This window comes from Macaca thibetana, chromosome 8 (genome assembly GCF_024542745.1).
Source record: "Macaca thibetana thibetana isolate TM-01 chromosome 8, ASM2454274v1, whole genome shotgun sequence".
NCBI classification, from domain to species: Eukaryota; Metazoa; Chordata; class Mammalia; order Primates; family Cercopithecidae; genus Macaca; species Macaca thibetana.
In genome coordinates, this window is record NC_065585.1 from 130,905,281 (window position 1) to 130,977,369 (window position 72,089).

Below are 72,089 nucleotides of genomic sequence, written 5' to 3' on the forward strand. Positions count from 1 at the left end.
GAGCAGGACTCCATCTCAAAAACAAACAAACAAAAAAAGGAAAAAAGCCAATACTATACTATAAAATAACACATCTGTCTTTATCACTCCTTATTCTTTGTGCTGCTATAATTTCCTTCATGACATTATTACCAAATGTTATTACTTGTATTTATCTTCTCTCTCTCCCTCTCTATATAGTGAAAGGAGGGCAGGGACTTGGTTTTGTTCACTGTTGTATCTCCAGTGTATAAACAGTGCCTACCAGTTAGTACACACCCTATAAATATATGCTAAGTAAAAGAAAGACTAATTGTGGTATTACTTTACCTGACTTTCTCATCTTATAAAATATTACAGGAGTCATTAATATTTCAAAAAATATAATATTTATGATTTGTTTTTCTGAATATAAAATAAATTCATGTTAGAAATGGAAAGATTGAGAGAAATACAAAGAAAAAAAGATCACTAGCAATCCCACTGTAATTTTTTTAAGATTTTTTTTAAATTTTGTTTTACTTTAAGTTCTGGGATACATGTGTAGAAAATGCAGGTTTGTTACATACGTATACGTGTGCCACAGTGGTTTGCTGCACCTATTGACCCGTCTTCTAAGTTCCCTCCCCTCCCCACTGTAATTTTTATCTACAGTATCTAGTGTTCCCTTTCTCTCTCTGCTCTGTGCGTGTATGTATTTAAACAAATGAGATTGCAGTACATTTTGCAAGTTGCTTTTTGGAATCTTAACATATTGGGAGCATTTCAATGTTGTCTGATATTTTTCTGTAGTACCATTTTATTGATTGCACAGTGTTAGCCCATATTGATAGAATAATTAAATTAAAATCCACCTTTTATGAAATGTAGGTGTTTTCCAATTTTTCACAGTGAAAAAAAAATCATGAGAAGTATCCTCATAGGTGAGTCTTTTCACACATCTGCAATAGTGAATATCTGAATTTTAAAAGCCACTCTAGACCGACATAGGTGATGGTAAGTCATTTTGACAAGAAAAGGTCATAATCCGTCATTGTTAGCAAATATTGACACATTACAAGTGAACATAACATTGGTTTATATGGCTTTAGGTAAATATTGTTTCCCTGAGATAACTCGTATCTAAGAACCTCTTGCGTTACATCTATAAGGTTTATGAGAATGTTTAAGATGTAATGTATTAGTGTTATCGAATTTCTGCTTTTACTTTTATGAGTTCCATACTTTTGTTTTTCATAGTTTTGTTTTCTGTTTCTTTTAAACTTCTTTATTTGCATAAATGATAAATGTATCATCTACATAAACCCATCATAAGTTGAAAATCTCTTAAGTCGAAAACGCATTTAATACACCTAACCTACCAGACATCATATCTTATCCCATCCTACCTTAAAGGTGCTCAGAACACTGACATTAACTTACAGTTGGGAAAAAATTAAAATTCAAAGTACAGCTTCTACTAAATGCGTATTGCTTTTGCACCATGATAAAGTCAAAAACATCGTAAGTCCAGCTATCATAAGTTGGGAACCATCTATTGAGGTTAATTTGGGAATTTTGATCCATTTGATGTTGCTTTTGTTACTTTTATTTTTGTACATTTCCATCTATTGTTATAACTAATAAGGTTAGTCTAACTTCTGACATCTTTTCTGACATCTTTCCTTATGCCTTATCATGTGGTCTCACTTATGTCATCTTGTTTTGTGCTTTTTTTTTTTTTAAACAATGACTCCATTTTGTTTCTCACTGCTAAAAATGCAGACATGGTTTTATTTTTATCTTTTCTACTGATTAGGGAGATACAGCTCTATATTAAACTATTCATGGTTTGCTTTAAGATTCAAAAGCCTTCTTTGATTTTTATTTCCCTAATTATCTGAACCAAAATAAATCCTTTGGGTCATCTTCTAGCTAAGCTAAGGAAATAAATACAATCACAGTCCCTTTGATTTTTCAGTTTTTATTAGTATAACTTGAGAATATAGGTTAATATTACTGTTTTTAAATTATCTTACATTATATATTTTCTCTTTCAAGAAATAGTTTAGATCATTTAGTTTTGCACATGGATTAGATTTAAATCTACATACAAATGCTTTTGGTGCTCACTCTAAGTACTCTTGCGCCATTATTTTCCTGTTCCTGAGCTAATAATTTTGTTTCATTTGTAATAAACGTGATTATATCATCAAGTAATAGTTTTTCAAAAATTTACATGGATGATACTTATCTCTAAGCTATGGCATTTATGTACACATCTTTATTTCACCTGAAGGACAATTTGGCTGCCTATAAAGAGCTGGATCTGAAATAATTTTGTCTTAATATTAGATAGAACTGTCCCAGCTGGTCTCAAAACTTTCAGAGCCAGGTAAATCTTGTCCATTTGTCCTTTTTTTTTTCTAAGTACCTTGTCTTTTAGCCTGGATACAATTTACATTTTTTATCCTTGTAATTGAAAATGAGTGCCACCAGGATGTAGCTCTTTGTAGCTCTTTGTACTTGATTTTTGCCGGGAATTAAATGATTCTTAAACTCTTCTCTCTCTCTCCCTCTCTCTCTATATATATGCACATATATATGTGTATGTATATATGATCACTTTTGCAAAGTATTTCTCTGACCTTTTGTCTAGAACCTAACAGCCATACGATGCTCTGAGTTCTCTGATCATAGCTACCTTCCTTTCTTTCATCCTCGTGTGATGCTCTGAGTTCTCTGATCATAGCTACCTTCCCTTCTTTCATCTTTTTACATCCATCCACTCTATTTTCGTTCTGTGAGAACTCAACTTTGTTTCCATATCCCTAACTCATTTTCATCTACTCCAATTGTGCCTTACACATCTTCAACAGTGAATTATTCCATTGTATTTTTAGAGTCCTTTTGATCCTGCCCAATGTCATACATAACCCTCTCCTTTCCTTTTCTCTACACGACCATTCTTTCATTCTTGATTTTTCATTCCTTGTACTTACACCTTTTATTTTCTGGAAGCTTTGCAGTCTTACAGTCTACTGAGGGTGCTTTTCTTCTGATTTCTGTAATAAGTCACATTCAGGAGTGCTTTTTAAATTTGTCTTCATATGCTATTTCATTTCATTTCATCTGAGCAAATTTTTATAGGATCCATTTATTTCTTATCTTTACTTGTAGTAAGTAGAGACTAATTTAATGTTTGCCAACATATATTATATATGAATCACTATTGAGCCCCTTCCTGAATGTAGGTTGTAACCAAGTTCCTTGTCCAGATCTTTAGTTGAGGGAAGTTGATAACTATTCCAAATTTCTAATACATATTCTTCTATTATAAAACAATAAATTATTGTTTTTCGACTCCTAATTTCTGATCCCTGTAGCTATAAGCAAATGAGTAAATAAAATACAATTTCCAACCATCTGTCCTCCATTCCTACTTTTATAACTCTTTGTATATGAGAACCACAGCATCTTTGATGAGACCGAGATGGCTAAGTGATCATCAAACTCATTTCCTCTTCTTCCTGGACGCACAGCCAGGGTACATCTCTAAGTTCCCTTGCAGGTGGAATTCTATGTAGAGGAATGTGAGTGAAAATGATGGACACTTTGTCCAGGTCTGAGCAAGCAAAAGTTCCCACATGTAATCTATTCCTTTCCAACAACTGCTTGCTGGATGTTGATGGTTAGGACAATTTTGGAAGCCAACTACTTAAGAAGGCAGAGCCTCTGGCAACCTGGATTCTTGAATGAGTCCAAGGAGCAGGCGGCACCACATTCTCATTTGGATGACTGTGAGGCAGGAAAAACGTGTACTGAGTTAACTGCAGTGATAGGGTTCATTTGTTTCAGAAGTTAATATGCTTTTACCAGTATACACTTTCCTTCATCTACACTTTACTTCTCAGTGATTTTCTAAGAGTTGCTGAATCTGGGCAGGCATGTAGAGACATTGGAGAAAGGGCTGGAAATTTTTAGGTAAGATGACAATGCTTAGGCTATCTCTCACATCACCACCCTGAGAGGGGTGGGTTCTTGGCTTCCAGGAAAGAATTCGAGGGTGAGCTGGCGGTGTTAGACAGCAACTTTTGTTGAAGCAGCATTGTACAGCAGCAGCAGAGGACTGCTCCTTGCAGAGCAGGGCTAACCCCTAGGCAGTGTGCCCAGAGTAGCAATGTATGGGCTGTTGGCAGCTGTGTTTATACCTACTTTCAATGATATGCTAATTAAGAGGCAAGATTATTCAGAACTTTCTGGAAATGAGGCAGGGATGTTCTGAAACTATATGAGGTAACTTATGGGCCATTGCTGTGGTTCATTGCCATGGCATTTATACATTGTCATGGCACTAGTGGGACTAGTGGGAGTGTCTTTATGCTAATGAACAATGAGGGCAACTAGAGGTTGCTTTCATCACCATCTACTGGTTTTGGCCAGCTTCTTCACTGCACCCTGTTTTGACTAGATCCTGCTCCAATCAGCGGGGTCGTCATTGGGGTCATGACCAGTGTTCCGAAAACAAGTCCTGCTGATCTCCTGCCTTGATAGCACTAGGCCACATTTGCTGGATTACGTGGTCAGTGGACTAGATGTTTGTCCCACTAGACAGCAGGCTCCATGTGGGTAGTGATGACCTCTGTGTCACTCAGTGCCCTGGCCCCAGCACGCAGCACGGTGCAGGCCCACAGAGATGCCTCAGTTATTTATACACACACACACACACACATATATACACACACACGTATATATACACATATACATATATATAATTGTGATAATTATATATATATTATTGTGATAATTATATATATATAATTGTGATAAAATGCACATAATATAAAATTTGCCATCTTTACCATTTTTATGTGTACCATTCGGGGCATTAAATACTTTCACATTGTTGTGCTATCATCACCACCATCCAACCACAGAACTCTTCATTTACAAATATAATCAATGATATTTATAGAAAAAAGGGATGACAGGTCCTTTTTATAAAGTGAAAAATTATTTGTAATGTAAAATAATATCTCTCCCAATGTAACCCCTGGGGAAGTTTGGACATATATATATATATATATATATATGATTTTATTAAATAAGGAACTTCTATAAGATAACTGATGGATCTAGAAATACTTGCATACATGGGCTGGGAAAATAAAATATTACTGATGGGATCTGAATAAAAAAGCTGGGAAAAAGGTGAGTAGATAAATCAGCATAACCTAGAAATAGGATATACATTTAAACTATCTTTAACCTTCAGATACAGTAAGATGTTTTGCAAATGAATACTTAGATGTTGAATTTCCTTTTAACGTTTGCTCTCAGAGGAGCAAAGCATAAGGCCGTTTGATTATATAAACTACAAACAAGTAATTTGAAAGTGTTTTACTCTAAGAAAAAAACTACCCAAGAGAGGGCTTGTATTTGGGAAAAGTCATGTAGGTTTGATTCCTGTGAGATACTTCCAAAGCTTCAATATTGTTAATTGACTTGAAATTGATTTGAAACTCTTATTGTCCAACAACATCCTGTTGTGTGTGTATGTGTGCGTGTGTTTACAATATTCAGAGAATTCTGCTCAGAGTTTTGAAGGCTGTGGAGGCAGAAGATATATATCCATCATAACATAAAACTTGCAATGTATTAAAGAAGAGTCAGGGTGTGGTGGTATGTGCCTATAGTCCTAGCTACTTGGGAGGCTAAAAAGGAATTATCGCTTGAGCCCAGGAGGTCACGGCTACAGTTAATTGCAATTGCACCACTGTGCTTCAGTGCACTCCAGGCCCGGGCAACAGAGAGAGACCCTGTCTCAACGACAACAACAACAACAAAAAAAAAGGAGTCAAAGCAAATTAGAGGTTATAGAGCATATGTGTGCAGATAACTATATATTTAAATAGTGTACATAAATACTAATTATAATAAGTACTGAAGGATACTAAAGTAGTCTGGTTTTACCATGAGCAGGTTTAATGACAGACAGTGTCTCCAAAACATAGTGATTTCATGTCAATTTAAACATTTTTTCTGAACCAACACAATTAGCATGAATGTACTGAAGTTATGTAATTTACAAGTGAATCTTTCAGACCTAACATTAAGCTCCATAAATGCCATTATAAATCATTATGTCCAAAATACCTCATAACAATAGATTCATACAAGACCCATTGATAAAAGTCACCAGGTATGAGCCAGGTCAGTTTTTTCTGTTCTTCTTCTTCTTCTTTTTTTTTTTTTTTTTTTTTTTTTGGTACTTCAAAGGAGATTATGATCAACGTCAAAGAAGCAGTAAAACTAAATGAACTAATTACAGATCTACAGGGGGTGTGTTCTCAAGGTGAGTAGCTTCTAATTACCAGATACCATCAGAAGGAAGGGCTGTTGTGAGGTGCTGAGCTCTGCAGTACTTTTCTGTTCCCATCAGTTAGCATAAGATCATTTGGCTACTGCTCTGGGTATTGATGTTATATAACATAAACACGCTTACGTAAGGAAAAGAGAGAGAAACGCATAACCAATGCAAAACAGTGCTGGCTGCGGATCGATGCCCTTCAGAGCACCCATGTTTTGGATTGTGCTTTCTGTACAACACAAAATACTGCCTCGATAAATTTGTACAATAAGTTGCAAGCTATTTGGAAGTGACAGGAAAACACACAGTGTAAATATGCGTTTATTTCATGTTATTTAGTCATAACATCACTTTCTATTAAAGGATTCAGCTCTATTATGACTAGTCTATTGAAATCTAGTCTACAATGAATAGGTCCTGATGGTATATGCTTGTGGGACACCTGGTTGGGTTTTTTTTTTCCCTCTGTCAAAAACAAACTTGCCTATACTTGTATTAAAGACATGGCCTATTTTCTTAGTAGTATTGTACTTGGAGTTGATTGTCCTAGGTAACCTTCTTTCTCTAGTCCCTTCTCCCCAGAAATGCTCAGACACACCCTGGGTGCTATTAAGAATGAATCCTGCAGGTTCATTCATGCTGTGACAAATGGCAGAATCTCCTTCTAATTTGAGGCTGAATAATATTTCATTATATATATTACGTATAATATATACATACATATATATGTGTATACACACACCATTTTCATTATATTAAGTGAAATAAGCGAGACATATAAAGAAAAATATTGCATGATCTCACTTTTATGTGGAATCTAAACAACAACAACATAAAGGTCAAGAGGCAGGGGGGTGGGATGGGGAGATGTAGGTCAAAGTGGCAGATACATAGGATGAACAAGTCTGAAGATCTAATGTACAGCATGAGAACTATAGCTAATAAAATTGTACTGTATTAATAATTTTTATTAAATAAGTAGATTTTTACTGCTCTTGTCACAAAGCAGTAACTGTGAGATGATTTGTTCATGTGTTTCACTAGAGTAACCATTTTACTATCTATATGTATCCTATGACATCATGTTGTAAACCTCAAATATATAAAATAAAATTGATTTAAAAAAAAAGATTGAACCCTGGCTCTGGCTTTGAGTCCAGGCTCTACTCCTTATTAGCTATGCAACTTTGAATAAGTTGCTTAATGCCGTTTCCTCATTTGCAAGGTGTAGGTAGATAAGAGTACCTATCTCAAGAAATGAAGTAGATTAAAGAAGATAATGAACCAGTGTGTGATTAGCAACCATGTAGTTGCTAATAAATGGTAGCGACTTTGCTACTAGAAAAGCCAGCTGCATTTGATGTTGTGCAGATAAGTTGTATGATTCACTTCAGCGTTGCACTCTGAAGGCAGTCACAAACACAAGCGAAGGCAACCGCCATACCAAGTGCTGCCTTCAGTGGGTCAAAGCCCTCTTCCCTGTTGCTGGCTTCACCTCCTAGGTTATCCTTTACAAAATGTAATCGTTACTGAGCCTACGTGAGCCTTGATGGCCTTGCTGCCTGGCGCTAGGGCATGACAATCATGCCTGGGTAGAAATCAAGAAGGTCTGCTGTGCCCCTGCTTGGCATGTACAGTAGAGTCAGAGAAGTGATTGGATGGTAATAAATACCTCTTGGGACTCTCTTCCCTTCTTTCCCACCAAACCTTTCTTCTACACCCATGATGCCTGCTGTCCTATATGAGCCTTGTGACCCAAGCTCTTATTTTTATTGAGTCAACCCATAGGTGTTATCATACTCCTAATCCATATATAAATAAACTTGTGGGAGGCCTTGTTTCTTGTATTTGCCTAGTTAGCTTCCTGAGAAGTTCCTCCTTCATCCAGTATTGACTAATTTCTGGGCTCACTAGTGGCTGTGATATCCTACGGTCCTTTAAGACACTGTGCAATTGGCCTACCATTCATATTTTTGCTTCCAGACTACTACAAAGACAAATATTACTTTTTATTACAGTAAAAAGAAAATATCCAAGTAGCCCTTTTGCTGGTTATCTTAGTACTGGTGAAAAAAAAAATACTTAATTTTTAATGCTTTCTAAAATTACACATATATATTTTATTTTAATCAAGATCCTATTTCAGTGGATAAAACATGTTTTAATCACCTCCTGTTCATTCAGTTGGTGAGGGAGGGACTCCTGCCCTAGGGTTATAAGGATGGCTGAAGATGCTACTACCAACACTGGAAAGATAAGATCAACAGCAATTTGTTAGTCAGATATACTCACTGCCCGGGGAGTTAGGGGCACACCGTAGACCAAGTAGGGTTGTATTCAGGAGCAGAGTGGACAACCAGGGACTGCGGGAGGCAGGCTTTGTAATATCAAGAGGGTGAGGTGTCTGTTGGTTCATAGGAAGAAGTGATTGGCTTGTTTGAACAATTTGGAAAACTAGCAGGAAGTTGAAACCCCAGGATACGCCAGGATAAGCACGAACTGCCTCTCGTACTCTTGAAAGGAAGGTTGTTCAGCCAAGGGACCTTATCCACAAGAGCAGAGCAAGGAGGGGAAATTGCAGTGAGAACATTCAAGGCCTCCCAATTTCAACAGATGTCAAGGCAGCGCATAACACTGGGCCTTAATTTTAGACCTTAGACCACACATGTCAAGATGGTAGACCTCTCATTCTCTTGATGTATAAAACCAGAGCAAAACAATATTCTAAAGGTGACTATCGTTTGATGAAGGACTCTTTTTTTTTTTTTTTTTTTTACTTCTACAAGGCTGAGACGAGATAATACTGAGAAAGAAGCAATGTGGCCGGGCGCGGTGGCTCAAGCCTGTAATCCCAGCACTTTGGGAGGCCGAGATGGGCGGATCACGAGGTCAGGAGATCGAGACCATCCTGGCTAACACGGTGAAACCCCGCCTCTACTAAGAAATACAAAAAAAATAGCCGGGCGAGGTGGCAGCGCCTGTAGTCCCAGCTACTCGGGAGGCTGAGGCCGGAGAATGGCGTGAACCCGGGAGGCGGAGCTTGCAGTGAGCTGAGATCCGGCCACTGCACTCCAGCCTGGGCTACAGAGCGAGACTCCGTCTCAAAAAAAAAAAAAAAAAAAAAAAAAAAAAAAGAAGCAATTATTTGGTATCTTGAGGCAATAAAGCATTCTATTTCTTTTCCTGAAATATGTATGCTGTTCTACTCATTAACCTATTTTCCAGTCTTGCAAGTTACTGCAAGTGCAATCCAGTGTTATTGGAGATAAGATTACTGATTAAAAGGAGGGATAGATAGATCTATCTGTTTCTCAATGTAGACATTGTCTCAAAATAGAAAGACTTATAATTTCTTATGTATTATGTGACGGTTGCTTCACAACCTCCCCCATCACATATTTCACAGTGTATTTATATTTCTAAATAAATAACACATTATAAAGCCTTGGAAAGTCAGTGAATGTTCTATACTTTGCAAAGGTTATTGTCAGAAGGAAAAGGATAAAGAGGGCCATTGTCCCTTTCCTCTTTCCCATGCCCTCTCCCTTAGGAGGAACGGTCGGTTGTACAATATTCACTCATACAATGGCATGCCAGCCAGCATCTAAAGAGCACCAGGCAAATCTACATGTAGCATTCTAAAAACCAGATCTTCAAGAAATGTAAGGTTCAACTAGTAAAGCAGCCAAAACAGTGTCTGGCACATAGTAAACTCTTATTCTAATATTGGCTAATTAATGAATAAATGTTGACAGTAGCTGTGACTGAAATGAACCAATGCATAGTCCAAAAGGATGGGCACATTTACATGAAAACCTACTTAACTCTCAAGACCACTTCTTACATTGGACCATGTACCAATGTTAGCCTTGAGTCCACACCTTGGATCATCTCATGAGGATCACCTAAGATAGTCCCACTCTATGAGATCCTGGTTCAGTTTGTTTAGGGCCATGAATCTGCATTTCAGAAAAACACCCCAGATGATTCTAGACCCACTACAATTTAAGAATCACAAAGCTCAATAGTGAAATGTATGCCTTTTGGAGAAAAAGAAGGAAGGTAAGAAACTCCTGCAGACCAGCACAGGCCATGGTCACCCTTTCACTCAGGTGTGTGACTCTTCCTTCCCTACCTCAAACAAAGCTTCTTCTCAATGCATATATGTGAATTTCGTGATGAAATGAAATGACACGTGCCTTTGGATGATACTTAACAGTTTTTTTCATTCTGAGAAGGTATTTTATTTGTTTATATTTATTTACTTAAATCAAGGCAACCTAAACTAGAAACCCCTTGGTCTCCATGCTCTGATTCCTTTTTTGATGGGCTTTAAAGTTACTGTCCCCCTCATCTCAGCTATGGTCCCAGTGATCCCCAGCCCCTGCCACACTCTGCTGACTGCGGTGTTCCATGCTGCTCTTTTCTGCTGTCTCAGACTTGATCCCACCTCTCTACCCTCTTCCAGGTGAGTGAAGCAGGCTCTGAACTTCACGAAGAGTCATTTTCGCTTGAAGACCCTAAACTTGTTGTAGTTTGACTCCCCTTCTTTTTTTTTAATTAATTTTTTTTTTTTTTTTTTTTTTTTTTTGAGACAAGTCTTGTTATGTTGCCCAGGCTTGTCTTGGATTCCTGGGCTCAAGGGATCCTCCTGCCTCAGTCTCCTGAGTAACTGCGAGTATAGGTGTGTGCTCCCCCGCAGTTTTTGAGATAACCTAGACTCCTTTGTGGTGCGAATGGGACTGGTGTTTTCATAGAGAGGAGAAGCTGTGTCCTCAGCCTCCTGGACTGCTCTAGCTTTTTCCTTTTTTCATCCCTATTGGTCCCTTGCAGGGACCATCTTCAGCTAAGGACCAGAAGATGAATGCTCATAGGGTTGACTTGTATGCCCCAGTCCTCTGGTGATGGCAGTGGCGTCTTGTGGGAGTTCTGTCCTTTATCTTTCTCTCTCTCTCTGGGCTTCAGTCTTGGGATGAGAGACTTTTCTGGCTTCTGTCTCATTCATTCACTGGTGTAGCCTTCATCTGCAAGGCCCAGACGAGGGGTCTTGCCATTAGGCCTTTAACAGTTTCTGCAGCAGGCTTGCCAGTCATTTCTGCTCCTTCAGCCACCACACTCGGGCTGCTCTCTGGGGAACCAGAAGTTCCTCCTGGCATGCTGGACGTACCCTCTGAGCACAGGGACATGCTTGTAAGCAATTGCTCCAACTACCTAAAGATCCTCTGAGCACACCTGCCATGATGTGCTGGTTCCACGTCCTACTGGATCCACAAAGGCAGCTCTTGCTGGTGCTGTGTTAATGTGCTCTGAGTCTGCAGACTTGGTGGCCTGTGTGGCCATAGCACCTGCTTTCGTGCCTGTTGCTACCATTGCTGTTTTGCCCCTTCATTGAGCACTGATTGCATTGAATGAACAAATGAATGAATGAATGAATGAAGAGTGCACTTCCATGAACACACGTGCCAGAGACGTGTTGAATTTCTTCCCCCTAAGCATAATCAGAGGAGGTGACCCCAAGCACCTCAGGGACCGTGGGAAGTTCCTAATGCTGGCCTGATGCAGATTCCCTTCTCCATGGGACACCATGGCCACTGGGCTCTGCCTCCCACACAGGTATGCCCATTGTGTCCTCAGCTGGGAAGGCCTGGGTACAGATGTAAGCCTCCGCTGGTGATCTTAGGGAATAAACAAGGTTTTTCCAGATCTTTTGCATCTGCAGGGGCACAGCTGCAGGTGAAATGAGTGGCCAGTGGCGAGCTTCAGGTGGGACTGTTGTCATGACTGTGGACGGCCATCTTTAAAAACCTCAAGGAGGCAGCCCTGTTGCCTCAAAAGTCTTTATAGGCCTACAGCCTCTACCTTGGATGTCTCAGTCACTTTTTTTTTTTTTTTGAGACAGTATCATTCTGTCACCCAGGTTGGAGTGCAGTGGTGTAATCTCGGCTCACTGCAACCTCCTGGATTAAAGTGATTCGCCTGCCTCAGCCTCCTGAGTAGCTGGGATTACAGGTGTCCGCCGCCATGCCCGGCTAATTTGTGTGTGTGTGTGTGTGTGTGTGTATTTTTAGTAGAGACAGGGTTTCACCATGTTGGCCAGGCTGGTCTCGGACTCCTGACTTCAGGTGATCCACCTGCCTCAGCCTCACAAAGTGCCTAGATTACAGGTGTGAGCCACGATGCCCAGTCTCTCAGCCACTTCTGGTCATGCCAGCAGCATGGCGTCAGATATTTCCCGGCTGGGGCTGGTGGATACAAGGTCCACAGCCACCATTCCCGTGGTGTGTAGATGGATCATCGCTCTTCTTTTGCTATGTGGAAAAAGTCTCTTTCAAAAATCTGTTAAATTAACTTAATTTTGGCCTGAGGCTGCCTCCATACCTTGAGTTTCTGTGTCAGGAGCCACAACCTAACTTAGTAGGTAAACAAACTGAAACCCTAATTTAGGAGCATATTTTTGTAACAAATAGCTGTGTCACAGCCAGTCATAGCAACCGAACTTCCGCTAATCACAGGCTACCCACTGATCAGACCATGTCCAAAAAAGGCAACTGCCGGAATTGTAACCAATCAAGCTATTTCTGTAGGGTACTTCCAGTTTTCTGTCTATAAATAATCCCTGCCCAGGGAGCTCTCTGAACTTCCACTTGTTCTGGGTGTTGCCTGATTCATGAATCATTCTTTGCACAATTAAACTCTGTTCAATTTAATTTGTCTAAAGTTTTTTCTTTCAACAGAACGATGTGTACTTGAAAACAGTACACTCTCTTGCACAGCTGTCCCTGGAGCTTCCCCGTGGAGCTGTTAAACTTGCCCTCTGCTGGCAGTTTTCCACAGGGTAATATGGTTACATAGATTCGCAGCTCATGGCAATGTTTCATTAAGACAGCTCTTGGTGGCTGCTTCACACCTTTCTCACCACATCTCAAAGGCTGCCCTGCTGCGCCAGGTCTCCCTGGAACCCGGGGCTCCTGCGCAGGCCCCCATTTTGCTCCAGAACACCCGGGAAGGGGGGGCTTGGCCTGGAATGCGGACGATTACCCTCTACTCAGGCCTTTGGTGCCAGCTGAGGTCGATGTTTGTGCCAGGATCGAGACTGTGCCCATCCCATCGAGGGCGGGCAGATGTGGTGGTGCACAGATGTGGGGGTGCACAGATGTGGAGGCGCACAGATGTGGGGTGCACAGATGTGGGGGCGCACAGATGTGGTGGTGCACAGATGTGGGGGCGCACAGATGTGGGGGTGCACAGATGTGGGGGCATACAGATGTGGGGTGCACAGATGTGGGGGCACACAGATGTGGGGTGCACAGATGTGGGGGCACACAGATGTGGTGGTGCACAGATGTGGGGGCACACAGATGTGGGGGTGCACTGGACAGGGCCTCCCAGGCAGACACTCATTCACAGCAGCCCGAGCCCAATCCGCCACTGCTCGCCTCCCTCCGACGTCTCCACCTAAACCATCCTTCTACCCGTTGTGACCTATCACCTATCACCGTCACTCTGCCCTTTGTCCTCACATCTCCCTCCCCACACCCACAACGTGGTGGTCCTGCCCCGCAACGCACCAGAAACCCTGCCCAGTGCCGGGTGGAAGCTGCAAGGCCTGTGTAGACACTGCCTCCACAGGGCTGGCCCACTCTGCCGAGGGCCGACTCAGGGGTGGTTTTGTTTTAAGTTGCAAAATAAAAGGTATCACCTGTGGGCCCTGAAGGCTTCATTTCCACTGGATGACAGGAATGTGTTTGTTCGGAGATTGTAGTCTCCCTGAACTGGAAGGGACCTTAGAAACGATCTATTACAACACTCTCCTCCTACATAGAGTTGGAGAAATTTCTCCCTTGGCTGGACAGAATCAAGGAGACTTACCCTTTGGTAATACAGTTTTTGGCATTACCGCAGGAACATAGCGTCCCACTCATAATGTTAGGTGGTTAGATAGACATTAGCAACTGGGAGGGGGCGAGAGAGGAGGGCAGAAGGGCTGTCACTAAGACAGGCCCTGGCCCACCTAAGTTCAGCCCCCAAGACCACCCTAACTCCACCCTGATAGATGGAGCTTGTGGTAAAGTCTGTGGCCAGCACATCCTGGAGAAAGAAGAACTGGGCACAGATAAAAATCCCCTAACGTGGCGCATGCCCAGTCCATCTAGGCCATCAACCCGGGTAACCTCATCCTCATTATACAGTCATTATAATAAAATGTACATGTGGTTTTGCCCCCCTGAGTGGACTTTCCTTAACAAAGTATAAGTAAAGACGTGCAGTCTAAGTTCAGTGATACAAGCATAAACTGCGAATCAAATGACACAATCCTGTCACTCAAACACAGCCCAAGCCTCAACTCCTCCCCACAAACTGCACAAAAGCACCCTGAGCTCTATAAAGAGGGGCTGATTTCACTTCGCAGAGGTCAGCCCAGCCTCCCTCTGAGAGTGCATTACTGTGCTTCAGAAAGCCTTGTTTTGAGCTTGCATTTCGGGGTTAGTTCGCAATTCTTTGCTCACTATCACGAGAACCGAGACTGCTGGCCCAGAGTTCGGACTTTGTTGATCTCCTTGGCTAAGGGATCCATCCCAAGGCGGGATTCCAGGTGACAATACCATCTTGGCAGTTGCCAATTTTCCTGCGCACATACGGGGATCTATTTTGTTTCCATATAGACACAAAACAAGCTTGATTTATCATATAAGCAATTCCAAAGCATTCTTTTAAGCAAGCTGTTTATGTAAGTAGATACTAATGAAAGTTGAGTACACTCAGTAACTGCTGGCTGTATTGGAGCTGTCTACTCATATTTAGAATCATCAAATTTAGGGAAAACAAAAAAGTAGGTGTTTCAGAATGCCCCTGTGCTGCTCAGAAAGGTTTGATCTAAATCTAGGAAAGCCACTTTATATGGGAGATACCTTAATTTTTTAGGCCTGAGGTGATGTCATTGGGGACAATGATATAGTGGCAACTGGATTCGTAAATCCTCTAAAGCCGAAAGCACTTGTAGCAAGGTTACTCTGGGAATAACATGTCCATGGGGAACTTTGGTTCCCCCCACACTGGATTAGAAGAGTTGTCTGGAATTTTCACAAAGACCAGGGTGAGCATCGGATTAACCTGGTGATCAGAATTCTGAAGGCTCATATGAACAGGAGCTGGGTGTGGAAAAGGTCACCATAAACTTACATGTGCTGGAACATCTTTCTATGCTCCACATTTTACTTAGACTTGTCTGGTCAAGATATTTCCAATTGCAAGGCATTTTGTTCCAAGTTGTTACATGTTCGTGATTTGGTTTCATAAGGGAGTTGATGGCATTAACTAGGTAGAGACAGAAGAATATTGTGGGTTGAGTGATTAAAAACTAAATATTGGCTGCAATGTACATTACTCCAGCGACAGGTGCACTAAAATCTCAAACTTTACCACTATAGTTCATCCATGTAACCCAAATTTACTTGTACCCCCAAAGCTAATGAAAGTTTTAAATACTTATTTAAAAATAAGAATGTGGGAACCATCCTACTATGTTAGCCCTCCGGACCATCCAGCCTGGCATTTTTTTAATGACAGAAATATCAACAGATAGATCATGAAAAAACATCATTGCTTTTCTTGACTAACCTGAAGTTTTGTAGAGCCTGACTTCCCTTAGTAGTAGTTTTTTGTTTTTTTGAGACAAGGTCTTGCTCTGTTGCCCAGGATGGAGTGAAGTGGTGTGATCATAGCTCACTGTAGCCTTAACTCCCCAGACTCAATTAATCCTTCTGGCTCAGCCTTGCAAGCAGCTGGGATTATGGGCATGAGCCACCATACTCAGCTAACTGTTTAGTTTTGTGTTGAGACGGGGTCTCACTGTGCTGCCCAGGCTGGCCTCAAATTCCTGGACTCAAGTGATCCTCCCACCTCTCATTCCCAAAGTTCTGTGATTAGAGGTGTGGCCATCGCACCCATCCCCTTAGTAGTATTTTAATGTATCCATTATTCCTTGGAACCTTTTTATATCTTGTTAACTTTTGTGATATTTATTTGCTGTGGTCTGAATGTTGGCGTCCCCCCATATGTTGGCACCTACATATGTGATGGTATTAAGAAATAGTGATGTGGGGGGTGATTAGGTCATGAGGGTGGAGCCCTGTTGAATGGGATTAGTGCCTCTTTTATAGAGATGTGAAGGAGCCTCCCATGTGGGGACACAGCAACTAGGCACCATCTATGAACAGGAAATAGGCCCTCACCGAACAAAGAATCTACTGTTGCCTTGATCTTGGACTTCCCAGCCTCCAGAACTATGAGTCATAAATTTTGGTTGCTTATGTATTACCCAGTCTAGGGTATTTTTGTCATAGCCATCCACATAGAGACATTAGTGTTCCATGCTACAGAAAAGAGTCCTTGATGTTTTCTACTTAATTAATTTCACTTAAGTTTGAAAATAATGTCCTCTCCTCTAGCTACTTCAGAATTGGAAAAAGAGATGTGTGTCCTCCTCTTTCATCCAAGGTCCTTCTCTTTAGTCCAAGACCTTTGCCTGTCCTAAAACATGTACTAGACACTGACTAAAACTCATCTGTAATGCACATTGACTTGATGTATTTTACATCTTGCTTCTCCTCTTGTTTCTCTTGACTTTCTAAGCTGCTGACCTGGTTGGTGGTTCTGCCATTTCTTCCTGGTCTTGACTCTGATCTATACAATTTCATCCCCTGATCATGAACTCTTCCATCATCTAAAGTCATCATGTCTCCTTGTTAGGCCATATTGGAATACAGATCATCTGGTCTAACCTAGTTACAGGTGTTTTTCTACTTAACATGCTTGACTTCCTTTGCCAAACATCCTCCCCACCCAACTAACTTACTCCAGTCTTTTAAACAAAACTATAGATGTATTTATCTTATCCATGTCACTCATTATTTTATGAACTGCCACCCTGAATCCTTTATAATTTACCTAATAACTCAGATTATTATTATTTTTTGAGACAGAGTCTCACTCTGTCGCCCAGGCTGAAGTGCAGCGGTGCAATTTCACCTCCCTGCAACCTCTGCCTCCCGGGTTCAAGCAGTTCTTCTGCCTCAGCCTCCTGAGTAGCTGGGATTACAGGCACATGCCACCATGCCCGGCTATGTTTTGTATTTTTAGTAGATGGGGGTTTCACCGTGTTGGTCAGGCTGATCTCGGACTCCTGACCCTGTGATCCACCCGCCACAGCCTCCCAAAGTGCTGGGATTACAGGTGTGAGCCACCATGCCTGGCATAACTCAGATTTTAAAAAATAACACAGGAGCTGAAAATGTGCCAAGTAAATTTGCACTGCATGCCTTCGTCCTCTAAACTAGGTGAGAGCCCAACCACGCTGTATAATCCTGGGACTAAAACAAAACCACATGGGAGGAGAACAGTGGCAGGGGCTCCTCTATATTTGATGGGCGTGGGGAATTTACCTGTTTGCCACTATCTTCAGGAACCTTCCAAAGGAGAAAAATCACTCAGTGTTGGTCACTAGAGCTAGTGATTTTTTTTCCCAAGAAGCTGGATATTACAACTTGACTTTTACTTCTCTCTCTTACAAATAATTAATATTTTGTTAGATCCTGTCCTAGGAAACCATGTTAGAGCTTCCAGTCCACATCCTTAATTCCACGGGCTTCACTCCCCCTTCTAGTTGTGGCACAAGTGACCACAACCATCACAGTCAGGTGCTGAGCATCGAAGCAAACACGTTTCTGTGTGTAGCACCACAGCCCTCTTCTCATTTGTTCATACAACCGTTTTATAAATTGAGGATCAATTATGTGTCCCAAGCATCAAATATTCAGCAGTGAACAAAGAAGTTAAAATCCCTTGTGGAATTGATATTATTTGGAGAAGACAATAAATAATATCAAACATACAGTGTAAATCAAATATACAAAATGTACAAAACCAAATATATAGTATAAATTAAATAGACAGTATATTAGGGATAGATGCTAGAGATAAAAATACAGGAAAAGGAGATAGAGAGACCAGGCAAGTCACCACAGAGCAGGTGGCATTGCATAAAAGTCTAAAGGAAGGAAGGAAGGAGGCTTGGGACTATGTATCAGAAGAGCGTTTCAGGCAAGGAGAACAGAAAAAACAAAGGCCCAGGAGAGGCCAGCGTGCCTGGACAGTAGTGAAGATTGGGGATTCCAGCCGGAGATGAGGTTGCAGGGTGAGGGCACATTAAGTGCCGACTTCCAGGTCACAGTTGGGACTTTGGATTTTCTTCTGAGTGCAATGGGAAGCAGACACTGTGTTTCGAAGAGCACCTACTTGCAGTTTTGAGATGATGCCTCTGGTTGCTGTGTTGTAGAGGAAAGAAGGAGTGAAATGATCAAAGCAGAGGCTGCTTGGAAGGCTGATGCATGGATCTAGGAGAAAGATGCCGGTGTCTTCGGGGAGGGTGGTGGCCGGGGAGAGATGAGAAGGGGTCAGATTTTGGATATTCTCTGAAGGCAGACCCAAAAGGATTTTCTGGCAGATCAGATGCCAAGTGAGAGAAAGAGAGGAGTCGAGAAAAACTCTGAGATCTTTTGACCTGTATAGGCATCCCACCAAATCTAAAATCTTCAGACCTTGCTGATATTCCCAAGAGTTTAGGAAGCACATTAAAACACTAATGCCAATGATGCTGGAGTCTGTATTCAAATTATTAATGCTTTATTTCTTTGCTTTCTTGATTGACACATATATGGTATATATAGTTTACCGAATATAACTTTCTTTATATCTGTTTCCACGTGCAAAATTATTTCTCTTACATAAAGAATACCCAAACTTGTCTTAATTTTAAAACGAGAGATGTAGGCTGGGCACGGTTGCTCACACCTGTAATCCCAGCACATGGGAGGCCAAGGCAGGCAGATCACTTGAGGTCAAGAGTTCGAGACCAGCCTGGCCAACGTGGCAAAATCCCGTCTCTACTAAAAATACGAAAATTAGCCGGGTGTGGTGGCAGGCACCTATAATTCCAGCTACTCGGGAGGCTGAGGCAAGAGAGTCGCATGGACCCGGGAAGCAGAGGTTGCAGTGAGCCGAGATCGTGCCACTGTACTCCAGCCTGGGTGACAGAGCAAGACTCTGTCTCAAAAAAAATAATAATAATAATTAAATAAATAAATAAATAAAACAAGAGATGCTACTGTCTTGGGCCAGGGTGGTGTTGGGGGAGAAGGGGTAAGAGTGGTCAAGCAGACTGTCTGACACACTGAATGGGAGGTATCAGAGAAAGACAAGATGTCTTAGTCAGCTTGGGCTGCTGTAACAAAGTATTAGGTGATGCAATTGCGATTAAAAGAAATGGCAAAAACCGCAATTACTTTTGCACCAACCTAACACCATAGACTGGGTGGCTTATAAACAACAGGAATTTATTTCTCAAAGTTCTGAAGGGTAGAAATCTGAGATCAGGGTGTCAGCATGGTAAGATTCTGGCGAGGGCTCCCTTCTGGGTTGCAGACTGCTTACTTCTTGTCGTATCCTCACTTGATGGAAAGAGACTGAGCTAGCTCTCTGGCCTCTTCTTATAAGGCACTAATCACATTCACGAGGGCTCCACCCTAATGACCTAATTACTTCCAACCAGGCTCCACCTCCTAATACCATCACTCGGGGGATCAGATTTCAACGTATGAATTTTTGTGGGGACAAAAACCTTCAATCCATAACAGAGGAGAAATAAAGAAAATAAATTGCACCGATGTATTAATGGTAAGTGGATTTTTGTTGTTGTTTTGAGACAGAGTCTCTGTCACCCAGGCTGGAGTGTAGTGGCATATTTTTGGCTCACTGCAACCTCTGCCTCCCAGGTTCAAGTGATTCTCATGCCTCAGTCTCCAGAGTAGCTAGGACTACAGGAATGTGCCATCACACCCAACTCATTTTTTTGTAGTTTTAGTAGAGACGGGGTTTCACCATGTTGGCCAGGCTGGTCTCCAACTCTTGGCCTCAGGTGATCCACCCGCCTTGGCCTCTTAAAGTGCTGGGATTATAGACATGAGCCATCGCACCCCACCAGGTTTTTATCACTAACAAGAATGAAGAATAGTACATGATATCTTTGTGGGTGGGCTCATTTAACAATGATTTTCTAGTGTCTTCTTGGTGCCTAGGTGCTAGAGACATGTCAGTGAACAAGATGTACAGAAATCCCAAATCTCAGGGAGCTTACATTCTGGAGGGTGGAGACGAGTAATGTGTATGTAATATGCCAGATGATAAGTACTGAAGGCAGGAGCGTGGTGCGGGCCGGGGGGGGGGGGGGGGGGGGGGCATGTATAGGCCTGGAAGGAAGGAGGATGGAAAGTACCAGGGGGATCCATATGTAGTAAATTCTTAGAATTTGTTAAATAATATATGGGGTTTATTCCTATGTCTACTTTTTAAACAGCTTGATATAGGGAAATGTATTCATTTAATCAATTTGACTACCAGCAAAATAGGCCACGGGTCACACACTTAGTATTTCTAGATTCTTCAGAGTATTAGAAATGAAGAATGAAGCATAGCACCCTTTGTAAGGGTAGTGGCCCTTGCGCACTTTGTGTACCCTGTAGGGATAACAAAGAATGCGCAGTAAACGGTACTTGGTTAGATGGTAGTCATTGCAGGCAATTGGCTTTAGACTTACACTTCATATAAGCTGTATTTAACCTACTCGAGTTGTCCTCATTAGGGCTTTTCACTTGGAACGCTATTATAGCAATAATATATTGTATTTTTAGCATCTTATATAAAGTTTCCCACAAATGCCCAAGTTATATAATCAGCTCCCCCTCGGCCCCCCCACCCCCGGCTTTCTTTCAGCTTCCCACAGTTTTACAGCAGGGGCAAGGAGGTGTGAGTGCAATAGGGGATCCCTGTACAGTGACTGCAGGTGTTCAGGTCTCAGAGACTGGTTCCCCCTCTCTAAACAGGGATGGGTACGCACCAACAAAATGTGTTTCTTGATACCCTTCTCTTCTATTCTCAGCCCTCACCTGCTGTTACATTTTCAGCAGGTATCACATTGCTGTGTTCCTCAGTCTGGGAGACGCTCTGTCTCCTCTTATTGTGTTCAAACCAAGCCCTGGGGCTTGGCTCCAGAGGCAGAAGGCACCTTAGGGGTAGTTCCAGTTCCCTCTTTCTACAGATAGCAAATGAAGCCCAGGGAACCCAGGTGACTTCTTCCCTGGCATAGAGGCATAAATACAGTCAGCACCAGGTGTCCAGATTCCCTCGCTGGTATGACTTCTATGAAACTAGCAGCTTCTCAGATCTCAATTTTCTCATATATATATAATGAGAGGTATGACAAGGTGGTCTCTAGAGCCCCCTCCATCTGTGTATTGTGTTGAAAAATGCTATTGGGGACCAGGCATGGTGGTTTATGCCTCTAATCCCAGCACACTGGGAGGTTGAGGCAGGGAAATTGCTTGAGGCCAGGAGTTTGAGACCAGCCTGGGAACATAACGGGGCCAGCTTCTACAACGAGTTTAAAAAAAAAAAAAAAAAGCAATTTGCTGGACAGAGAGGCATGCGTCTATAGTCCCAGCTTCTCGGAGAGGCTGAGGTGGGAGATCACTTGAGCCCAGGAGGTCAAGGCTGCAGTGAGCTATATACTCACTATGCACTGTAGCCTGGGTGACAAAGCTAGATTGTGTCAAAAAGAAAAAGCTATTGGGTAGGTACTGTTTATATGAAATGTTATAGTTTACTCTCTTTGAATAGAACATTATCAACTGAAATGAATCAGGAATGGGACGTATTTTGCTTGGACTGACAAATTCAGTTTCTTTTTTAATAAGAATGTAAAGAAACAAATGGTAAATTCACCCACAGCAAAAAAAAAAAAAAGAAAAAAAAAAGAGGTTCAAATACACATCTTCAGCTGAGTTGTATACAAGAAAAGCGCTGTGTTATGTTACTCTTAAATAGGAGTTTACCAAACTATATCAGGAAAAGTCTTATGGTGTGGCAGTAGGAGGCAGGGATAAGCAGGCAATGATGGTGATAAGCATTTTCCAAATTAGGAAACAGATACGCTTTTCTTCTTACTCTCTTACATAACTGATCTATTTTAGAAGACAACACTCAAAAACCGAAACAGAATACAAATCTCATGATTTTACTACTTTGTTAGCAAAGAATGACACAAGCAAGTAATGCGAAGGAAAAGGAGAGCTCTTCACTCCATTGTACTTCTCCCAGCCAGGGGCAGTTTAGCAGGATTCCCTCTTCTCCATCACAGCCTGCTGGGTGACTCAGAGACCTGTCTAAATTTTAGGAAATGAAAGTAGAAGGACACTAATTTTTCTCACTTTTGAATTTAAACAAGCAGTCACATTATCGTGCAACTTTGGGTGGCAGAGAATGATGGAAGGGTGACCTGTGACAGTGCCAGTGACTGCTTTGCCTAGACTTCCTGATTCAGAGGGAAGTTATGCAGCACACAAAGGCCACAGCGGCAGTACAGCCTCTTACATAAATAAGTTACATAAATGAGAACAAGTTATGTAAATGTATAAACCAGCAAACATGAATTATAACCATTCACAAATGCCAAGGAGAACACGGTAAGATTCCTCCTACGGTCCCATTTTTTTCTCCTGCACATTATCATAATTGTGCCATTTTATTTCACATCAGAATCAGAGGTGGTTATCTGTCATATTTGTTAGGGAAAGGAACGCCAAAGGACAAATAATACTTCACATTACTTTTCTGAACCACATATTGTACTTTTGGCAGAAATCCCGTAATAGAACCCGACTTTATATTTGAAAAGAAGTTTATGAGTGTTTATTAATTTATTATGCTCCTTGTAATAAACATGAACACATTATTTACTATTGTACATTTTGCAAGTTGCCATTAAGAACAAGAATGCATTACAAAAATGAATGTGCGTGTACACATGGATATTATATTATTTGTGATTTCAAGTCTCAAGGGAGTATGTGGACATCAGATGAAAGTCACTGTTCTGCTTGTTGAGGGAAGGTAGTAATTTCGGGGGTTAGGATTGGATTTAAGGTTATCTCATGACTTAATCCCAGTGCTTCCCACGCCAAATGCTGAGGAGGTGCTCCTTGGATCTAGCTGCAATTTGCTTCAGGTGCAATGTGAATGATAAATGAACTTGTTTCTGTCTGCATCCTGTTGGAACAGGAGGCTTGGCTTTTTCTCAAGCACCTCTTTTTTATTCATTCCCTTTAGGGTAATATATCTCTATCTTTTCTGACGTTACACGACTTGCTCATTGTGTAGTGAAAACACATTAACTGAAAACATTTTTTAGCCTTAATTGCCGTTCCTTATAAAGAGAAATATTAAACTTATACCATTTTCAGACATACTATGCTCAGGTGAACTTTCCAATTAGCAACTTCCTTTACTTTGACAATCTATTTCTATGAAATATTACTATTATTTTATTAAATATTATATATGATCAGTCTAACGTAGTAACATAATAGTGGAATAGACGTGATCTTAAAATCTATATTAGCTGTGTGATTTTTGACAAATAACTTTCCCTCTGTTTCCCATCATTTGAAAAAGGACTAAAAGTTCTAAGTGACTCCTAACATTAACAATCTAATACCCTATAATCAAATCTATAAATATTTTCAGCGGAGAGCTTTAAACTTGCCGCTGTGAAGTTTAAGGGAAATAGCACCTATTATATATCAACCCCATCATTTTCTTCTGTTGGCAAAACTGCAGACCCTGCTTGGGTTGTAGTAATACGGTGACCGCCACGTGAAAAACATTTTTCTCGGTGTTTTCTTTTAAATATGCCAACTATAGACTTTAACCAGCTGTAAGGCAGTGCCTGAGGTGTGGAGACACCTGAGGAACTGTGTGGGCTTTCTCCCTCGAGGTGGGCCTACGATGAGTTTTAAGCAAAGGGCAGCAGTCACCTGGCACCAGGAAAAACTCCTTGCCCTCTGGAGGGAGTCGCCCCAGGAACGTGGGTTTTGTGTTCCTGTTTAAAGTTGAGTCCTCTAGAACCAAAGAGTCCCAGTCATCTGCCGAAGGTGCCCTCCCAGGCCCCCTGCTTGGGAGCGCCCACCTGGAACCTGGGCATAGAGGAATGAAAATGCAGACCCGCACAAGCGTGAGGACACGCCGGGAGACCCCCGCCCGCCAGGAGTTGGGGCAGGTCCGGCTTGGGCGGGGGCGTCGGGGGAGGGGTGGTGACCCTGAGTCCCGCGCGGCAAGGGCGCCGGCCACCGCAGGTGGGGGCGTCGGCGAGCAGGCAAGCGGGGACGGAGGCTCTGGGCTCCATCGGGCTTTGTTCCGTCACGAGCCGAGCCCTCCTTTCCGGAGAAGCCAATTAGATCTCCGACAGAGGAATCATCCGACCTGCGCCCCCGCCGGGAGGGGGCTCGGGAGGGGCGGGGCCCAGCGCTTGGCTCCTCGGGAGCGCGGCCGCGGGCTGCGTGGGGGAGTCCCGGCGCCGTCGCCGAGCCCGGCCCCGCCCTCGCCAGGCCCCGCCCTCGGGGCTTCCCGGGCGCGCGCCGCCCCGCCGTGTCCGCGCGCCACGCCCCCCTGCTCGCGGGCCGCGTGCGGAGCCGCGCGCCCGGGAGGCTCCCGGACCGTGGCGGCGGGCGGCGGCAGCGCAGCCCTCCGCGGGCCATGTCCTCTCCGGCGGTGGCGAGGAGTTCCCCGGGAGGGAGTCGGGAGATGGCCCCGGCGCCGCAGGGCCGAGGCCGGTTCTGGGAAGTGGGCGGCGGCAGCGGCCTTCGGCTGGAGCGCGCGGCCGCGGAGTCGGAGCGCTGGGAACTGCTGCTCCGCCGCGGGGAGCTGCTGGCGCTGGGCGGCCACCTGAAGGGCGCGCTGGAGGCGTTCGCGGCGGCCCTGCGCCGCGGGGCCCCGGCCAGGCCCGAGTGCCTGGGCGCCCTGGTGGACTGCCTGGTGTTCAACTACCGGCTCCGCCACGGGCTGAGCTGGAGCGCGGCCCCGGCTGCGGGCGCGGACGGCGGCGCCTGCGGGCTCCTCAGATGCCTGGGCTGCCGGGGTTTCCTGAGCGAGCCGGTGACCGTGCCCTGTGGCCACAGCTACTGCCGCCGCTGCCTGCGGAGGGAACTCCGCGCCCGCTGCCGCCTCTGCCGGGACCGGCTGCCGCCCGCCACCGCCAGTGCCACTGATGCTGAAGGGACCGCCCCGCGGCCGCCGCCTCTGGCAGCCGCCATCGCCGCCTCAGACTTCAGAACCAGCGTCGTCCTCAACCACCTGGCCGAGAAGTGGTTCCCGGGCCAGCGCGAGCGGGCCCGGGCGGCTGGCAGACTCGGGGAGCTGCTACACCAGGGGCGCTACCGGGAGGCCCTGGCCGCCGCCTGCGAGGCGCTGCGAGCAGGTGACCGCGCGGGGATGCGGCGGGGCCGGGCCGACCGCACCCTCCTGGCCCCGAGGGCCGGGGACCCGGAGCTTGTCTGCGTCCCGGGAGTCTCCTCTGCTTCCCCGGGGCCGCTGGGCCACTGGCGTGTTGGGTCTCGGGGTGCTGGGGGGTGTGGGAGGGGGCGGCGCCCCGGGGTGCTTCGGTCACAATGGGGATCGCCCTGGGAGCCGACTGTGACGCAGCGCGGGGAGGGGCGCTCGGCGCGGGGTTCCCTCGGCCGCGGCCTGGCCGTCGGGCGCGCGCTGCGGGCGCGGAGTGGGTGACCGGAGCCGTGGGTGCCCCGGCGCGGGACGGGTGGGAGCTGGGCTATCCCGAGCGGCCGCTCGCTTCCTGCCGCGCGCTTTCCGGGAATTGACTCTCTCGCGCCAGGCCCGCCGCGGGGAAACGACTGCCGGGGTGGGGAGAGAATCCCCCACGAGGACAACTAGGCCGGGAAGGCGGCGTCTCCCTTCCTCACCCACAAAAGTCACCGGGACAATTGGGAGCCGCGGGAGGGCAGAATTGCATAAGCTGGGGGCGGGGGTCGTTGTGTAACGGGTGACGTCCGGTGGGCGTGGCGGGAGCTCCGGGCGGGCACCCGGCCCCGGGAGGCCCCGCAGGCCGCCGGGCTTGGGGCGCGGGGCGGAGCTGCCCCGGGTGGTCCCTTGCTACCTGGAAATGCCTGAACTGGTTTCTCTCGAAAGTTTCAGCCGGCCTGTTTCAGATCATGCTTATTTCCTATGTACTTTACAGTGCACCTAGCTTATGGTAAAGATGAGAGGGGCTTCCTGATCCAGAGTTCTTTGCCACGCTTCTCTTGGCCGTTCCACTTAGGATCAAGCTGTGGGGAAAGGCCTTGTAGGTCTTGAGTGCATTTCTTAGTCTCCAAGAAGCAGCCTCGGCCTCCTAACCTAGGTTAGCTAGCACTTTCTTCTTAAGGTGGTTTTAGGCGCTGAAAGGGGGCAGTGTCAAGCTTCTCTTATGTAAAAGGAAGAGTTGTTCTTTAAATCAGTAGTTCTTTACCAGCGGGATTTACCTCCCCTCTCTCAGGGGACATTATCTAGAGCAATATCTGGAGACATTTTTGGTTGCCACCTCTTGTGGGGGTGGTGCTGGTACCGACATCTAGTGGGAGAGGCCCGGGGTGCTGCTCAGACATCCTATGAGGCACAGCAGGATTCCCACAACAAAGAATTATCAGGCCCCAAGTGCCACTGTTGATAAACCTTGTGTTACGCGTATTTCAAGATTTTAGTGTCTATCCATTGGCATGATAGTTGGGGGAATGGCATGATAGTTGGGGGATAGTTGGGGGAATAATCCCCAAGAAAATAGACATCTAGAATAGCAGCTGACTTTAGGTATTACAGGTAAATTTATAGACTGTGTAACTGAAAGGATCATCTTTCGGGTCATCTTTTGTCCCAAGTGCTTAGTCATATTGAACTTACGTCAAGATCTTGCATTGTTTAATATCTTTAGAGTTCGAAGCACAAACACCGGAGATTTTTGTATTCTTTCAGTGCCTTTATGAGGAGTAGGCAGTTATAAAATAGAAAGATAGGCTCAGAACAAAAGAAAAGTGTTTGGAATACAGAATTCTGATACGGATGACTCTGTCTCTCTGGGTGAATAAAGAGAAGAGAAACTGGACTTAGCTGTACAGACCATCTAGTAACTGACCATGGTATGATTTTTAAAGCAAAGAAGCAGATGCCAGGCAGTGAAGACTTGCGCACAGTCACAGTGTTAACTGGTTGAGAGGCAGCGCTGTATCTTCCACTTCTCCTAAACGTTGGTCTAGGGTTCATCCTGCCTTATAGCTCATCTGATGAAAATGTTTATTATACATATCCAAAGAAGTTTTTTTGGTCACTGAGGCTGAAACTTATGGACAGTACTACTGATACAGTGATTCGACCTTAAATTAGGTGTTTCACAAGAATCCAGGTCCTGGTCCATGGAAGAACAGTGAACACATTTGCTAATTGAGGTCTAGCTTAACATTTTGTGACCAATAATAATTAACAGAGATTTTGGTTCTTGTATCGAGGATGTTATGTTTAACAGGAAAAGCCTCTGAAAGATGTAATCTCTGCTTTTTACAAGCTGCATAGATTGCACGTGGGGATTTTGTGCACTTAGCAACTTAATTCTACTCTTGCAGGAATAGAACCCACGTCTTCTGACTTTCACTTCATTAGCTAATTTTTTCCTCATTTTTAGTTCTTTCAAGAATCATTAATTCCATACTTGAAAATGTCCGAATGGCACGAATGAGGATAAGTTTTTTAAATCTTTTGAATTATTAATGTGAAGTAAAATGGGAAAAAAATCTCAGAGCTATTAGAGTTGGTAAAGGGCCGATTTATAAGTGTTTCACAATTTATGGGTGTAAATCAAAATGTTAACGAGTGCAGTCATAATCCATTTGTATGATCGTTAGGCTTTAACTTCTTTGGAATTGGCAAGTTAGGCATTTGACATGTATTTATATAACTGTACAGTTGTAGTTATTAATGACCCTGTCATTATTGATAATGAAAAAAAGATCTTCACTATAATTTTTTTCATGTAATTCTTATAATGAAACAAGTAAATACTATTAACTAGAAAAAATCTAGTCTGCAGTTAGCCCACACACATCCAAACTTATCTCTGCCAGCAGCAAAAGAAAGCTTGAAAACCTTTGCCAAAATCAGAAGTTTCCCATTTAGATTACATAAGTTTCTGTTGAATTGAAATATATTTAGATAACATTTAAACCATTGATCTTTTGGTATTAACTCTCAGATGTTTCATAACTTTCTGTCTTTTTAGTATTCAAGGATATTATGTAAAGTTTTTCCTGCACTGAATCTCTGTACTTGAGCCTATTGAAATGATCCCACTAAGCCATGCTGTCTGCCTTTTGTGTTTAACGTTTTTTTACACTGACTTGTCTCCTTCGTGTGTTCACCTCTCCCCTAAAAGAAGACAACAGAACAGTATAATTTACAATTTGTACAGGTTAAAAGAAAAATAAAGGTTATAAGGGGGAGAACATTTTGTTTTAAAATATTTGGGTAAGGAAAATTTTGTCTTTAATATTAATTCTGTAATCCTTGACCAGGCATGGTGGCTCACACCTGTAATCCCAGCACTTTGGGAGACCGAGGTGGACGCATCAGTTGAGGCCAGGAGTTTGAGACTAGCCTGGCCAACATGGTGAAACCCTGTATCTACCAAAAATAGAAAAAATTTGCCAGGCGTGGTGGTGCGTGCCTGTAGTTCCAGCTACCGCAGAGGCTGGGGCAGGAGAATTGCTTGAACCCTGGAGGTGGAGCTTGCAGTGAGCAGAGACCACACCACTGCACACCAGCCTGGGCAACAGAGCAAGACTCAGTCTCAAAAAATAAAAATAAAAAATAAATAAAAATAAAAATATGATCCTTGACTGTTACCCAGTACTTTTACATTATTCATATTAATATCATTTGATCTTCACAGAGAATTCTATGGAGTACCATAATATTATCCTCAGAGGGAAACTGAGGCACCTATGGATAGACATGCAATGTGGCTTAGTGATTAAAGCTCTGCATGCTGGAAGCTGACACCTGGCTTCCATTCCCAACACAGCCCTCGGCTCTCTCCGACCTTGTGCATGTTGCCTAACCTCTCTGTGTTTTGGTTTCCTTATCTGAAAAATGAGAATAGTCTCTACCTCATAGGGTGTTGTGAGAATCAAATGAGTAAAAACATGCTAAGTGCTTTAAATAGTGCCTGACACAGAGTAATGCCCAGTAAATATTGATTAAATATTTTTAAAATGTAGAAGTGTGTTTTGGCCAGAAGGTGATTTTGCTGAAACTGGAATCTAAACCTTGAGATTTTACGTCCTGTTCTGTTCTGTCACTTGGTAGAGAGTAAAGATTACATCCCGATTTTAGTTTACACATGTTAACTAGCAGTTTAGCATTCATCAATAAACTATAGATACTGAAAAGCTTTAGCTATCAGAAGATCAGTCAAATTATAGGTAAATACTGAATACATTTAAAGAAAATGTGGAGGGTTTTTATTTCATAACTAGGTTAAAATGAAGAAATTTGAATTTAAACAATACAGTAGTTTCCCTTTATTTGTGGTTTCAGTTACCCACATAGTACAGTATGATAAAATATTTTGAGAGACCACATTCATGTACCGTTTATCACAGCATATTATTATTGTTCTATTTTATCATCAGTTATTGTTACTAACTTCTTACTATACCTAATTTATAAATTAAAGTTTATCATAGGCATCATAGTATATATAGGGCTTGGTACTATCCGAAGTTTCAGGTATCCGTGGGGGTCTTGAAACGTATCCCCCCCGGATAAAGGGAGGCTCCTGTAACTTATTTATGTCCTTCCTTATTGTGCAGAGGACTTGAAACAGTAAACATTGATGTCTGTATGGTGATTATAGTTCACAAGTATTTTCATTTCTATTATCGTAATTGATCCATACACAAACTCATGTGAGATAGGAGGGCAAGTATTAGTACACCTAATTCACAGATTTAAGAAAAGTCCCAAGAATTTTAGGTGACTTTCTTAAGGCAAGTAAGTGACCAAGTTAAAACTGAAAGCAGAACCCAAATATGTGCATATTGATTCTAAACGCAAAGTTTATTTTAAAATTAGCATGTAAAACATAAACCTATTCTTACCATCCAACAGTTTTTTATTGAGTAGCTACTATATACCAGGCATTGTTTTAGGTGCTAGAAATATAAAAAGGAGTAAAATAAAGTCCCTGTCCTTGTAGAGTTTGTATTTTTTGTTTCTTTTATAATTGTAGCAAATTGAAAATCCCTAGAAAATGGGGTTTACTGCCTAATTGACTTCTTCTTAACCAAGACTGTATCTCTAATTATTTTCTTTGATTCATAATATACTTTAAGGATTTTTTTTTTTTTAGTGCTTCAGGGTTACTAAAAACATCAACTATAATGGCTATTGATATAAATGATAAAAAAACTGATTGAAGTGTCCCATTTCAAATGAATAATTTGTTTTTTAATCTGTTTCTCATTCATCAAATGCAGAATTTACCAAAACTGAATTATCTTAGATTTCGAGTTATTTATATATTAACTTTTTGTTTATTCAGAATCATTTGTGTATTTGTTGGAATATTTCTAAGAGGCTTGGAAAATCTCAAGTAAAATTTTAAATGATTTTGTATAGTGTTCTGCCTCTTTCCAAAGATATTTCTGAAAATTGGAATTGTTTTATTATTGAAGTTGAATGACTTCAGGGAGCTCTATAATGCAAGATGGAAGCTTCTGTTTGGTTTTTTCTTTCCCTTTGGTAAGCTCTTTTGCTTCCCCTCCCCTCGACCCACCTTTGTGCTGTCTGTTGTCCAGTCTGCTCTGCTGATCCCTAAAGATGTTTCTTATCTAGGCTACCATTTATGCGGGTAAAAGACAAGGTAGAAAATGCTCTTCTGTACCTTGTATCAAGGGCTAATCTAATATCTTCATCACCTTGTTTTGAGATATTTTGGAATGTTATCAGCAACTCTTATAGATGGAGCGTGTATGTCCCAGGTGTGGTGTTAACTGTTTAACATGCATTATCTTATTCAATCCTCACAGCAGTTATAAAATGTAGGTGTTTTAGAGGTAAGCATATTATAGGTGAGGAGATTTCAAACAGTTAAACTACCAAAAGGGGATGTGAACCCAAATTCTGTATCCAGTGTTTATGATCTTACTATCCCAAACTCCTACTCCTGAACATTCTTAATCAATCATCAACAACTTATCAGTTGGTAGCTTTGAGCTCAGCCCTGGTAACCAAGTCCTACTATACTGAACTTAACGAAGCAATATAAGCAAAAAAAAAAAAAAAAAAAAAAAATTGATATTCTGGTTAGCCTTTGAAAATTTTGATAGCTTGATATATAAATCTAAGAAAAAGACACTCACAAAAATGAGAAAAAGGATATGAATAGAGAACTTTATACACAGCCCAAATACTGAATAAACACAAAGTTTTAAAGGTCAAACTTAATGAAGAAATGGAGGTTGTTAAAATTATGATGCTATTTTTAATTTATATATTTCTAGCAAAGAGAAAAAACACAGCTTGTGGGAGTGTAAAATAAAGTTTTTATAAAAGAAGGGTTGGCAGAATGTGTTGGAAGTGTTGTATATGTATATAACTTTGTAGGCCCAGCATGGTGGCTCATGCATATAATGCCAAAACTTTGGGAGACCAAGGAGGGAGGACCACTTGAGCCCAAGAGTTTGAGACCAGCCTGGGCAACATAGTGGTACCCTATCTGTACAAAATATTAAAAAATTAGACAGGTGTGGGGACATGCACCTGGAGTCCCAGCTACTGAGGCAGGAGGATCTATTGAGCACAGGAGGTCGAGGCTGCAGTGAGCCATGATAATGCCACTGCACTCCAGCCTGGGCTACAGAGTGAGATCTTTTCTCAAATAAATAAATAAAAAAAAAAGTACAGTAAATAAATAACTTTCTACATACTGTATAGCAAATAACTAAAAAGGTAAGCAGATACATAAAGATAGATAAATAGACATTTGTTATACTTTTTATACTGCCAAAAGTTGGAAGTAACTTAATTGCAGAGTAGGAAATTTTTAAATAGGTTGTGTATATAGTAGGATATTTTGCAACTATTAAAAATCATGTGGACTAGTATTACATGGAAGAAAAAAGCAGATTATAAACAGCATATGTGATATATTTTATAAAACTACATGTTAAAAATGTACTTCACACATAAAGAACAAAAATATATGGGAGGCCGTTGTTTTAGACTGACCTCCTGCATTAGGCACCAGCAGACCAGACAGAATTAGAATGGAGGCCCTTGTGCTAAGTGCCACATAATCAAACTGAACTTTGAATTTGAATTGAAATGAGCCAGTTTTCTTAAAAAAAAAAAAAAACGAGATTTCAGTCAACGTGAGTTAGTGAAATAAGAAAGTCCTCTGTGTTTTAACCCTGTAAAGAAAGTTTTCAACTTTGAAACAACCAATCTACTTTTTGTCCCTTATTTCTGCTTTCTTCAGCCCTTTTCTGCCTAGAAGGCTAACCTCCTCTGCTTAGCTCATCAGAACACTCATTTTGTAGAATGAGGTGTTGCCCATTTCTAGAATCACAAATAAAAGCCAATCCGAACTTTAAATTTGTGGTAATTTTTTTCTTTTGTTAATACCAACACTGGCTGTTTCTTTGTGATGGGAAAAAGATAGTTTTTAACTCTTATTTCTATATTTTTCAAATTTTATGACTAAACATTTTTTAAGCTTTTGTGATTTGAAAAAAAACTTTCTTGAAGGTGAACTAAAGAAACAACTTTAAGACTCCTGTTACTAATCACAGATCCCTAAGGATTGGAACAAAGATAGGAAACCATGACCAACTCTCTCTTCATCCCGTGAAATAAATGCTTTGGACAGCTGAAGATTAGATTCCTCTGGGAGCAGAGTCTTATTTAAATCTTTTTACTTGCCGAATGACTTACAGATAATACTGGTGGATGTAAAAGAAGAGAAAATGGCAACATGAATTGAGCTTAAGGAATCGAATTTTAATGAATTTTCCGTAGTTCAGGAAACATTTATCAAAGCCAGGATCTGAGGATAAAAGGCAGTAAATAATAGAGTTCACAAATCTTTAAATTACTTTAATAATTGCCATATATATACAATGAAGGTACAGAATCGTAATAGCAAACATGCCATGGTTTCAGTGTGCCAAGCCCTGTTCTAAGTACTTTGCACCCATTAACTTACTCTCATGAGTAACCCTTGAGGTAGAGACTGTTACCAACATATTAATAGTGTGGAGGTAAACAGCTAGAACTCTGGAGCTGGCTTCCTGAGTTAGAATCTCGAATCCACCAATTACTAGCTGTATGATCATGGGCAAGCTCTCCGCTGTTTTCTATAAAAATGCGGACAATGCTAGATCCGTGTAGAATTGTGCTGAAGATTGTAAATCATTTAGAACAGCACATAGTGGTGTTAATGTTTTAAAAGCCCCTGAATTTTAAAGCTAAGGAAATTAAAGTACAGATACTACTTGAAATTTGCCCCAAGTCACAGTGAGTAGGTGGAGGAGCCAGATCATGCTCTTGGTGGTTATCATAAATTGTGGAGGAAGATGCAAAGCAAAGCATCTTGGGAGGAGATTGGTGAGCTGAGTCTTGCTGGATGATAAAAAGTTATCAAGATAAAGAATGGTATGATAAGGGAGGAGCTCAGCACAGGAAGGAGGCATGAAATAGAATGGTATGCATGGGGCAGTGTGGGTAGTGAGGTATAGTTGGGACTTTGAGTGAGTGGGAGGTTCATAATGATAATTAAGGCTGGAGAGATGGGCAGGAGCCAGGCGTGGAGGAACTTGTACTAAATAATACCTGTTTTATCTTGTGGATGGTAAGGATGTAGGTAGAGTAGAACTGAAGGCCGGGAGACCAGTTAGCAAGCTATTGCAATAGTACTAGAGAGAGATTTGGGGAGCCTAACCCAGGGTTACTAGCAATAGGATTGGAAAAGGTCAGATTTGAGGCATATCATAGGAGGTGACATTTACAAAGTTGATTCTGATTTGGGAAGTTAGTGGTGTCAGTGATAGAGAATACAGTGAAAAATGCTTTTTTGGTGAAGAACATGCTGAGTTTGAGAAAAAGTGTGGCAGGCAGTTGGAAATTTGATGAATCTGAAGTTAGTTTGAAAAATCAGGACTAAAGATAAAGATCAGGCAGTTAATTAAATAATGACCACTAGTACATCTGTCCCTGCTTCTGGTAGATATGGAAACAAGACCAGAGACACCAAGTGATTTAGAATAAGATCACAAAGTTAAGTACCACAGTCATATTCAATACAATTAGCCCAAACCATGTTGTCTCTGGATTTTTGTCAAAGTTGTCAATTTTGACAACTTTATCAAATTTTAACAACTTTTTTTGAAAATTTTGAAAATATGAAATTTTGTCAATTTCAAAAATGGAAAGTATATAATATGCCAGGCACTTGCTGGGTACTACAGATACCTGCAGTAATGGAGTGAGCACCAGGATCTTCCCTGATGGCATGTGCAGCGAGGTGACTAGTTCTCTCTAGTGTCTTCAAGGTCACATAGCATACAGTAAATACTTATTGACTCTTTCAAACTTAAGTTAATGATACAGTCAGGACTGATTGCCATTTTGTTGCCTTTCTTGAAAGTTTACATGGAAGGCAGACCTTGTGTATGCTTTTCAAAGGGGCTCTTTTAGTGCACTTGGCTCTTTTTTAGAATTAAAAAGAATTTGAGATCAGTAAGTGTGATGGTCCTAATCTTTTTAAAAAAGTATTGGAAGTTTGAACTCACCTGATGAGGGTTTTGTTGTCTTTTTTCTTTTTTTTTTAAATCATTCAAAATAATCCATTAACACTGGAAATTCTCAATAAGAACATTACATACAAGGAGTTAGGGAGCAAGTGTTTTAAAATCTGGCTCTTTTTATCTCTAGGGTGTGCATCTTCTCTTCTTACCCCAACATATACTGTTTAGGACCTCCTTTAGGGAGATCTCAGTATCCTGAAGTTTTCTGTGTGGAGAGGGGAAGGAATATGTCTTTTTTTGCTTTGGTCAGAGTGGATACATTTTATAGTTTGACTGTTTTTTCAAAGACAGGTCTTCTGAGTCACTCACTGCTGCCATAAAGAAACTATAAAGGTGATTGAGCAGTGAAGGCATGGATAAAAGGGGAAATATTCAACAGTTCTGAATGTGCATGGCATCAAATATAAAGGAGTGAGAACTTGATATATAAGAGAAAAATTGAAATTAAAAAAAAATAAAAATCCAAGAATGGGCTGCTTGGTGCGATAGTGAACTCCTTCTCGCTGGAGGTACTAGAGCGGAGTCTGTCTCAAGGATGCTTTTGGAAGCACCCCAGCTGTGGGTGGAAAACTGCACTTTCTGAGCCCAGTCCTTTATAGCCTGGAGTTTTTGATGCTGATGCTTTTACTACTCGTTGTTAGACTATTTTGCCATACATCGCTCTGTTTTTTCAACTCCAGTTGTACTTGACAAGTCAGTATTGCATGATGCTGTTTCACAGTAGAATTTTCTAGCTAGATTATAAGCTCCTCAAAGACAGGAATAATGTAAAATATTTTTGAATACCTACAGGGTCTAGGTTTGTGCTAGGAACTCTTAATTCTTGATTGATTAATCATATTGAACTTTTAATTCATATGCATTTTGTTCAGAGATAATTTTTCATTGCTTTAAGAAGCACCAGACAAAATACTCTAGACATGTCTTTTTTAAGAAGTAAAAAGTTTTATAAAATATTAATTTTACTCTTTAAATGTTTTCATTGATATAAAATTGTGGGAACATTGTAATTCCAGTTCTCAGGCACCAGCAACTGAAAGAGGCCTTCCTAAATTAATTGCTCAAGTGAGAGTTATCAATAGAAAAGCAGTCATCTAAAAACTAGAGTAAACCCGGCAGCTATTGATGAATTTTATTAAATTTTATTTAGAGGCATTAAGGTCTTTATGCCCATCTTACAATGAGTACCTTATGCTTTTAAAGATCTCAAAGATAGCTTTAAAATAAGAGTCAAGTTGATGTCATTTGTTGCTATATTAAAAATTAATTTCTTGCTTGGACATCAGTTTTAGAATCTGCGTACCTGTAGTAATTGATTGCAGTAGTATCAGTGAACCAGCTAAGTGTCTGAAATTCTGAATGCCATAAGATAATAATTTGGCTTTTTAAGTACAGATGTAGATGATAGTGAAATGAATAACAAAGCCTTTTTTCTCAGGAGTATTTTAAATTAAATATATTTTGAAGTGGGCCAATACCGTTTTTGCTAGTGGCAGGAATTAAAATTCGCTCTCTTAAAAGCTGACTCTTATTAACTCATTTCCTCCAGAATCAAGACTACTGTATACCCTCATAAGATTGAGCCTTTGTCAGTCCCTTGTCACTGTGGGAATTCCACATGCAATAGTTACACATATGGCTATTTTTATCAATGAGGACTTAGAAAGTAGGGTAGAAATATAAGATTTACTATAAAAAGGCAAATCTAAACATCTAAGAAAGATGTCTTCAAAATCTTTATAGACTACCCTTTGTTAAAAAAAAAGTTTTCTTAAGAGTGATTATTCATATTATAAAAGTATTTACAATATTCTGGAAAACAGTTTCCTCCACTAAAATGATCTACTTACAATGATTTGATACAACTTCTAGATAAGATTCAACATGTAAAATGGGTTGTGCCTGTACTGCCCTTGGCTTATAGACTTTAGTTTGGTGATTATTAACCCTGGAATCACTAAGTCATTTCTTAATCTGGTATGATCATATTTTGTGGATTATGTAATAATCTTTTAAAAATAATCATATCCTTATAAAATATTTATTTCAGAGCCCAGTGACTTGATTGTAAAAATTTACAGAGCGGAATCATATGCTGGTCTCCAAGAGTTTAAAGCAGCCATTGAAGATTTAAATGCAGTTCTTTTTCAACTTCCAGATTGGCCTGAGGTAAATTACTGTTTTATGTTTGCATAAATTGTAAAATTTCAACTATAGGGGACATGCATTCATTCACAGTTACGAATTTTAACAAAGTAGATGGTTGACTCCAAATAAAATACCTAGTGCTCTAGAAATGTAGGTTCAGCTAGGTGCAATGGCTCATTCCTGTAATCCCAGCACTTTGGGAGGCTGAGTTGGACGGATTGCTTGAGCCTAAGAGTTTGAGACCAGCCTGGGCAACATGGTGAAACTCTGTCTCTACAAAAAATACAAAAATGAGCCTGGCATGGTTGTTTGTGCCTGTAGTCCCAACTACTCGAGAGGCTGAAGTGGGAAGGTCACTGGAGCCCTGGAGATTGAGGTTGTGCCCCTGAATTACCACTGCATTCCAGCCTTGGTGACAGACCCCATCTCAAAAACCAATCTGGGTTCAGTATTTTGAGAGGATGAGTATCATCTCACAATTTTTTTTAATAATAAGAGACTTTTCTTTCATAAATTAGGAACAAACAATTCATGGTACAGGAAAAAAAAGACTTTATTATACAAAATATCTGCAAAGAAATACAACTTGCCATATTGTGAAGATGGATGCAAACTGGACTTCATTGAATGAGATTTATTAATGGAAAGAGAATAGGTTCTTAAAGTTGGAAACTTTGTGAGGTATTATATGGTAACTAGGTGATTAGACAGTGATTTAATTCAGAAGATAGGGACAAAGGCAGTTGCCTTGCTCATGTGGCTTTTAAAAAGACTTAGGAATGTGTATGACATACAATCAGTTTACAGATTCTCCTTTTTATCAAATTGTCAAGGCAAATTAGTCCAAATGTGTTCTTTAAGATACAAGTTACTCTTTTATGTGACTTTTCCCCTCTATTCAAACTGTGCCTTTGAGGACAGTGTAGTAAGGCTGCTCTAAAAATTATAAATTAATTAGAGAAATGATACGAAGTTTCACGACGGCATGACTGGTTAGTACAAGGCAAATATATTCAGAATAAGAGGGCAGTGGTTGGTGTGCATGGCTTTAAAACTATTGAAAAGGAATCTTCTGGACTTACCACAGAAGTGATGTAATCAGAAAGGTTTTCTTCAGCCATTAAAGTGGTAGCTAAAAAACTGTTTGACTAGAACGTTCTTTAGGCTCCTCTGATATTAATACTAAGAATCTCTTTCATTCTAATCACATAAGCAAGGAATATTTAAAGCTTACCAGTTGATACTTTGTTGGTGGACCAACCCACAAACTGAATTTTGGGTTTATCAGTGATAATTAGTGGGATTCTAATTTTTGTCATAGAGTTTGCTGAACTCACATTACAAAGGAGAAAAGTGAAAGACAAAATAAGGGATTTATGAAAAGTGTTATGTCTATAAGTACTTTCTTAAAAAATAGCATGGGCAATTATAGATTCCTAATAACTTGGAAGAAATTTACCATATTGCCCTAAATCTAGGACAAAGTTTTTTTCACATTTAATATTTCTTTAATTTTGATGCATTCTTAAAGTCAGTATAATTTTACATGTAATTTCCTTTTCCCTCAAACAGTTCTTATTAAATCAATAATATTTAAATCAGTAATTTCCTTAAAGTGTGAGGACATAGTATTTCTGATCCTGCCAAGCTCTGACTTGGTGTGGAACTTTGGTCAAAAAGTCATTGTCTGGGCCTCAGTTCCCCTATTAGTGTTTCTCCAGGATGGTGTGTAGGTATGCCTTTAAAATGCTTTGGCCTCAATTATTCAGAATTTTAAAATCTGCATTTCCATTTTTTGTTTGTTTGAGACAGTCTTGCTCCGTCACCCAGGCTGGAGTGCACTGGTGTGATCTCAGCTCACTGCAACCTCCGCCTCCCATGTTCACGTGATTTTCGTGCCTTAGCCTCCCGAGTAGCTGGGATTACAGGTGCATGCCACCACGCCTGGCTAGTGTTTGTATTTTCAGTAGAGGCGGGATTTCACCAGGTTGACCAGGCTGGTCTCAAACTCCTGAACTCAAGTGATCCACCTTTGTCAGCCTCCCAAAGTGCTGGGATTACAGGTGTGAGCTAAAATCAGCATTGCTTGGCCCAAAATCAGCATTGCTGAGCAAACTGTTGTTTTTCTTTACTTGATAATGACTTTTTAAAAAGCAATTCTTACCACAAAGGTTTTATATATGTGCTTTTATTGAAGGTCTACTTCAGGAAAGGAAAAGTGCTCTACGATGCTGGTTTTTTAGGTGATGCCTTACAACTCTTTCTTCAGTGCTTAGCCCTTGATGAAGATTTTGCACCTGCAAAGCTGCAAGTACAAAAGGTAATCACTTTACAAACAGTTACAGTTCAAGGTAGGGCTAAGAGACAGGCAGGGTTTTAAAAAAAAATGCTAATAAAAGTTGGAATAAGAACATAAGTAGTAAATAAATCTAACTTAGGAAGAAATGTGACAATTTGAGTGGTTTTCAGGTTCGTATACTTACTATATTGAGTTCGTAGTGAAATCGAAACATTTCATTCACAGATATTTCAGTGCATTTTTTTGGTCAGTTTTCTAATAGTTTGTTCAATCTGAGCCAGATCGATGGTCCTTAATTAAGCATTGCTATCACGATGTTCCTGCTCAGAAGCCTGATCGACCTGCCTTTTGCCTTTTACTTCAAGTCTGTCCTTGCTTACTCCCCAGGATTGCCAATAGTATTGCCCAGTCCACTTGTTTTGCCTTATATTTTTCAATACTCCATATGTCACTTTCCATACTTTGTTCTATTTGTGGTGTGTTAGTAGTTATTAATTTTTTAAAATAGGAGATGGAGGAAGGAAGGGAGCTGTCTGATGAAGTGACTTTGGGAAGCATTGGGTTAAGCCATGTTAATTAGGTTTCTCCAGAACATCTCATAGCTTTTGATATGCCAGCATGAAATAAAATAGCACTCAGCTCTTGCAAGACTTATTCACAGAATATCTGGAAAGAGTAGGGTCTTCAAAAAATTCTTTAAGAAAATCTATGCTAATACAAATTCAGGGTCCCAGTCATGATGCTCTCCTCCATATACTCAAAACATGCCACATTATTTATCACAGTTGCAGTGTTTCTTAGAGTGTGGCTTTTTGTCGGAATCATGTGGGGATCATGTTAAACCTGAAGAGCCCTGGGCCCAACTACAAGTCTTTGATTCAGAATCTCTGAAATCGGAGCAGCCATTTAAGAAGCAGCCCAAGAGATGTTTATGTACCCTGAAGCATGAGAACTTTGAGATTATTCTCAGATCTCAACCCCCTTAAGAATCCAGCTGGCATTGGTATAGCCTCTATGAGGTTTGTTTGCTTATACATTCTAGCCCACTGATTTAAGAAGAAAATGTTTACTGTTGTCTGTTTTCTGACTGTTCCATGTTCATTAGTGTTATCTTCTTGGTAAGATTGCAAAGTTTAATTTTAAGAGCATATGTTTCTGTATTTTGCATGCTGCCAAACATCCTTCTATTTCTGTAACTATTTGTTTGCTGGTTAATAGGATCAGGTGGATGCAAAACAAATAATGCTTTAGAATATTTTGTTTTTCTCCAATGTACTTTTTCTAAGTTGTGGTATAATTTACATATAATAAAATGCGTGGATTTTACACTTCAGTGAATTTTGAAAAATGTATATATCTGTGTAACAGCATCCCAGTCAAAACAGAGAATAGTTCCATCACCCTAGAAAGTACCTTCATCTCCTTTCCAGTAAATCCTCCATCCCCTGCTTCTAGAGGCAACTACTGTTCAGATTTGTCACTGTAGAGTAGTGTTGCTTATTCTAGAACTTCATTGGAATGGAGAATCATACAGTATTTACTCTTTTGTGTCTGGGTTTTTTTTTTTTTTTTTTGCTGAACATAATATTTTTTAGATACATCAAGTCATTTTTTTGTTGTTGTCTAAGTATTCCATTATATGAACATAATGGAATTTGTGGTTTTCAGTTAGTAGTGATTTTCATTTGGATTGTTTCCAGTATTTTTTCCTGATATAAATTAAGCTGCTATGAGTATTCTTGTACAAGTCATTTTGTGGACATATGTTTTTACATCTCTTTGGCAAAAACTTAGGAGTGGAATTGCTGGGTTCTAGGGTGGATGTGTGTTTAATACATTTTTTAAAACAGAGGAAATATAAATGTGTATATACAGATTTTTAAATGTTTGCTTATTAAATGGAGTATTTGAGCACCTACCAAAGATACATGCTTTTATCTACATTGTTTATATTTCCGTGAATGATTTGTGATTTATTCTGATTTTTGTATATTTGAAAGATAACAGCTGAAAAACCGAACCTCCACTTTAGACTTTAATATGTGCTGTATTTATAAATACAGATTGTTTGACAACCAAAAATATCACAATCCCTTTCATTTTATTCTAGCCACGTTATTCCCCTATCTTAGCCTGTTTCTGTTGGAGTTTTAGGCGTATTCCTGAGATAAGCACCCAGAAATCTGATTCTCCAGCTGTCTCCCAGTTTATTTCCTAGCTATTATAGGGAAGCTGCCATGGGGTGCTCCTAACCAAGTATTGGGCAGCAGTAACTGCCCACACAGGTTAGTTGTTCAGTGAGAGATTAAATTGAGTGTATACAAGGAATTTTGTAGTTTTATAGTTAGAAGTCCAAGTTTAGTTTACATAAGTGCCCCAAGGCCAACCTCATAAATATACATTGAGGTAAACGATGAACTATTTTGATAGGATAGGGCTCACTAAGATTCAGAGATAAATATTTAATATTTCTTTTAAAATCTTTTTATATTCCTTGTGTTAAAAGATCAGCCTTTATCCTGAGTCTTAACTACTCCCATGCCTTCCTTTCAAAGTTTTGAATAGTTTCTTTGCGGGTGATTTGACCCCATGAGGCACACCTAGTTTTGCAAGACTTTTGAACTTACAGTGTTGCTTACCTTGTTCCTCTCCTGCTCATTAAACATAATGTCTGCTATAAACTTTCTAAATATTCTTAATTAGGTAAATTTATGTGAAATTATCCTTAACCAAATATTTTATATTTACCTTTAATATTTCTCTTACAGATTTTATGTGACTTATTATTACCTGAAAACTTAAAAGAAGGCCTGAAGGGATCTTCCTGGAGTTCATTACCATGTACTAAAAACAGACCTTTTGATTTTCCTTCAGTGATGGAAGAGTCTCAGTCTCCCAGTGAACCTAGCCCAAAGCAGGTATGGGGTGAGACGAGGTCATCATGAATTTAGCGTATCTATTTCTTTACAAGCTACGATCTTCACTTTCCTAGTTTCAAGTACTAGCACCTACTTAAGTACTTTTAACCTGATTAGTTATCTTAGTAGAATTTTTTCTATAGCCTTTATTTTACACTAAAATCTTTTATGTAAAATATTTGCTAATGAATCACAATTTTAGGTCACGTGAATGTCAGGAAACTTAGGTATTTAAAAATATGTATAGAACACTGCCTTTATGTTTCCTCAGGGTAGGAACAGCTGTGTTATAGCATAACTACTTTTAAACCTCATTATAATGTAAGTCAGCTTGATTTCTAGGGCTGTGTAAGTACAGTCATACCCTGTATCTGTGGGAGATTGGTTCCAGGACCTCTCACAGATATGAAAATCCAAGGATGCTGAAGTCCCTGATATATTAATAAAATGGCACAGTATTTGCATATAACTTATGCACATCCTCCTGTATATTTAAATCATTTCTAGGTTACTTATGATACCTAATACAATGTAAATGCTATGTAAATAGTTATTATACTGTATTGTCTAGGGAATAATGACAAGAAAAAAGTCTATATATGTTCAGGCTTTTTTTTAGAATATTTTCTATCCCCAGTTGGATGAACCCACGGATGCAGAGCCTATGGATACGGAGGGCCAACTGTGCTGGCAAAAATCATTTACTTGTCACAGTGTTGGAATCAAGTTAGTGCTATTAAATGAACATTAAAATGAGCATTATAAGGCATTGAAATTTCATTTCAGTTTGATTCTTGGTGAGAGGAATAAAGGATAGTAAAGAAATATGGTTACCTTTGTTTATTGTATTTTTGTAGAGTGAAGAAATACCAGAGGTCACTTCAGAGCCCGTCAAAGGAAGCTTAAACCGTGCTCAGTCAGCACAGTCTATAAATTCAACAGAAACGCCTGCCAGAGAGGACTGTTTAAAAAGAGTGTCCTCAGAACCTGTTCTGTCTGTTCAAGAAAAAGGTGTTCTGCTGAAAAGAAAGTTGTCTCTTTTAGAACAGGATGTGATTGTAAATGAAGATGGAAGAAATAAGCTTAAAAAACAAGGAGGTAAACATTTTGCTCTACACTTATATAAAATAAATTTATTTAGTCAGAATAGTATTTAAAGTTTTTCCTAAAGAAGAAAACCCCATGTCTTTGTTTTAATAGAAACTCCCAATGAAGTCTGTATGTTTTCCTTAGCTTATGGTGATATTCCAGAGGAATTAATCGATGTCTCAGATTTCGAGTGTTCTCTCTGCATGAGGTAAGCATATAAAACTTTATAGAAGATGAATATTTCATGTTAGTATAAATAAAATACAGTGTAGATAAAGGTAATAATAGACAATGTAAAGTAACAGAATGCTGGAATAAAAATCAAAAGACATGAATTTTAGTCCTGGGTTTACCTTTCATGCCTTGGGCAAATAACTGAATCTCTGAACCTCAGGTTTCCTAATTTAGAAAGTGGGGTCAAGCTTTGCATAGCCTACATCTCATTGTTGTGAGAATCACATGGCTTCAGTATAAAAGGAATCTGGGAAATCGTAAAGTACCAAGTTAGTTATAGATATTATTATCGAAACTTACCTCTCTCTATGGTTTTAAATTTGGGTATGAATTCTAATTATGTATTTTATCTATATGATCCTATCTTATTAATGTATATTAACCATAAAATCTTTTTAAAGTAACATAAAGATAAGGATTTCCATTATTCAGAATGCTATAATTCTAGAAGACTAAATGTTTTGAAATAACATTTCTCATTTACATGAATTGTGTAGGATCAAAAGATTCATACGGGGTCAGGAGGCCTAGTGCTGGTCACATTAGGCTGGTAGCAGTTATATTCCTGAGCAAGTCTTAATTCTGAGCCTTGGTTTCTTCATTTGTGAAGTGAGGGGATTATACTAAACAGTTCCTAAAGTACCTCTAAATCTATTTCTAGCAAATTCAAAACTATCGTGTTTCAAAAAATAAGTAAAACTAGTTTTTCTGCAATGTTTGAATAATACATTTAGTATTAAGCCTAACATTTCTTTAGGATTCACCTGCATTATTTATTATATCATCTTTTTATGAGTTTTAAATCATAAGGCTCTTATAAACCTATTAAGGAATCATTTTTAAGTTGATATTAAAATGGGAATCTAAAGGCTATACAAAAGCTAACATAATTTTTAATGATGTATTTTACATTATTTATTTTGCAGAGAGTCTTTGAAATCTGGTATGTATTTTACATTCACTGCACATATCAGCTTGTACTAGCCACATTTCAAGTGCTTAGTAGCCATAGTGTCCAGGGGCTGTTGTGTTAGTCAGGACAGCTCTAGGCCCTTGGCAGGAGCCTCTGTTGATGGAGAACTTTTACAACATTCTGGAGGGTATGGTTACACTTATCATTGCCCCTTCCCTCCTCTCCTGCCTGCCGGGCCCTCCTTCTTCCTCCTTTAAATAGAGATTAGTGTTATGGTTCTATAGTAGTACAAGCTTTTCCAGTGGATAGTTTAATGTGAAAACTAACATGTATTTTGGTTGATTTCAGGTTGTTTTTTGAGCCAGTAACAACCCCTTGCGGACATTCATTCTGTAAGAATTGTCTTGAGCGTTGTTTAGATCATGCACCATATTGTCCTCTTTGCAAAGAAAGCTTAAAGGAGGTAAATATTTGTATATGTATCTGTTTGTTAGTCTTAAGTTTGGCAGCATGGTTTAATTTCTGTTCAGCCATAGAAATAGTGATGATCATGTTCAAAATTACATTCTGTATGCTGAGTGACTAACAAGGATAATGTTTTATTATCCATATGCTAATGTTGGAGAAAAATGAGGTTGAAGAGGATGGGGGGAAAGAAGACTGATGCTGTAGATAGATAGATGCTGAAGACCAAACCCCTTGTACTTAATTTTTTTTTTTTTTTAAACAAAAGTGGGTATGGTTAGTTATCTGGTCAGGGATAAGTTCAATTTTGGTGATGACTATATTGGGGAAACCCTATTGCCATGCCTCCAACCCTCAATAATAAACCAGATTTGAGGACCGTTTCAGCTTCCTTAACATCTAGAACAACTTCGCTTAATAGAATTTTCTGCATTGATGGAAATGTTCCATATCTTTGCTGTCTGATATATTAGCCATTAGCCACGTTTGCCTTTTAAGCTTTTAAATGTGGTTCGTGCGACTGAGGAACTATATTTACATTTTATTAACTTAAATTTAAGTAGGCACATGTGACTAATGGCTACGACATTGGACAGTGCAGCTATAGAAAAGTGGTAGACTGGAAAGAAGAGAGGGAGGTACAGCTTCCTATACCCCTTCTTGTAGAGTCAGTGATTAGTGCTAATAACCTGTGATAGGAAAGTAGCTAGATCTCAGCAGGTGTCTTCTCTAACTGATGAGAAGAGAGCACCCTCTTAATCATGCTCGAGTGACTGCAGATCACCTACAGTCAGGCTACAGCCCGTGATTCTGAAAGGCAGTTGCAGTTTGTAGCATTGATTGGGGAAAGTGATTCTGATGATTGACAGGATTGCTTAAAGAAAAGTATCTTCCAAATATGAATTGAAAAATTCATAAAACCATTATGAATATACATACAGTGTTTCTTATATAGAAAACAACTCAGTACGGATGTCATAATAGCATGTCTGTTACTACATTTGAGATGTGTCTTACATATATATGTAACAAGCTGATATGTAAAACAAAAGCATATTTACAATGTTCTCAAAGTCAGGAAACATCAGAGAAATTTATTCTTAAAAGAGTTTGTTAGTTCCATTTTCAGCTAATATGTCAATGTTTTTAGATGAAGTACTCTAAACATGTTATTTTTCCAGACTTTATTTAAATACTCCCCAGGATAACTATGATGCTTGTTTTTCCAGATTAACTGTTAGGTTGGTGCAAAAGTAATTGCGGTTTTTGGCATAATATTAGATCCATTGCTTTGATTAGGGATATTCCTTCTTTAAAAAATGCCTGGAGATTGAAAAATATATATTAAGCATATTTTTTGAAAGTATAACTAACATACTATTTAGCAATATCCTGTTTCCAACTTTGAAGATACCCTGCATAATATAATTTGTAAATTCAAAATACATATACTTTAAAAAAATATTGGTATGCTGTTCAGTTTTACATTTTTCCTACTTGTCATTTTATTTTGCTCATTTTTCCATTTCCATCTACTTTAGATACATGATTTTTATAGCAGCATAATAGTCCAGTGATTTAACATTTCCTTGTTGTTGGATATATAAGGTTTCTTGTTCTCTTTCTCATATACCATGCTTTTGCCAACATCATTTAAAATCAATGATTTTATGCATCTTTGACTATTTCCTTAGGTTAAATTTTTGGGAGGTACATTATGGGATCAAAAGCCATATATTTATAAAGCCCTTGAAACCAATTGTTGGATTGCCTCATCCCCAGAAATGTTAACATTGATTCAGATTTTTATCAGTAACGTAAGAGAGGTTGTATTTCCCTAGATTTTGAAACATCTTCATTAACTTAATAGAAAATGATAATGGAATTGCTTTTGTAATGTCTAATTTGATTAATTTTAAGATAAACACTTATTATCTGTGTATGTATTAGCTGCTCAAGGCCACCTCTCCCCATGATCCCCTGACCAGCAGCATCTATCACCTGAGAACTTGTTAGAAACATAGATTCTCGGATGCTACCCCAGATGCTCAGAGACTCTGGTGTGGGACTCAGTAGTCTGTATTTTAACAAGCCCTGATTCATGCTCAACTTTGAAAACCACCACCAATTTCCCAACCTCTCGCATTTCCCCATCTGTTCTTCATTGGATAATGACAAAACCCTTGCTTTTACTGACTGCAGATTCAAGGATGGCTTCATGTTGTGATTGTTTCCCAGGAGGTTTTCCTCACTAATTTTATGAAATAAATATGTATTGGGCATTTTCTTTGTACAAAGTTATGTGCACACACCCTGACCATGTCCCGGGCCCTACCCTAAGCAATTTTTAGTTTTAACTACAGAGATGCAATGTATCTGTGTACATCTACTACATGCTACAATGCCTACTATGTGGTGAAAACAGTAAAATATGGGTTCTTGGGAGAGAAAAAAATAACTAAGGAAGAGTTTGTGAAAAAGGTAAAATTAGAGTCAGACCTTGAAGGATAGACATGTTTTTCATAGGCAGGAGTGAAAGAGATGACTTATAAGTTGGAATAGAGAATGACACAAAAATGCACGAGGATAGTACTTTTTCAGAATATTTAGGGGGCAGCGCAAATGTACGATTTTATATAGAGCTGGGGTGGATGGATCGTATAGGAAAAGCAATATCTTGATAAGGTCTGAGTGATAGTGTCCCAAGAAACGCACCGTCCTTGGGTCACTCAAGGACAGAGTCGAGGTCCACTCCTCTACTCAGTAGTGGGTGACAATGGAAGAAAAATCTGAAAGAAAAATTATCTAGAGACTGTGTCTGAAATTGGGAACAGAACAGATGTTTTGCTTTTCTTATATAAGGCAAATGTGTTATTTTATTTATTCCTTATCTCCTTTTTGTATCTCAGTTAAAATGACAGTTTAGTGCCCATGAGCTGTCAGATGGAAAAGGGCCTCTGTTATGGAAGACAGCGGGGCAGGGCCCTCTGCAGCTCATAGAGGAGCTGTGGTCACAGCAGGAAGCAGTTCTTCTGTACAGGACTTGGTTCAGGTTGCAGCCAACTATCTTTAATGCTCTTGAGCAAAGCCTTAGACAGGTTTTTTTGCTTAGCATCATCCATTGTAATGTTCCCCTCACTAATTAATCCAGAATTGATGGTATAAATATGTAATAAAGGCTTTAATATATCAGTTAACTGTGTTGCCTGTTTTATACTGTAGGAAAACCACTGCTGGAATGTAAAATAATATTGTCTTTTAGTATCTAGCAGATAGGAGGTACTGTGTCACACAGCTGTTGGAAGAATTAATAGTGAAGTATCTGCCTGATGAACTGTCTGAGAGAAAAAAAATATATGATGAAGAAACTGCTGAACTCTCACAGTAAGTTTCTTCTCATAAAAAAAAATTATGAACTACTACCCTTTAATAGTAAGGGAAAACCTCACCGCAAGCTGGATCCTGTCTGTAGTTCATCTCAGTCTAGTCAAGAAGTACTGGTCAGTTTCTGTGGTCCTCAACAGACAGAATTTTATAAAAGTTCACTTGGTAACATCCGGATGTTTTACAGGGAGTTGTTGACTCAGCTCTGTGGGCTGAAGCAGTATTTTAGGCGGAGGAGGAATTTCCTACAGTGCCATCAGGCAGTGGAATGGGAAATAGAGAGGGGGCGCCAGTGACAGTGACATTGGTGGTGATGGCAGCTCTCATGTGTCATGGTAGGGCGAGAGGAAGGTCTAGGGTCAGTAACCTAGATTGGCAGGGGATTTTCTGTCACATGGAGGCCCGGAAGGGGCTTTCCAAACTTTGAGATCTGAGATTGAAATTGGAAGAGAGGTGTTCAGGGCCAAATCCTCACTTAATGAAGATACTGACTGGGAGCACAACTGAGTTGGTGTCGGGAGGGTGAAAATCTCAGAGGTAACTTTGGGATTTGGTAATTCAGACCACTCCGCAGAGAACACAGCAGCTGATGGAGCTGGGTAGGCAGGGCAAGGCATTGCTCGTTGTCTCTTTTCTGTTTTTCTTTCCCATTTTTCTCCCTTTCTTTTCCCTAAATGTCTTTCCCTCTGACCAGTCACTTGGGTCTCTTTAAATTTTATTCATGGGTTTTAAATTTCTTTACTCTATTTCTTTTACTCTCTTTTAATTGAACACACTAAAAAGCAAAATTATAATTTTTGTATGCTGTTTTATTTATTTAACAACTTTTTGTTTCCATTACTTTTCAAAATATAAATTGAACATTTTATATGTCACTTTCTAACAAAAGCTGTGCTTGTAGACTCTCCTTTTTCAACATGTGTCCATCAGATGTCTTCAGTGAGCCAGGGGCCCTCCGTAGAAGAAAGATTGCCACTCTTTTCTTTATAGAAATAGATATTGATTTGTCTTCTTACAGAATTGGTATTTTATTGTGTGATTTACAAAATACTCTGATGTGACAATCATGAACCTTTCTGATCAATGCTGAAGCATCTAGATTTAAGAAAGCTGCAGTTTTACTTTTGAAAATTTAAACACAGTGACACAACCAGCCCGCCCACAGAGGAGTGGTAGACTCAAAGGACAGAGGAGGGAGTTAGAGAGAAGAGAAGCGTCAGGGTGTCCAGCTGCTTACTAACGGGGCTGTTTTTTAAAATACATATTTTAAACATGTTTCATCTTATGTGTTTCATCTTATGTGTATATAAGTAATTGATGGTCATTTTGAAAAAAACTCAAAAATACAAATGAGCATTTTAAAAAAAGCCATAATCTGCAACCCAAAGGGAATCAACTATTGGCATTTTGACATACGTATTTCCAAACTTGAATGCAGTATGTATAAACAGGCTTTAAACAAAGGTGGGATCATGTTATTCATGATCTATATCTAAAACCTGTTCCTCTCATTGATATAAGCATTTCTTCTAATTCAGTTCATACACATCATCTTTTAATGGAAACATAGTATTCTGTTTTACCGATGTACCATAATTGATCTTACTAGTCTCCTCTTTATGCTTCTACATTTTGGTTACTACCTACATTGCTACAGTGAACATTCCTGTAGCACTTGTCCACTCATGTCTGAAAATAAGCTGGTTGGTTCCAAGAACATGAACATTTCCTGCCAACAACATAAGGTTTCTGCTGTCTGTAGCCATGTTCTTTAGTGTGCCTGTGCTGTTTCAGACTGCCCCCATGCTGCCAGTTTTCCCATATCTCAGACAGGACTGGGCATTGCCTTTATCCTTCTCTTTCTTTCTACCACTCTGGTAATGAAAAATGTTATATCATTTTAATTACTTGGAAAAAATGTTATCTCATCAGAATATGTTTTCTGATCTTGCGTTTGAAAATACTTTAATGCCTAAGAATTTTTAATTATTTGCTTTTTGTCTGTTGTGGGAGTTCACTTTTTCTTACTGTTATGTAAGAGTAACTATAAGTGTTTGGATAAAAGATATTTATTGTCATATGTTATAAATATTTAAACAGATTTTAATATAAAATATTACTTATAATAAATTGATTCATAAAGATACTTAGCTCTGTAAGATAATCTGGTGTCTTAAAATTCAATTTACTCTTATAAGTAAGAGGATCACAGCAGATTTTTAGTATTAATATTTCATCAGTGTGAGCTTAATGAACGGGGTGCTGATTCTTGTTCTTGCCAAGAATAAAAACCACCTTATTTAGAACTTATTCTTTTTTTGTTTTACATTAGTTCATTACTGTTATAAACCTCACTCATTTTTTGTGTGTGTTTGGTAATGTTTTTCTTGTATGAACTCAATAATTAAACTGTTTTTCCCTCAGCTTGACCAAGAATGTTCCAATATTTGTTTGCACTATGGCCTACCCCACTGTGCCTTGCCCTCTCCATGTATTTGAGCCAAGATATAGATTGATGATTCGAAGAAGTATACAGACTGGAACCAAACGGTTTGGCATGTGTGTCAGTGATACACAAAATAGGTATGCTTTTTGTGAACTAAAATATTTGTATTTATGTTAGACCTGTCAATATGGATGAGAACTTGCATGTGTATGTTTCCACTTTGTTACTAATCAAGGTTTTCTTTTAGTTTTGCAGATTATGGTTGTATGTTACAAATTAGAAATGTGCATTTCTTACCTGATGGAAGGTCTGTGGTTGATACAGTTGGAGGAAAGCGGTTTAGGGTTTTAAAAAGAGGAATGAAAGATGGATATTGCACTGCCGACATTGAATATCTGGAAGATGTTAAGGTATTTTAAAAAGTGCTTTGCCAGCATACTTTAGTGTATCCTGTTCCAGGGATTGGTACAGGCACGCAGGCTATTTTCTAGGCGCATGAACCAGTTCTTCTTATCAGAGAGCCCTACCACTGTTGAGAATGCGCTCCAAGTTACCTTTTTCGTATCTTGCTCTGCAATTGTTGCACATTCTGAGAGAACTTGGAAGACTAGAACATAGATTCTCTTTATTTCTACAGGCTTAACAACCAGCCCAGTGCCCTAGAATGTATGTGTATATGTACACATGTGCATGTGTGTATACACATGATAGGTACTTAATAGTGGTTAAGTTGAACTTCCAGCCCATCTAAGTTTTGAAAGGTTTACATTTCTGCCCTGTTTTATTGAATGTATTAGTAGTTGAAGCTGATGGAATTAGTAGATTCAAACTTCATGTAAATGTAAACACATCAAGTCTTGTAAGAATTGTTTTATATACTCAGATTGTTCTTGTGCCTAAGATAACCTTAATGATAAAATAGAGTTGAATGCTGTGTGAAGACCCTGGGGCAGACATGGAAAGCACTGTCAGTGTACATGTTGGTGATATCTTAGCAGGGTAGCGGTTTTGTGATGTCTTTCTAGAATAGGGTTAATGTGGCCCTTTTGATGTTTGCAATACCCAGTTTACCTACTGCAGTTAGTTTAGGAACCAGAAAAATGACTTGTGATGCTATAAATACCAGATTGAAGGCAATTTCTTTTGGAAAGGCATTATAAAAACAGATCTTATCCCGTCACTTGTTCATTGATCTGTTTAGGCCCTTCATTTCAGTCAACATTTATTGGATATTGGCGTTAGGTATTTTCACAAACATTAACTCATAGAATTTTCACAACTCTATGAAATAGTAGATGAGGAAAGTATAATTCAGAGGTGTTAATTTGCCTAAGATCCTATAATGTAACAAAAATGATTAAAGCAAACTCTCTGACTCAGGCTCTGAGCTTTAGCATTATGCCATTTGGCTCTCTGCTGATAAACCTGATTAGTCTGACGTTGGCTGTCCTATCTTATTATAAAAATGCATTGGGGTACTTTGCCCGGTGCAGTTGGCCAAAAGTATTGTGTAAGTTGAAATTTTGAGTTGATTGGTATAATCTGTGCCAACCTTAAGCATACTTAATTAATGGAATCACTTGCTAAAGGTTCTCCTTTGTAAAGTTAATAACCCTATTTCAGTTTCATGTAAAGTTATGTCTTCACATATTGGATTTGATGACAAAATCACTTGAGTATATGGCTAAATTACATGACTATATGTATTAATACTTATAAACATGTAGGCAATGGAATCACATTCTAAAAGTATCACAGATTTGATATTTATAAACTTGTATAAATTTTTTTAATAAATTTTTTATAATTATAAATTATTTATAAACTTGAGTCCTCTTTGTGGTCCTCGGAATGTCCAGTAATTTTTCCTCATCATAATGTCTTCATCTATATAGTGATTTTCTTGTCCATTCTGGAAAACAGATTTGTTTTTTATAGCAAATTTTCCTCCTCTTATAATAATTCTGTTTTCTGTGACTTCTAATGAAATTTTAAAATCTGTTAAAATTATCACAGTAAAGTACTTTGACTTTAAAAGCTTGCTTTTAAAAGGGAGCTGGCCAAAAAGCAGGCAGAGACGCTTTTAAAGTCTCTGCCTGCTTTTTGGCCAGCTCCGTTTGTCATCACAGACTCTTATAATTGTTATCATTCCTTGTTTACTAGAGCCTGTCATTTGTTTTCTTGAATTTTGTGAGGGTGCAGAGTAGATGCTTAAAAAAAAAAAAAAAAAAAAAAAAAAAGATTGAACAAGTCGTAAGTTTTGTTTCTTGCTCCTGTCAGTGTATGTTAGCAACGGCCCAAATCTTGTGTAGTCATTTCAGGACCACAATTCTTCAATTGTGTGGCTCCTCTACCTTTTTTAAAAGTTTATTTTTATTGTGGTAAAATATATATAAAATATACCATTTTAACCATCTTTAAGTGCACACTTCAGTGGCATTAAGTATAGTCACATTGTTATGCAAAAAGCAGATGCTCTTTAAACTTTAGTTTTAGTTTTCATTTCAAATCTTTCCGAAGTAAAAAGTATGCCTTTTAGTCTCTGGTGTGCTGTAGTCTTATTTTTATGTTTCAAAATGTTTTCGGAGTCCCTTTGTTGTTTTTATATGAGTCATCCTTGAAGTATGAAAGGCTGAGTCAGGCCTGGTATTTTTTCAGATGAGTTTGTGCATATGAGACAGAGCAGGACCTGGCACGTAGCAAGTGGGATGTAAGTGTGCATTAAAGAAATCAATATAAGATGGATGAGTTAAACTTAGATATTCCCACCTGTGTTCTCTGAGACTACCCTTCTATCTCAGGCTGGAAGCCTGATGCAATTAATTTTACATTTGCAGTTTGGTGACCCAGTAGTCTAAAGAATACACTGAGGGGTTCCAGAGGTAGCCATAGCCTTGGGCCTTTCCAGCAGAAGTTCATCATTGTGTAACTGACTCTCTGACATACTGGCTTTATATGCTAACTTATTTGTTATAGCTTTTTGTTTGTGTTTGTGTTTTGACCCAGTTCCCTAGCAAAAGATGTAACTGTGCGTGGACTCCTCCTGTTACTACTTTCTGTCATGTCATCTACACCCTAACCACTCATCTTTTCTTTTTTGTAGCAACTATCATCCACTTTTTTGTGCCACTGCTTTCAAAAGCCATTGATCCATAAAGACAAAAGGAATTCCAAATTAGTGTAGACCTTTGAACCAAAACGCACTCTCCATCTTACTCCTCCCACTTGGGGGCTCTTGGTAGGGTTCTGCAATGTTGCACTGCTAAGTCAGCAAGGTTAGGCATAGGTCAGGCCTTGCTGTCTGTCTTTAGTCTGGTCAGCCCCATATGAGACAGAAATATGTAGTATAGCATAGGAATAATACTCTCTGGGAGGTCAGCACTGAAACAGATACTGCCCTGTTCTTCTGATGCCTTTTTCCATTTGTGTCGGTTGGCATATGGATGGGGGATTAGACACAGAAGTCTTACTGACTATTGTATTTCTAGGTTGAGGATGAAGATGAGATTAAGAATCTCAGAGAGCTTCATGATTTGGTTTACTCTCAAGCCTGCAGCTGGTTTCAGAATTTAAGAGACAGATTTCGAAGCCAAATTCTTCAGCACTTTGGATCAATGCCCGAGAGGGAGGAAAACCTTCAGGTATGGTGGCTTTTCTCTTCTAACAAAAGTCACTTTTTTGTAAACCCAAATTTGCAAACTTCTACATTTGTTTTTTCACTGTCCTTTCTGCACTACATTTTCTTTGACTACCCCCTCCCCCGCACCGGCCCCACCTGGTTTAGAATCATGAGTGTTCTAGAGCAGTGGTATCCACTACATTCTGTACAGGTAGAGGCTGGAAATAGGTGTCAGCTGAGATGCCTGTAGCAGGGAGTGCCAGAGAGGGAGCAAGGCCTTAGGATTTTTAGGAGGGGTAGGAAATTAAAAATCGGATGTTACTATCTAGAAACTGTGACTGTGAGACAACTAACTATGCCTTCAAGCCCATTGCCTGTTGTTATTCTTTGACAGCAGCGAGACTTACCATTTTCTATACATTTAAAGCATCTTTTCTCACCTTTCTTTGTATCTCCCAACATTTGACCCTACCACTTCATTTTTGTCTCTTCGTGTTTAATACCTCACTCCTCATGAAACTTACTCTTTTAATCTTGCTGGTACTTAGGGTGTACACTTAAGCTTAGTCTAATGAATGTGTATCTGGCACTTTCTGTGCAAGCAAAACTGCAGGAGGCATAAAAGAAGGGTCTGGTTCCTGGAAAATCTGATCATAGACTCACTAAAGCACTTCATTTTAGGCATAAGCATTTTGAATTGAATTAAACGTTTTTGATCAGAAGGTGATAGACTTTACAAAGGAATGGCTGTCAGTAAATATGTGAAGATGGAGAGATAATAGATCTCATTGTAATGCACATTGCCTCATTCCCGTTTTCAAGGGTTGGTCTATGTCTGTCTGAATCCCAAGTGAATCCTTCACCTCAACTTGAAACACCAACATTAGGCCATCTCCAAATTTAGTATTCATTCTGTTTAGCATATTATCAGTTGCCATCTCTTTGTTTAAACTGATTACTTGAATCTGATTAAACATTATAGAAATAGGCTTTGATAAGAACAACATTGAATAAGAAATTTTAAATAACAAAACAGCTTATAGAAAAATTCAACGTAACTTTCCCATCACCTTCACCACCCTTGCCTTTGATTACCCTGTCCTCTATCACTGCTTTCTGATAGCGATGTTGTGTGAGTGAGGATTCGGGCAGGAAAGCAAAAGCAACCACTCTTCATCTTTCCGGAATGAAGGGTTTAATGCAGGATGTAGACTTGATATAGTGGTTGGGAGAGCTGTGGAGTGAAGGTCAGGGTGTCACCTACAGAAGTCAGGGAATCTGCCAGCAGAGATCCTGCATCAGAAACAGCCAACAGGGTGCTTCTGAAGAACTAGCGGGGAAGTGGCTATAATTCTTAGTAATCCCAGCGAGTCCCCACCACTATCTCAGTCTACAGCAGTGGAGGAAGGGGTTTCCAGGAGCTCTCTGGAAAGTTCCTGCCCACACTTTGCAACAATCTTCAGAGGATAATGACTTCTCTTCCAGCTTCCACGCCCCACAAGAGTGCCTTTCATTGGCCAACTCTAACCTGGAACCCGAGGGGATTCTGGGAGACAGGTTCTGACGTCTCTGGAATGCAGCTGAGGAGGTAGCGATGCCTAGCTGACAGCAGACAATACACAGATAGAGAAACCCAATCTGAATCTAGAGGGGCCTACTGAGATCAGCACTGATGCCAAAGCTCCTTTTGTCATTCTGAAGCTTTATATTTTAAGTCCGATAAAATAGCAGTTCAAGGTTCACTGAACGTGACTTACAAATCGTTTTATGGAAATTTCTAGTTTTTTCAATAGCTAGTAGCCCTTACAACATCACTGGGACCTTTTTACTGGAGATATGTTTCTTTTTTGAACAAAAATGGAAGCTGGGGCCTTTTCCTTCTATCTTTCCAAGGGTTCCCTCATACTTTGAGGAAATTTTAAATCTCAATTAACATTTCTTAATGCTTTAAATATATAGCTCAAGAAAGTGGCTGTCAACTAGGGGCATGTTGCCCCCACAGGATATTTGGCATTATCTGGAGACATTTTGGGCTGTCACAGCTGGGTGGGAAGGTGCTACTGGCATCTGGTGGATAGAGATCAGAGATGGTGCTGAATGTACTCTAGTGCATAGGACAGCCACACACAACAAAGAATTATCTGGCTCAAAGTGTCGGTAGCCTGGGATGGAGAAGCCTTGCTTTCAGGCAGTGCAATAGGAGGAAAGAGCGCTTGTTGACTATGGCGAGTCAGGTCTAGATTTGAATCTCGGCTCTGCCACATGTTAGTCAAGAGATCTTGGACAATTTACATTACATTGCTGAGCTTCAATTTCCCCCATTTTATACTGTGCATAATTGTTAAGGACATTGGAGATAGCACCTGGTGCACAGTAAAAGTGTTCAATAAATAGTAGTTTTTCGGTAGTTTGCTACTGTTGTTGTTACATAAATCCTTGTCTTATTAACGCTATGAACTGTCCATTGTTTTTAGGCAACCCCTAATGGACCCGCATGGTGTTGGTGGCTTCTTGCAGTTCTCCCTGTAGATCCACGATACCAGCTGTCGGTTTTGTCAATGAAGTCTTTGAAAGAACGGTTGACAAAGATACAGCATATACTGACCTATTTTTCTAGAGACCAATCTAAGTAACTGCTTGGATCTCCCTTTAAAGTTACCCTAATCTGGCTGCATCAATGGCCAGATTGTCCGCTGCCTTTGCACATCTAGTGCTGGTTTCAGAAATGTAATGAAACTTTTCTTTTTCCTTCAACCTCCTGAATCATGTGGTTCTGCAAATGAATACCTTCGACTAGGATTTAGACCACTAAGAACTTGCACAGAAAAACACGCAGTGAATGTGTGTTAAACCTCTACATTGTGAAGTTGCACTATGTACCATACTCTAAAATGAAATAAGAACTCTGTGAGAGAGTGTGCGTGTGTGTGTGTGCGTGCGTGTGTGTGTGCGTGCTTGTGGGGGTTGGGTAGTGTGTGTGCATTTTCTCTGGCTTTAAAATTTTAAAACAAACAAAAAAGCCATAGAGAGCAGAACTTGCTGAGGGTCATTTGTTGCCCAAGTTTACAAGAGTAGCGATACAAGTTTTTGGAAATTGAATTTGCCTCAGATATATCTGTCCTAATGCTTATATTTGCACAAATATGTAAAATATCGTGTTGAGGATCATTCTTCGTTGGAAATACTGCTCTTGCTGAACTGTCTTGACCATTGACTATGACACAGTTTCTTATTTATGTAAATACTTGCATCACAGTGGCCGACAGGCATTGGATGCAGAACCTAGAGCCAGTTTTCAGGAACAATTGTAAACCTGACATGGTACTGTGCATCTATTCATAAAACACTCAAAACTGTGAAAATATGGTTTACATTTAATTGTACATAAAGGTAAATGGAGAACTCAATTCAGTACCAGTTAGTTTGTACATTTTAGGGGGCTTTTCACATTAACTGCCCATTTATGTAATTTATAGTTTGACATGATGTGTTTTAAAAAAAAATGCATAGTATAAACCCATTAAGGATCTGGGAGAAGAGAAGAAGTTTAATATAGAACTAAGCTTTTAAAGTTTGTTTTTGTTTTTAATTCTGGTCTCGGTGCAAATGTTAGTTATGCCTTATTCATATCACAGTTAGATGACCATGCTGCGACATGGTTTATATTCATGCTGCCCTAGAAACTTTTGTAATTATCTGTTGCAAATTTGTGACTGTCCTTATTAACTTTCTTTTATGTAAGTAATTTGTAAAAATTTCTTAAAATTTTTGCTTTTGCTTATTTAATTTTGAATAAAAGCTAAATTCCTAATACTTTTTCTTAAATTGTAGGTCAGTGTTATTAAAAGTCAGTAGAAGAACCAAACTGCATATGTTAAAGAACAGATGAGTTTTGCTTATGGTTTGGTGGCATTAGATATATGCTGTGGTTTCCAAAAACTTTGGTCATTTTTAATTTTTGAGAAAAAAAGCAATTTATTGAGGATTTAGGCCCTAGAACCATCCCTAAAGCACTATTTTTCAACCTTTTAAAAATCCATGTCCCTTTAGGGTAAGGCTAAAATTCTTACTTTTATGCCTCACCATTTGAGACTTCTCTTGGTGACATAGACTTGACCGTTTCTGCCCCCAGTTCCTCAGCTAGGATTTTGCAAATGTCAGTCAATCATTTTTTTTTTTTTTTTTTTTTTTTTTGAGACAAGATCTTGCTCTGTTGCCAAGGCTGGAATGCAGTAGCACAGTCATAACTTGCTGCAGCCTCAAACTCCTGGGATCAAGTGATCTTCCTGTCACAGGATCCTTGGGGTGTCACTTTGCCAGCCAGAAACATCTGTGGCCGGTGGTGCCTTCTGCCTGAGTATTGCTCATGCCCACTGGGCTTGTTCTGGCCACTCAGCCTGGCAGGCTGTGCTTGGCTTTTGCTTCCAGTCTAGATGCCACACCTGCCAAGAGCGAGCCAGGCACGGAGCAGCGAGGGGTGTGTGGGCAAGTGAATGCAGGGTCCAGACACTGCACACAGCCAGGCACACCAGGTGCTGTGTTGGTGCAGGCAGCTTCATGCGAGGCTGCAGCTGGACCAGATGTACCACATGTGGCTTCCACTGCAGGCACCCACATCCGGATAAGGGGAACACTCTGGCACCCAGAAACTTGGAGATGCCAGCAACCACAGAGCTCCAAAGAGGGTGTCACAGCCCTGGCTTAGGGACCCCTTAGGTCTGGACTCCCCAAATAGCTGCAGCTCTTCTCGTCACCCACAATGTGGTGAGTGGTGGGGCGAGGGGGGTGCGTGTTTCAGCCCTGTTTGTGTTACAGTTCTTTCAGTTTCACCATTTAGCAGGTCCTGAGTTCTTGCCCTGCATCCAGGAAGAATGAGGTGCACAGACAACTGGAGGGTGAGCAAGGCAGAGAGGAGCTTCATTGAGTGATAGAACAGCTCTCAGGAGACCCAAAGTGGGTAGCTCCCTTCTGCAGGCAGGTCATCCTGATGAGTGTCCAGCTTTCAGTGGAGAGAAGACCCTCATTAGGTAGCTCCTTTCCACAGGCAGGTCATCCCAAAGAGTGTCCAGTTCTCAGCAGAGAAGAGACCCAAAGTAGGTAGCTCCTTTCCACAGGCAGGTCTTCCAGAAGAGTCAAGGAGGCCCGCAGTGGGTAACTTCTTCCTGCAGCTGGTAGTCCTGTGGGTCTGTTTTGAGTCTGAGTGAGTCTAGGGTTTTTATGGGCTCAGAAGCGGAAGTGTGTGCTGATTGGTCCATGGGCAGCCATGGGCGGGTTGGGGGGAAAAAGCACCTTACGTTCTCACTCCAGACAGTGGACTCCACCTGGAACTTGGAGCTCAGGCCCCAGGCTTCAGGCCATCCCTGGCTTGAAGGTCAGGTTTCACCAGGACCCACCCTTTTCCATCCTGCCACCATCAACATGCCATCCACAGCAACCAGGCTGTTCCTACCAAGGGGCACCTGCAGGCTTGTGCCAACCTGCTCTCAGTGCCCCCTCGGCCTCCCTCCCCTGCTTGTTGGTGCCCAGAATTCAAAGGGGGCCAAGGTGGTGGGACTAGTGTGTCAGCACCACCTTGCACACAGACACCCAGCCAGGTTGAGATAGCACCTGGGTTCAGCCTCAACTTTGCTCCAGAATTGGAGCAGGTGCCAGGAGTGGGGAGAAGCAGGAACTTCTGAGCCTGTGGTGGCAGAGGGGCTTCCAGGAGTGCAGGGATGGCCGTGTCTGCAGCCATAGCTGGGCGGCTGCAACTGCGCCCAAGAGTGTGGGGCTCCTGCCCTGCCAACTCAGTAGGGGGTGGGGCTCCCACCTGTTCCCACCCCTACTGGCTCCACGGAGCATGATGCTTCAGACAGGCCACTGCTGCCATCACTTCTGCCTCAGCCTCCAGAGTATCTGGGACTACAGGTGTATGGCTAATTAAATTTTTTTGTTGTACAGATGAGGTCTTGCTATATTGCTTAGGCTGGTCTCGAACTCCTGGGCTCAAGCAATCCTCCTGCCTCAGCCTCCCAAAGCACTGGGATTACGGACATGCACCACCATGCCCAGCCATAAATCATCTTTTAATATTGAATTTTTAAAATAAAATTATATATTCAGAAATGACTCCCTAGAGGATCAACCCTGTCACAATTATGCCAATTGAGATTGAGAATCTATTCAATGGTTCTGCAGAAAACATCTAAAGAGTGGGCCATTCCATTGAAAGCACCTTATCAATAGTTTCTAAGGTATTAGATTAAATTTTCTTGTAATAAAAACAGATGCTTGCTTAAAAATATGACAGTAATATAAATGAAGAATTTACATATATACACACCCACACTACATATATATATGTATATAGGCCAACATATTTCCATTAGAGTGTGTGTGTGTATATGCATGTATATATACACATGTATATGTTTGTATATGTTTATGCACACACTAATGGAAATATATTAGCCTTATCACTTGATTACTTTTGTGAAATGATCTGATTATTGTTTATAACTTTTTAAGTTTTTGAAATTTTTTTCTATTGCATCTTTCACACAGCTTTTTTCAAAAAATTGGCAAATATTTTTTCCTTATTGCTTTAAGTATCTAAAAGTTCTGTCATCAATTAGTCTGTCATCAAACCACACTAGTTGCTATCTTTTTTTTTGGTTTTTTTTTTTTTTTTTTTTTTTTTTTTGAGACGGAGTCTCGCTCTGTCACCCAGGCTGGAATGCAGTGTCATGATCTCGGCTCACTGCAACCTCCGCCTCCTGGGTTCAAGCAATTCTCCTGCCTCAGCCTCCCAAGTAGCTGGGATTACAGGCACCTGCCACCACGCCTGGCTAATTTTTGTATTTTTAGTAGAGACAGGGTTTCACCATGTTGGCCAGGCTGGTCTCGAACTCCTGACCTCAGGTGATCCACCCACCTCGGCCTCCCAAAGTGCTGGGATTACAGGCGTGAGCCACTGTGCCCGGCCTAGTTGCTATCTTCTTATATGCCTGTCCTACATGTCAAATTCTTCCTTTTTTTCCAGGTGTAACTCAGATGCCTTCACTCAACTAGGAGAACTCAGAACTTGAGAGCACTTTCCTTGTACTTCACTTATGACACTTAAGGGAGATAAATACATGAAATAAGGTAGAATTAAATACATGAACAGTCTTCTGACTATTATTACTGGTATCTGGCAGTTTAGACAGATTTAAGCTCCAAGACCTAGGCTGACCACTGAACAGAAATGAAGTAAATGCCATTTAAGAAGGGAGATGGGATAAAGATGGTTAGACTGAGCAAATGTCATTGTCTTCTCTTCCTCCCCAAACATCCCTCACCAAAAAGGAAAAAAAAAAAAAAGACAAAAAAATGAAATAATGGCATTGTGCAACCAAAATCTCATCAATTGACCAATGCTTTTGAGGGGTTTCTGAAAGATAGAAACAGGATCTGATAAATAAGACCTGAGGAAAGCATGGCTTTGCAGAAATAGGAGTGTAGGTCAAATGGGAGTAACCACAGGGAAGCCGCAAACCAGGAGCGGGTCTTGGAAAATGCCCTTGTGGAGGCTGCGCTTGAAACAGCTGGATCATGTGACCATCTCTCCCACTTCGGCTGAGCAGGAGGTGGCAGCAGCAGTGGTTCTCAGGCCAGAGAATACCCACAAAACCTTCAGTAGCTACAGCTCCCCAATGAGACAAGGGGCCCTTTTGCACAGAGAACGGGCTCCTGGCCTCCCTCATGTGGCAGCACGAGCCAGCGTTCCACAGGATCAACATGGGCTACCTTTGACTGAACCGATCCCACATGGATGATCCTAGAGGACAGAGGCATTCTCAAATGACAAAGTAGTGAATCGAATCCGAGAAATTTGAGGAACATCAGCACCCTAAATAAGACAACAAAATAAGCTTAGATTTGAGGATGTTACAATCCCCCAGAAGATCTGGGAATCTAAAAAAATGTTCCTCAGACAACCCCTGCCACCACGGAAGCATTTGATAAAGTTTGCTGAGTCAATGAATGAATCATGAAAATAAACGTGATAGATGAGCTCAATAGGAGAATGAATGCAGATACAAAATGAATTAATGAGGTGGAGGGTTAAGTTTGGTTCCTTTATAGGACACAATGCAGACAGAGCAAAAAACTCAAAGTATGAGAGAAAAACTGAGACATGGAGGATAGATACAAAGTTTTAGCATCTGTCTAATAGAAGTTTCTTAAGGAGAGTAGAAGACAAGTAAATAATACAAGCTAATTTTCTCAGCGCTCAAGACTAATAAAATATTCTCCTTACTTACTTTGGGATCAAGCTCATCCATCCATTTAAAGGGGAAACAATAAGGCAAACTTACACAGACTGGGGACAAATAAAATAGCAGTAACTCAGTTTGGCATTGATCAGCAATGAAACGACGGCTCGAGAATATGAATCCAAAGATGTAAATTTTCTTCCCAAGCTAATGCTTAAATGCCAGCATTTTAAAAAGGTTAAACATATTTGATAGATGAGATATTTATGACCCAGCTTCGTAAATGAACTCTGTTGTAGACCTGCCTCCAAACAGCTTTGTGCTGTTGACCAAAATTAAATCTATCCTGCAAGTTGTTGCTGTTGTTCACAATTTAGGATATTGAAAAAAGATACAGGCTTCATTTCAAAAGAACATATGCTTAATTTCAAAATGTGGTAGGTATCGCATTTAACCCTCAGAAAAACCCTGTGAAGTAGGTACTCTGCTTATACCGATGAGGAAACTGAAATGCAAAGCCATTCAATAATTTGTCAAAGGATCACACAGCTGACAGATGGCAGAACTGACTTTGAACCTATGGAGTCTGGCTTCACCTTATTTTGACATCAAGTTTAAAACCATCTAAGAAAGTCAATGAGTGAAGGGTCTGGATTGATGATTCCCTGACAGCAGGCTTTACATATGAGGGGTGCCTTTCACGGCTGTGGGATTAGAACATGTTTTTAAGCACGTCACCAACATTGTAAGTTGCTCAAGTCAGGGTTAGCCCTATATTTTTAGTAACAGTATAAATTGATTATCTTTTTAGAAGGAATACTTCCAAATATAAATCAAGGATCATTAAACTATTCATACTCTAACTCAATTCGCTATTGGAGGAATTACCTTAGGGAAATATTTTTTTAAAGATCCACATGCATGATGATATTCTTTACAATGTCTCTAGAAAGCAAACACTTGGAAAAATCTAAGGCCCACCATAGGTAACAAATAGAAGAAACTCAAATGAGTATTGTGCAGTCATTAAAAATAAGAGAGACTAATGTATGAAAACATATAATTCAAAATCGTGGTTATACTGTGATTGTATACAGTTAAAGATTGGAAGATAATATGCAAAAATGAAATCAGTAAGATTAACAAGTATTGTGTTTTTCTGTAGAAATCATCTGTTTTCCTGTAGGGAAAGCTAGCCATCTAGGGCTAATCTGCTCAGTCTATAACCACACTACACTTGGGTCTTAGCATCTGAGATTGTGACTGCATAATTGTGCCTTTATGAACAGTAAGGTTACATGGATAAATTCTGTTATATTTGAGGTTCATGAAAACTTGAAGTTCTAAAACTGGAAACAGTAAAACAGTAAAGAATGGTTAAGTCGGTATATGCCTTTAAAAATACCCTCAGTTTTTGCTATTGTCCTTTCCCTGTCTAATAATGGAACCACAAAGAAAAGTCAATACGAAAACCTATTAAAACAATAAGAATATTAAACCATAGGAATCAGAATATTCTTAAAGTTAACATTGTTTTATATAACTGGTATGATGTAAAAAATTAAAAAACTGACTTCATAAGGCTGGCAGTTTTACAAACTATCGTCATAGACTTCAGTGTGTTCTTTCTCCAAGTACCTATACTATATTTTCAGTGACTTTAAGCATCAGTAGGGATAGTAAAAGAATAAAGTTTAAATCCTGGCTCCCTTCCTAACTAGCTGTTAGGGCTTGGGTAAGTTTTCATACATATGAACCTCAGTTTCGTCTTCTTAAAAATGAAGATTAGAGACAATGTATATAAAATATGCAACAGATTAGTAGATACACAAATGAGAAATGGCTATTACTATGACTAAATCTGTAACAATGAACCTCTTAAAGTGGACTCCTATGGAATCATTAAGCAAGTGTACTCAGGAAGGGCAAGGATACAGAGGTGCTTAAAAGTAGAGAAAGTTCTATGCTATACAATCTGGAATTTTTAAAAACTTCTACATTAAAAAAGAAAAGAAAAGAAAATTCAACCTGACATTGCCGAGTGACACTCTATTCTCTTTAGCCATTTGATTTGGCATTCATTGGGTAAATCTTTGATTTGTCCTGAAAGAAGAAAGCTAGGGAAAACGCAATCGTTATTACATAGTGTAGTCAAAATTCTTATTTGTAAGACAAATGTAGGAATTGTCATTGCTTTCAGGGATTTGCTGCAATTCTTTAAATTATTAATGTGGCAATGATTAAAGCTTTGTCCATGAGTTGAACTAAGAGAAGTGGAGAAATTTGAGGCTTGAATTCAGGCTTACTCTCCATTTATGTAACTTCTGCTGTCTTAGAAATCTCTACTCTGGATGTAAAGTAACAACTACCGCCTTCCTCAATCAGAGTTAGAATACAAAGCTGAATGTATTACTATACTTTCCCTTGGTTCCAGAAGCCATCGCTGCTATCAGCTATCAAGAATTTCATCTGGCCAGGCGCGGTGGCTCATGCCTGTAATCCCAGCACTTTGGGAGGCTGAGGCGGGCGGATCACCTGAGGTCAGGAGTTCCAGACCAACCTGGCCAACATGGTGAAACCCCGTCTCTACTAAAAATACAGAATTAGCCGGGCATGGTGGTAGGCGCCTGTAATTCCAGCTATTTGGGAGGCTGAGGCAGGAGAATTACTGAACCCGGGAGGCAGAGGCTGCAGTGAGCCGAGATCGTGCCATCGCACTCCAGCCTAGGCAAAAAGCGCCAAACTCCGTCCCCCCCAAAAAAGAATTTCATCCAGGTCTGCATGGAGCCTAAGGAAGGAATCTGTGGATTCCAGATGCTTGCATAAGGCTTAGCTGTAGTCACCCACTCTGCTTTCCTAGTTATGCAAGAGATATTTACTCATTCACATTGCCCAAACCCTGTACTGGGGTCCCTGGGAAAATTAAAGGTATAAGTTAGAACCAGATTCTCAAAGTGTTTACTTTCTAGGGGTAGGGAAAATGTTTGCAAAACTCTTCCAACTTTGAATGTTCTCATTAAGAAGATAAGTACATCTGTGCCTTCCCTAATAACCTAAACAATGAGGATTTCCAAATCTATAATTCCAGCTCAGATCTTTCTCCTGAAGACCAGAGCCACATATGTATATTACCTCTGAATAGATCCAGTTGAATGTTTCACACATCCCTTAAACTTAACGTAGCTAAAAACACATGGGCTCAAAACATGTTCACTTTCCTGGATCAATGATATCCCCATCCATCTAGAACCTCTGTCGTTACATTTCACCATTTTCTCTCATTTCCTCACCATCAGGTCAATTTTCTTCCTAAATCTCTTGACCCTGCCATTTGCTCTCCATTATCTATTTCCTAGTCTTAAGGTAGATGGATGATCTACCAATGGGACAGGTGTGCCCTGGAAACATTCCAAGCTTTCTGAGGGATAGGTGGACGTGTATAGTTTTAAGGAAATCCATTTTCACATTTAATTTCTATATGTAATGTCTCCTAAAATTGGTCTGCTTGAGAAATAACCTGTGATGGGAGGAGAGGTACCCAAGCTCACTTTCCCTCTTAAAATAGGTCTTCTTTCAAAGGAACTATATATATCCCATCTATTTGCAATCCTATGAAACTTTCAAGCCATCACATAAAGGAACGATTTGAAATATTGATGTTGGTGTTGAGAAAGTGAATTACTCTAATAACTGGATTTTAAAAATTATTTGCAAATCAGGTGATTTCTAATTCTGTGCTTTCCCCAGAATTGAAAGAGGCCTGACTTGTCAATCTATGGGTCATTAAAAATTATACTTAGTGATGTAACTCTGTGATTTTTGGCATGTAACTCAGAAGGAGTACAAAGAGTTTATTGTCATTATTATATCAAAACTTCTTCCATTTCCATATACTTATGCTTGAACTACTCATAAGTATTCTTAATGCTTAAATCTTTAAAAATGAGCCAGGCAGGGTGGCTCACACGTGTAATCCCAGCACTTTGGGAGGCCAAGGTGGGCGGATCACCTGAGATCAGGAGTTTGAGACCAGCCTGGCCAACATGGCAAAATCCCATCTCTACTAAAAATACAAAAATTAGCCAGGAGTGGTGGCAGGCACCTATAATCCCAGCTACTCCAAAGGCTGAGGCAGGAGAATTGCTTGAACTGGGAGATGGAGGTTGCAGTGAGCTGAGATCATGCCACTGTACTCCAGCCTGGGCAACAGGGCTAGACTCCGTCTCAAAAAATAATAAATAAATAAATAAGAAATATAATTACGAAGTTGCTAATGAATCTTGTATCATCCAGTCAATACATAAACAATATTTATCCCAGGATACATGAACTAATTGGAAAAAAGTCCTCCATCACTTTCATTAGCAAATGCTCTACTAATAACTGTTTACTTTTTATGTCTCAGTTATCAAAATTTGGCCGGGCATGGTGGCTCACACTTGTAATGGGAGGCCGAGGTGGGCAGATCACTTGAGGTCAGGAGTTCAAGACAAGCCTGGCCAACATGGTGAAACCCCGTCTCTCCCAAAAACACAAAAATCAGTCGGGTGCAGTGATGGATACCTGTAATCCCAGCTACTCGGGAGACTGAGGCAGGAGAACTGCTTGAACTCGAGAGGCAGAGGTTGCAGTGAGCCAAGGTTTTGCCACTGCACTCCAGCCTGGGTGACGGAGTGAGACTCTGTCTCAAATAATTAATAATAATAAATATTTATCAAACTTTGTAGTGTGTTTATAGAACTTTATGTGTTATCACTAGTTAGCATGAAAACTCAACCCAGAGGAAAATTTAACACTCTTAGAGCTTTATTGTCTAAGAAATAAAATTTCATATTTTGTGTGTATATATAGACTTTTGTTGAAAAGAAACATATGATGAACAATAAAAGACTTTCAAGTAAAATATATGACCATAACATTTTTGGAAGAGAAGTGGAATAGAAATAGAAGCTAAAGGATAGAAAGGAATAAAGGATATAAAGATTAAATAAGATATTGTATATTTTTTCGTGGGTAAGAATAAAATTGCTATCATATTTACTCTATTGGATACATTTAAAATAGTTTTATACTGTTTCATCTTAAAATATCAATTGTTACGATAAACTGAAAATAACGTTTTGCCATTATTTAAACTTATGATAAAAATGTATGCTTCAACTTAAAAATATGCAAGAAGGAACATAGTTTTTAAAAAATGTTTAAGGGATTTACAAGCAAAATGTTTGAAGACAACGTATTTAGACTATCTTGTCTTACGTGAATTATTCTGGCAGTTTCTCCAGCCACATCATCTACCCTCTTTGCCACCTCAGGAACAATCTCTCTAAAACACTGATCTAATCCTGTCCTCCTGCTTAACACCCTGTGATGGTCCCTGTTAAAGGAAGGATGAGGTCTAACTTTGGGCTGTGTCCTCAGCCTACAGTGCTTCCCAGCCTTTTACTCCATTTTTGTCTCAACTACCCTAAAACATAATCTTAAAGAACTTCTCACTGTTCCTCTTTGCACTGGTTCCTTGCCTGAGAAGCCACATTCCTTTTCTCTAAATAGTGAAATTCTATTTATCCTCCAAGAAAGAACTAAAAAAATCACGTCCCTGTCAAATAAATACCTAACCTCTCAAGCAGCACAAAATCGGTCTCCACTCTGCCTCCCAGCACTTGCTTCCTGTCCTGATTATAGTATTCATCAGATGTTGTAATTATTCTTACATGTTTTGCGTTATTCACCCAGATTTCTTATACGGTGTTCTTATCCCTCCATGTAGTATTAACGAGCAGCAGTCAAAATTTAAGAAACAAAAACAGAATGATATATAACATTCAAATCAGGAAAATCTCCCGTGCTTATGTACCTGACAATGGTATCTTCTGTGTTCTTCAAAATGCCTTTATTGCCGAGTCCTCAGTGAATACTTCCCAAACCTTAATCTACTTCATTTAATGATAAACGAATGCCACTGGAATTAGTCAGGATATTGCAAGGAAGCAAGATAGGTCAGGCCCTCTATATTAGTTAGGGTTCTCTAGAGGGACAGAACTAATAGGATAGATGTATGTATGAAGGGGAGTTTATTAAGGAGTATCGACTCACACGATCACAAGGTAAAGTCCTACAATAGGCCATCTGCAGGCTGAGAAGCAAGGAAGCCAGTCTGAGTCCTAAAACCTCAAAAGTAGGGAAGTCGACAGTGCAGTCTTTAGTCTGTGGACAAAGGTGTAAGAGTCCAAAAGCTGAAGAACTTGATGTCTGATGTTTGAGGGCAGGAAGCATCTGGCATGGGAAAAAGATGTAGGCCAGAAGATTCAGCCAGTCTAGTCCTTCCACGTTCTTCTGCCTGCTTTATTCCAGCTGTGCTGGCAGCTGGTTAGTTGGTGCCCACCCAGATTGAGGGTGGTCTGCCTCTCCCATTCCACTGACTCAAATATTAATCTCCTTTGGCAACACCTCACAGGCACACCCAGAAACAATACTTTGCATCCTTCAATTCAATCAAGTTGACAATATTAACCATCACACCCTCCCAAAGGCAAGGGATGTGAAGGAAGAAGAGAGGGAGAGAGTTGGAGAGAGGGAAGGAAGAATAAAGGAAGAAAGGGAGGGAGTGTCTATGTATGTTGGTTTGGGTTCCTGGGGTGAATTTTACTGTCAGCAACAAATTGAGTATGGAGATGAATGATGTAGCAACATTCAGAGCAAATCACTGTTGAACAACTTAACATGCTGAAATACATTTAAGCAAGGACAATAAAAGAAAACAAACTCCTCTGCAAGCCAGAGAGTGAAAGCAAAATATTTCTTTAGTTCCAAGAATATTTCCACATCAGCAGAGTTAGAATAGACCCATGAATTACCTCTTGTATTCAAATAGTGAACCCCCAAACCGGGTAGTCAATGCAAATGAAAACAGGCATGCAACTGGTACCATGAGTTGAGACTACTTCCTAAGTACTAAGAGTACAGGCACCATATACACATACATGTCTGTAGACATAGAGATATACATACCTGTTGCTCCTGAAGGTCTAAAGCCAAGTTGATTTTCGTTCTGTTAAACAATCTAGATGTTTATTGAGAGGTCCTATTTTAGAAAATCTTTCAAGTTGAATAATTTGTTAGGACCCAAGGTTGAACATTACAGTGCAATTTTCCTAGGTATATGGTGGACCCTTTCAATTATTCTCAGTTGTTATCTTCTATTCAATTTCTTTCTCTATCTTAAATACCTCTCACTTTACACCTTTTCATTTTGTTTCATTCTCTAGGCTGTTTTCATTCCTTTCCTCAAAGTCTTTTATTATGCTTTCATTTAAATCTATTCTTCTTCGAGCATTATGGAATTAAGGCCTTATTTCTAAGATAATTTTCTTTTCCTTTACATCCTAATTCAGGTCAACTTGGATTTCACATATTCCTGGGTTTGCCCTTTTCTCTCATGAATTTTTAATGTTTGATTAAAAATGTTCTTTAAATTTTTTCAAATACTACATATTAAATTCATGTCAGAGTATTATAGTATTGTTTTCCTCTGCTTCATAGGTTTCTTAAAAATTAATTTTGGCCAGGTGCGGTGGCTCATGCCTGTAATCCCAGCACTTTGGGAGGCCGAAGTGGGCGGATCACGAGGTCAGGAGATTGAGACCATCCCGGCGAACACAGTGAAACCCCGTCTCTACTAAAAATACAAAAAAATTAGCTGGGCGTGGAGGAGGGCGCCTGTAGTCCCAGCTACTCAGGAGGCTGAGGCAGGAGAATGGCGTGAACCTGGGAGATGGAGCTTGCAGTGAGCCAAGATCATGCCACTGTACTCCAGCCTGGGCGACAGTGCAAAACTCTGTCTCAAAAAAAAAAAAAAAATTAATTTTATTCCATGACATTAAAACGAGATGAAGATATCACAAAAAAAGAAAAACTACAGAACGATGTCCCTTATAAATAATACTCAACAAAATACTAGTGAACTGAGTTCAGCATCATGTAAAAAAGGCTTATTCACTATGGCCAACTGGGATGTATCCCGGTAAAGTAAGCTTGTATTTACATATGAAAATTGGTCAATGTAGTACATCATATTAATATAATAAAGGTTAAAAACTACACAATTCTATTAATAAAGATATAAAAAGCATTTGACAAAATCCAACACCGCTTCAGGATAAAAACACTTATAAAACTAGAAATAGAAGAGAACTTCCTTAACTTGATAAAGTTCATCTATAAATCCCACAGGTAACATTTTATTAAATGATGAAAGACTGAAGGCTTTCCCCTAAGTTCAGGAACAAGGAAAGGATGTCCACTCTTGGCATATCTATTCAACAGTGTACTGGAGTTTCTAGCTAGGGCAATTAATGAGAAAAAGAAATAAAAGGCATTCTGATTGCAAAGAAAGACGTAGAACTAGCTGTGTTTATGATGACATGATCTTATATATAGAAAACCCTTAAAAAATCAGAAAGAAAACTGTTAGAGCTAATAAACAGGTTCAACAAGGTTTCAAGATACACAAGATCAAAATACTAAAATCAGTTGTATTGCTATACGCTAGTAATAAGCAATCAAAAAATTAACTTAATAAAAGCTTCTGTGTACAATAGTATCAAAAAGAATGTAATAGCCAAAAGGAATAAATTCAACCAAAGAAATGTAAGGCTTTTAAACTAAAAACTACAAAACACTGAAGTAAATTAAGACTAAATAAATGGAAAGATGCCTGGTTGCCTTGAGTTGGAAGACTTAATATTGTTAATAACGCAATATTCCCTTATTAATTTGCTGATTTAATGCCATCCCTATCAAAGTTCTATTTTTTCTGCAGAAACAAACTGATCCTAAAATTAATGGACATACAAAAATAATCATAAAAAAAGAACAATGTTAAAAGACTCACACTTCTTGATTTAAAAAAAAAAATAGATATATAAGTCAACGGAACACAACTAAGAGTTCAGAATTAAGCCCTCCTATTAAGATCAACTGATTTTCAATGAAGGTCCAAGTCCATACAATGGAGGAAAGAATCATTTTTTCAACTAATGGTCCTAGAACAACTGGACATCTACAAACAAGAACATGAATTTGTACCTCTACCTCACACTATACACAAAAATTAACTCACAATGTCTCAAAGTCCTAAATGTAAGAGCTAAAACTGTACAGCTTTTAGAGTAAGACACAGATGCAATTGTTCATGGCCTTGGATTAGGTCATGGTTTC

The 72,089-nt window shown here is 39.8% G+C and overlaps 1 protein-coding gene across 2 annotated transcripts; it reads left to right on the plus strand.

Moving 5' to 3' along the window:
- The first annotated feature begins 24,864 nt into the window (after positions 1-24,864).
- LONRF1 (LON peptidase N-terminal domain and ring finger 1) lies at positions 24,865-58,446 on the plus strand. Of its 2 annotated transcripts, none has more exons than XM_050800260.1 (12): positions 24,865-25,691; positions 37,169-37,287; positions 39,464-39,586; positions 42,334-42,483; positions 43,341-43,581; positions 43,684-43,780; positions 45,068-45,182; positions 48,447-48,568; positions 50,993-51,151; positions 51,262-51,424; positions 54,503-54,655; positions 57,108-58,446. In XM_050800260.1, exons 1-12 carry the CDS (start codon positions 24,971-24,973, stop codon positions 57,264-57,266), a joined length of 2,322 nt encoding a protein of 773 aa, XP_050656217.1. In that variant the 5' UTR covers positions 24,865-24,970; the 3' UTR covers positions 57,267-58,446. The 2 variants fall into 2 exon arrangements, with proteins under 2 accessions (XP_050656217.1, XP_050656218.1); XM_050800261.1 differs by having other exon boundaries at positions 43,717-43,780.
- The last annotated feature ends 13,643 nt before the right edge of the window (positions 58,447-72,089 follow it).

Bases quoted from the DNA above. Each gene is read 5' to 3' on its own strand.
- LONRF1 (XM_050800260.1), top strand. From the start codon at position 24,971: ATGTCCTCTCCGGCGGTGGCGAGGAGTTCCCCGGGAGGGAGTCGGGAG. The intron at 43,582-43,683 runs GTAAACATTTTG...TTGTTTTAATAG, and splicing joins TAAGCTTAAAAAACAAGGAG to AAACTCCCAATGAAGTCTGT. The intron at 43,781-45,067 runs GTAAGCATATAA...GGTTGATTTCAG, and splicing joins GAGTGTTCTCTCTGCATGAG to GTTGTTTTTTGAGCCAGTAA.